A 72,089-nucleotide genomic window follows, 5' to 3' on the forward strand; every position below is an offset into this window, starting at 1 on the left:
TGTATAACCTTTCTTGGGAGAAGTTTGTCGATTTGGTTAAGGACACTTATTGTCCTCAACACGAAGTAGAGCGCGTGGAGACTGATTTTCTCACTCTCGTAATGAAGAATCTAGATTGTAGATCTTATGTGACAAGTTTCAATTCCATGTCCAGGTTGGTACCATATTTAGTCACCCCTGAGCCAAAGCGCATCGCGCGTTTTATTGGTGGTTTGGCCCCTGAGATTAAAGTAAATGTGAAGGCTTCTAAGCCAACCACCTATAGATCTGTTGTGGATCTATCACTATCCCTCACATTGGATGTTGTGAGGAGCAGGGTGAAGAAAAATTCTGAAGAGGGGAAGAGGAAGAGAGAGGATGATCAGTCCTCTCACTCGAATAAGAAAGGAAAGGGGAACTCTGGTTCCAAAAAGGGGCAGACTGATGACAAGCCAGATGCAAGACTTGCCATAAGAGACACTTTGACAAGTGCAATCGGGACCCACATGCCAAACCGTGTGGGATTTGCAAGAAGAAAGGGCACAAGTCTGTTGAGTGCCGAAACATCAAGGATGCAACCTGTTATGGTTGCAATGAAAAAGGGCATATTAAGACCAATTGCCCCAAGAATGCGAAAAAGCCTGAAGAGGCTAAGAAGAACAATGCCCGAGTGTTCCAAATGCAGGCAAGGGAAGCGGTGACTGATGATAACGTCATAACAGGTACCTTCCTCATCAATAATATTTATGCTAGAGTCTTATTTGATTCCGGTGCCGATAAGTCCATTGTAGATCATAAGTTCTGTAAGTTACTGAATTTGCCTATTAAGACTCTAGATATAAAATATGAGGTAGAACTCGCTGATGGTACCTTAGAATCCGCCTCAACTCTTCTTGATGGATGTTCAATGTCCATCAAGAACCATTCTATCCCGCTGTCCCTCCTGCCAATGAAATTGGCTGGTTTTGATATAGTTTTAGGCATGGATTGGTTGTCGCATAACCAAGCCCAAATTGCCTGTGATAAAAAGCTTATCATTATCAAACCCCCTCCGGTGAATCAGTTACTATCCAAGGGGACACACAATACGGATTGCCAAGTAATGTGTCCATTCTTAAAGTATCCTAGTGTTTGAAAGGTGGATGTGTCATTTACATGGCACAAGTGACGGTGAATGATCCAAAGCCGAAGATTGAGGACATCCTAATTATTTCAGAGTATCCTGATGTCTTTCCTGACGAATTACCTGGATTACCTCCTGAGAGGCAAGTAGAATTCAGGATCGACATTCTCCCTGGATCTGCGCCTATCGCACGAGCTCCGTATCGCCTAGCGCCTACCGAAATGAAAGAGCTCAGAACTCAATTAGATGAGTTATTGGAAAAAGGTTTCATTCAACCCAGCTCTTCGCCTTAGGGAGCTCCAATTCTGTTTGTGAAAAAGAAGGATGGATCAATGCGCTTATGCATTGATTACCGTGAACTGAATAAGGTAACGATCAAGAATCGTTATCCTTTACCCAGGATCGATGACTTGTTCGATCAACTCCAAGGAGCGAGTTACTTCTCGAAGATAGATTTGAGATCTGGGTATCATCAACTTAAGGTTCGAACCGAAGATGTTCCGAAGACGGCATTCAGAACAAGATATGGACACTTCGAGTTCTTAGTGATGCCTTTTGGGCTTACTAATGCGCCTGCAGCATTCATGGACCTCATGAATAGAGTCTACAAACCATATTTAGATAAGTTTGTCATTGTTTTTATAGATGACATACTTATCTACTCGCGTAGCCAAGAGGAGCATGAAAAGCACCTTCGATGTATTTTAGAACTGCTACGACAAGAGAAGTTATATGCCAAATTCTCAAAGTGTGAGTTTTGGCTTCGCAAAGTCCAGTTCCTTGGACATGTGGTTAGCGAACACGGTATTCAAGTGGATCCTGCCAAAGTAGAGGCTGTAATGAATTGGGGAGCGCCTAAGACCCCTACAGAAATTCGCAGCTTTCTGGGTTTAGCTGGATATTACAGAAGGTTCATTGAGAACTTCTCAAGAATAGCAGCGCCATTGACATCCTTGACCCGCAAGAATGTGAAATTTATCTGGGGTCCCAAGCAGCAGGAATCCTTCGACACTTTAAAGCAAAGATTGAGCAACGCTCCGGTTCTGTCACTACCAGAAGGAGTTGAAGACTTTGTTGTTTATTGCGATGCTTCACACACTGGCATGGGGTGTGTACTTATGCTGAGGGGCATTGTAATTGCCTATGCATCGCCACAGCTTAAGGTGCATGAAAAGAACTACACCACTCACGATTTAGAATTGGGTGTTGTGGTATTCGCACTAAAACTGTGGAGACACTATTTATATGGAACTAAATGTGTGATCTATTCAGATCACAAAAGTCTCCAACATTTGTTCAATAAAAAAGAACTCAATATGAGGCAACGTCGTTGGATGGAAACATTAAATGATTATGATTGCGAGATTCGCTACCATCCCGGTAAGGCAAATGTGGTCGCAGATGCCTTAAGCCGAAAAGAAAGAGTTAAGCCAATTAGGATTAATGCAAAGAGCGTTGAGTTGAAGAGTAATTTGAATGAAAGACTTTTAGCTGCACAAAAAGATGCCCTGTTGGAAGATAATCTTCCAAATGAAAAGTTAGGTGTAACCGCTGAACTGTTGACACCTGGAAAAGATGGAATTCTTAGGATGAATGGCAGAATTTGGGTTCCTATTCAAGGAGGACTTCGGGATGTAATCCTTCAGGAAGCCCACAATTCTAAGTATTCGGTTCACCCGGGAGGTGACAAGATGTATCAAGATTTAAAGGCCAATTATTGGTGGATAGGTTTAAAGAAATCTATTGCCACCCATGTAGCTAAGTGGCTGACATGTGCTCAGATTAAAGCCGAACATCAGAAGCCATCAGGACTTCTACAACAGCCGGAACTTCCCACTTGGAAATGGGAAATGGTAACCATGGACTTTATAACCAAGTTACCCAAAACAAAGCACGGAAATGACACTATATGGGTTATTGTTGATAGACTGACGAAGTCAGCTCATTTCTTGCCCATCAAGGAGACTTTTAGCTCCGATAAGCTGGCCCAGTTGTATGTCGATAAGATTGTAGCTCTTCATGGAGTACCGGTGGCAATTATCTCTGATAGAGATACTAGATACACCTCTCACTTTTGGAGAAGTTTCCAACAATCATTGGGCTCACGTCTGAATTTTAGTACTGCTTACCATCCTCAGACCGATGGTCAAAGTGAGCGTACTATTCAAACCTTAGAAGACATGCTTCATGCATGTGTTATTGATTTGGGTGGTAGTTGGGATGACCACCTGCCTTTGATTGAGTTCTCCTATAACAATAGTTATCATACCAGCATTCAGGCTGCGCCTTTTGAGGCACTGTATGGTAGGAGATGCAGAACACCTGTCTGTTGGGCCGAAGTAGGAGAAGCTCAGATATCAGGACCTGATATAGTCCTTGAGACAACGGAAAAGATTATTCAAATTCGAGATCGCCTAAAAGCTGCCAGGGATAGGCAGAAAAGCTATGCTAATATGAGACGAAAACCCTTAAAGTTTGAAGTAGGCGATAAAGTTTTATTGAAAGTGTCACCCTGGAAAGGTGTGATGCGTTTTGGTAAAAAGGGCAAGTTGAGCCCTAGATACATCGGACCTTTCGAGATTCTCGAATGCGTCGGCAGTGTAGCATATAGGCTAAGATTGCCAGAGGAGCTGAGTGGAATTCATGACGTATTCCACGTTTGTAACCTCAAAAAGTGTTTAGCTGATGAATCCTTGGCAATGTCTCATAAGGATGTGCAAGTTGATAAAAGCTTAAGGTTCATTGAGAAACCTATATCGATCGAGGATCGACAGGTCAAAAAGCTCCAAAGAAAGTATGTACCTATAGTAAAAGTTAAGTGGGACGCTCGTAGAGGTCCCGAGTATACGTGGGAAGTGGAATCCACTATGAAACAGAAATACCCTCACTTATTCCAGTAAATCTCGGGCTCGAGATTTCTTTTAAGGGGGTGAGGATGTAACACCACGTAAAAACGTGTCCAGTTATATATAGACACGTGTCCCGAACCTTAAACGAGTGTATTCTCGTGAAGGACTTAAAAGGTCAACATGCCCAAACTTGAGCCTCTGATTGACACTTCGTGGGAGATTTGTTCTTAATCGAAAGGTTAATTGAATACAAGAAGCCATTTCGTGTATACATATGGAAAATGAGGCTACGGGAATTAAAAATGTCAACATGTTAAGTCTACCTCTGAATGACATTTATGGATAATTCCCGAAAGCTTTACAAATTATAATGACACGTTGATAAATGGCTATTAGGGAGGTTAAACCTCGGCTACTAATAATAGTTCATAATTCAATTTAAGAATTTGAAGTTCATGTAAAAAGCCGACAAACCTTCATGTTTGGACAACTTCTTTAAGTACAAGGAAACACAATTGCATGGCATTGTTATTGGGCATTCAGAACTGGTTATATGGACTATTATACTGAATTATGGGTCAAGATTCGGACAGTAGAATTGCATGGTGAAGTGTATAAAAGTTATAAAATTTTTGTCCTCTGGTCAACGGTTACAGACCGTATGGCCCTAAGCTTACGGTTCGTAAGGTGGTAACTGGGCGTTGCAAATTAAGTTCGGTTACGGACCGCATACGTTTTGACTTACGGTCCGTAAGAGCTGGATACGGACCGCAAGACTTCCAGCTTACGGTCCGTAAGATCGTCGCTGGGCAGAAATTTTGGACAGATGTATGTTAAGCTGTTAAACCGACTTAAGCATGTAAATCTCAATACCATGGATTGTTGGACGGTAAAAATAAACCACTAGGACACCTGGGGTGATCCTAGGGCCTTCCATAACAGCTGGGATTGATCCAAGAGCTAATGATCAAGTATAAATAGGACCATTGGGTTGAACTCTCATACCACAATTACAAACACTTCACTTGTGGGACTTGCTCTGGAGCTCTCAGCAGTAACAAGTGGACTTGAAGTGTAGAAAAGATTGCTAGGACCATTAGTAAGCTTCTAATTACTCCTTTAAGTTGTTTAATTAGTTTAATTACTTAAAAGTCAAACTTAATGTATAATTAGTTTGACTTTCGTTTTAGTTACATGTGGCTTAACCACTGATCAAATTGAAAGTGGTTATGAAACCACATTAGTATAGGTGATCAACCCCTAAAAGGGTGTCCCCTAATTATCTTGTTTGACTGGTTAAATGTCGGGTCAAAGTAGTTTGACAAAAAGTCAAACTGGACAGAATTGACTAAAATGATTAAAATTAATAAACCAGAGGTTCTAAATTATAATATAACATTCTAATGACTCGGTAATGACTATATAAACATGTTTTATCAGTCCTAATCCGACAATTAATCATCTAAGGGCAGATTATAACCAAAAGTCGCAAAAGCTTGACTTTTGCTATGACTTTCAGTTCTGACCCATTCAAGCTTATTTCTTCCAGGTTTTAAGCTTCCATTAGGACCATATTACATTTTAGTATAACTCTCTGAAGTTATATTGCATGGTGCCTAATCGTTTGTAATTTATGCTCTTGATCGTAATTATGCTCATTAATGCCTAAAACGCCCTTTTTGCATAACACCGAGACTTTTAGCAATGTGAATGAACTCGAACCTTTGCTACTGATATTTAGACATGTCCCGAAAATTTGACATCGGTTTGAGGTCTAGAATGGGAGTTATGCTCAATAGCGTAATTAAGGGACTTCTTAGTAATTAGAAAGCGTAGTTAGCATAAGGCCCATCTAAACCCGATTTTTGTCACCAAACTTTTTACCTACTGATGTTAAATAATATTTTGGGATTTTTAAAGATTTTTATTTATTTTTAAGCTGAACTTAACATAGGATTATAGCCTAGTTTCGGTAATTACCGATTTTACCCTTTTCATGCATAAAATGAGTTTTACATAACTTTTTGAAGCCAAACTTTTTGCTACTGATCATAAATGATAAATGTATCATTTTGAGCCTTATAAACTGACCAAAATATCAGATTCCCTATTTTTATCATATTAGCCCTTTAAATCGCATATTTAGCGTTTTTAGCGCCTAGTTTGGGTCAAAACTATATTTATCATTTAAAACTCATAACCTACTGATGTTTTAAACTAATTTACATAATATTACAGTAAGCTAATGTTTTAAACTCAGAAATCTATTTTAACCCTTAAAAGCCTATACAAAATTACCAAAATACCCTTATGGGACCTATTTTGGTTTAAATTGTTTTTGGGCATAAATGTTGATATACTACTGATATATTAACACATTATGAGCATAATAATGATTAAGACCTGTTTATAGCTTGTCCGGTTACCCGTTACGCATGTACGCGTTCGGATCGGGTTACGTGACTAGTTTACGTAAAATAGCCGAAACGGGCTTAACCTTGTCATTAAAACCTCATTTTCCAGAATGTGTTTAGTTTACCCATATTATACAAGTATTCAAGCTTGTCGGGTCTAAATCACATTCTATCCCGGTTTCCGTTTAATCTACCGGTTAGGTCCGTAAGGTTTCTTTCTAGCTAGTCGGTCTAAGTCTTTGACTTAAGTAAAAACCCGTTAGCATCCTAATAGATAATTAAACCTTCTATACAGATTTATAGCTTCCGGTAAAAAGTATCTTTCAAGAACTTTAGGAATTTACTGCTACAACAGGTAAATACTTTTAACTTATTTTCCCTATACGGGCTTGGGATACGGTATATTAATACCGCTTGGTCGGGTATGGGATTATTATGTCGGATTGTGATTTAATAAATCCGCATAACCCGTTTTAATCTGTATTGTTTGATAACATAAACATTTGGGGGTTAACGACCGTGTCCTGGATATCCTTGGCTCATTTAAGTTATTAATGGCCACGACCTATGCACGGGGTGCAGGCATGCACCTGACAGATGCAAATGCTAAATATTAATTTACCCACAAGTTGGGGATAACTCCTCTGTGGGTTCTATAAGTGGTGAGTCAGTTAATCAAGTCCGGCTTATAAACCGGCCCCACATGTATGACAAACATGTAAAACTGTATACAAGATTTTAATAAGATTGTCCCAAGTTATAAAGGATTTGTGCCTTGTGCATTTAAACCAATTTTCTTAATCGCTTTCAAAACGAGTCAGTTAAATTGTATTTACCAGTGTATACTGACGTATTTTCCTAAAGATTGAATTGACAGGTACTTATCGAAATAGGCTGGAGCTATAGGGTGTTGTAGAGGATCTTGCAAATCCCATAGATACCCGGAGTCTGTAGTTTTTGTTTCTTTGTACTTTATGATCCGCCTGTGGATCTTATTACATTCCAGTCTGTATTATTCTTGTACTCGAACATCGACAGACAGTATGGTTTGTAATAGTTTATTTCCCAGCCTTCCGCTGTGCTATATATTTGTGTATGTTGACAATGATGATATCAACTACGTCACGATACTCCCCGCCGGGCCCACCGGTAATACGTGGAATTATTGGGGTGTGACAGTATTGAAGCTTGTGAATTATGATTTAAGTTCCCATACTTCTCAGAAATGCCCGTTTTATGTTCCTGTCAAGTTATAAGAAGATATAATAAGTTATGTAAAGTTATGTAGACCGTCGGCGATAAAATAAAATTTATAAAAGTCGAATGTAACGTATGGAATGGCACGAAATAAATGACGAATCTATAAAGTGGAGTTGGAATTCGTATGAAAATTCGGATGAATGTATGCTTTGATAGAATTATGCATTAGAGGTTTGTACCTTGTACATGAATGGTGTGATGCTTATGTGTATTTAATGATTTGCTTTAGTATGATTGAGAGGCGAATATGTGCTGAATGTGAATCATACGAGCTAATTAGTAAAGGATATGTTGAAATTATGTATATAGTTGTTTCGAATGAAATTTGCTAATTGTAGAATCATGGAGCATTAGCATGTGAAAATACGTGTATGTGAATGTATATGTATATTGTTTAGAGGATCACGTAAATTGTACATGTCGTACAATACGAGTATGAGATACGCAGGTGATATTCGCTAATTTACACATATTTTAGTCCCCCGTTTTACTCCTATTTTATGCGTTTTCGGCCGTAAAACCGTCATTCGGATACTTAATTATCTACATTTTTGTTTATAGGCCTAAAACAGCATACCAGACAAGATGATAGCAAAAACGAGGACTTTCCGGATGAAACGACGAAGCTGCGCAACTTCTGTTAAAAAAACTGACCTGGGCGTCTGGAACGGTCGTGCGACCTTATGCACGACCGTGCATATCCGATGATCCATGAAGACCGGCAGTGAACGAGGGTGCAACTCCGCATTGAAGGCCAACCCGAAATGGCACTGTCGTGCCGTATGCGGAACGGGCGTGCGGATCCGACGATCAAACAAGACCTCGGAACTGAACGACCAAAGGACCAAGCGTGCAAACAAGACCTCGGTGAGGAACGGCCGTGCCAATTGAAGAACAGCCGTTCGTGTCCGAAGACCAGTCAACGATCTGTGACGTCACGCAGTATGGTGGACCACCACCAATAATTGCTTAAAGTGCACGGTCGTGCGATCGGAGAACGGCCGTGCGACATCGAAAAAGCATAAAAACAGAACAGAACCATTCTATTCGGAACTTTGGAATTTTGGAGAGCTCCACATGCGATTTTCAGGCTCCGGAAGCATCAGCTTTAGTCCGGATTCAAGCCACATTGCCCGGTTTAGTTCGGTTACTATCCGGATTCTCATTCTTATGCTTGTTTATGGTTTGGTTTCTCGAATATTTCCATAATTTTGTTATGTTTCAAGCATTTAGACTGATTATTATGTATTAATGTAAGCCTTTGGGCAAAAACACAATAATCCCTTGCTTGATTATAACCATTAGTATGTTAACCTTTGTTTGTAATGACATTTGGAAGTATTTTCTATGATTATCTTTGATGATTAGTTTGCAACCTTGTTATTGATATTGATTTCTTGATTATAAGTAATTGTGTTGGATGATTGGTGCTTGGTTAGTTAAGATAGTTGAAAAATGAAGCTTAATTAATCATGTATTAGTAAACTTTTAATTTGGTTAACTAGTTTAACTTGGTTAAAATGTGGGCACCATGATACTAGAAATGGTTAGTGGTTTAATAAAATGTAATTATTGTTAATCAAGAAAGCTTGCCCTCACGGAAGGACTCTAACGGGTTAGATGGTGTTGTTATGAATTCTTGCCATGATTTGTTAGCTTAGTTAGTAATTTCGGCCAAAATTGCTATCTTGGTGAATTTATGTGCAAGATTTGTAAAATGAACTTGGTTGTGATTTAATCTAGTTTATGCTTGTCTCGGTGGTTGCATTGTGTTTATCGGTGTCGCTTTCCTTGATTAAGTGAGGTTAGAAAACTCCTAACGGATGACTAACTTATTTTTAGGAGATTTTTGTAGACATTTATCAATTGCACGTTAAAGAACAATTTTAGGTGGTTAAAGTGTGTTTATCGTTTTAACTTTCCGAATGATTGTCACGTTAGGATTCCCGAAAGGGATACTAACTGTCTTAAATTGGAAAATTGACCGAATGCTTCTAGTGCCAAAACCGACTTAGTTGACATGCTTTGGTTGTGTATTAAGCAAGGCTATTTATCTATTTTAGTATTTGAAATCTACTATGTTTTATAAGTATTTGTTTATGCTTACTTTAGTTTAATTAAAAACCAAACAATTTGTGTTTTTACCGGTAATTTAGTGACAAAGGTCTAGTATTATTTCTCCGCCCATTTCCGTGGATCGATACTTGGTTCTTACCGATACTTTATTACATATATGACGGGGTACACTTGCCTCTTTCGTGTGTGTTTTGATGTAAAAGTAATAATCACTTTTATAAATTTAAAACCAAATCGTGTGTAATTTCACTGTAAAAATATGTACAGTCGCGCACGTACCAGCAGGATATTATTATTATGACCTACCATATTTAGATGAATACATGTTCAAAGGTTTGAAGTGTGTAACCGAGACAGTTGACTTTCTGAAGGTCAACAGTATATGAATATCATGAGATGGCCATTAGACACAATTGTTTAAGTAAAGAGTTAATGTGTTACGTACTAGATGAATTACGTGTTATGATGGATGATAGTTTAGTTGTATGGATTTGAAATGAGATAACTATTAATGAACGTCTCACTTATACGAAATTCTACTAACGAAAGTCGATTAACGTATGAATAGAAAGAAAGTGAACAGGAATGATATTACGAAAGTACTGATATGTAAGGATGGGAATCCTGTCAATTTACTTGAGTATGGATGGCAAAAAGGGTTAAGAGGAAGTAATAAAGTAAGCATGAACATGGACACTAAAGGAAGGTGAATTTGCAATCACTTTGAATGTATTTACATAAAGATGTATGCGTGTTAGAATAATTGAAATTTAGTGGAACGTATAAATAAATGAGAACTTGGTAATGTTAATGAAAGGTATGGAAAGGATAATAGTTCAGATGTTGGCTAAAGGCGTTTTGTAAGTGTGTTCGAATTGAAAGTAAGAACAACCCGTACTACAATACTTATATACAAAAGTACTGGGTGGTGGTTGACCTTAAAAGGTTATATTGTAGAAGTCAGTGAATAATAATTACTTACAAATGCTGGAAGTATTACGTAAGAAATACAACGTGTAAAGTAGGATACTCATTAGTAAAAGACATGTTAGAGAACGTAAGTGAATTAACACCTAATACGGTGAACAAACAAATGGAAATGGTATATTAAGGGATGGTCATGTATTGATCGAAGCTCGAGAAAAACATGGGAATCACCTCATTTATGTCCGGTCAAGCTAGCAAAAAGGGGTCTAACGATTCTTAAAGGAACGAATCTGTATAAGAAAGAAAGAAGGATAAGAACGAAAAGTATAAGCCTACGATTGAATGTAAGACAAACTTAAGAAAGAAGGGTGGGAACACCACTAGAAATAGGATGTAAAGTGTCGCGTCGAGACGCGCCACATGAAATAGGACATGGAATTAAGTGATAGGACCCAACACTCGAAGTTGAATGTAGAAGATTAATATGAAAATGTTTCGTAAGAAATGACATGGTAAATGATACGGCAGAAGAAAGGAAGGTACGGAGGAAAATGTTTGAATATGAGAAATGGATTCGACCATGTAAGGAATGAAAGGTTGAATCCGTAAGCAAGCACGGGTCAAATCAGTAGGAATGAAAGGTAATGAATTAAAAGTTCGAATCCGTAAATGAAGACGGATTAAACGAATAAGAATAGAAACTAAAATCGAGACTCAAATGAGTCATACGGGTCAAATGGCGATCGCCATTTGAACCCGGTATTTAATGTTCGATTTGTCAAGTTTATTACTTATAGGTGAGCATAATGTATGGGCAAGCATTGTCACAGTTTGGAAAGTATTAATCGTCGCAAAGTATGAATGACGAGTCAAGGGTTCTGACCCGCGCCAGGTAGGTATAAAAAGATTGTATTTTTAATAGGAGCATAGGGCTCGACTAGAGATTGGTGTGTCAGAATAGGATAACCGATACCTATATGTGAGAATGTATTTACAATTAGACTTCTGAAAGGTCAAATTGCGAAAGTTGGCGAGATAACCAATAAAAAAGAAATGGAATGCATAATATGTTTAGCATGTACGTAAGAAAATTTTGAAAGAGACAATAGGCGAACAAACACCCTGTAGGACACAATTATGAAAGGTTATGTGCTAACTATTTATTTATAGATAAATATGATGGAATTCTCAGTGAGATGGTAGTATTGAAGCTAGTGGAAGGATGCCCACGAGTGGGAGCATATTTCATGAATGAATGAGACCAATTCTGGTACGGAAGGTACATATAAAGAAGCGGATCGATCCCGCACACGGATAACCGACCTATACATTGAAAGTGAGGTTAGTAAGCTGTTTAATTCTTAGTTAATGATTAAGAATCCGTATATTTATTTGTAAGTGTGAACAAAATGAATGGTAGAATAATTATGGTATGCTATACAGTGATCGACCTGTAATGGGCAGCGTGAGAAGGTATGAATGTCATTAAGAGGGAGAATTAAAGGCCTTAAATGAAAGTTTGAGCTGAATTGGTTAAACGCTAGTATGGTGCTCGTACACAACATACCTAGTTGTTATCATAAGTAGTTCATGCAAGGAGCTAATATTAAAGTGTGCGAAGGATTAAATTCAAGGCTAAACTCAAACTTGTAATTAGTTCAATTGACGGTGGTAACCGTAGAATGATGCCTTATACTCGTATTAAGTATGAAAAAGTAATTAGGAAGTGGAAAGCTTTGTATTAGTACCACTAAATCATTAAATGTCTATAGTATACGTATAATGTTATGTTAAGCCCTCATATGAGCAAGAAAGTAATTGGAAGAACGTTAGTAATGGGATGATGGGGTTGCTTATAATTACAATAATGAATTATGTCGTGCATGATTCGTGTGCGGAATAAAATAAATCGATTTATTTATATTAGTAAATGTATGAATATGTTACGCTTATTTAGAAAGATAGAAACAAGCCGTAAGCATAAGCTTGTACGACCAATAATATACATCGGAATAAATTCCAATGAACGAATCGCTAGTGATGATGTATGCTAGGAACTGGCATTATAAAGTGAAAACGGCACTAATAAGAGCCCTGGATCAGATTCCGACTTATAGGTGATTATGAAAGTAATTTACTTGATTTAAGAACGGAGGGACAATGCGTACAAAGACATTTATGCATGAATGAAACTCTTGCCAAGATCTCGAATGCATCTATGTTGTAGTAACCATCATGAATGAAAAGACGAAAAAGTAGGAGTATAATTGGTCTAGTTGTTAAGTGCCCAGGTTTCGGGGACAAAACCTCTTTTAAGGGGGGTAGACTTGTAACACCCCAAAATTTCAAGATAATTTGTTTAAAAAAATAAGGAAAGATTTAAAAAGAAATAAATGAAATGCAAGATGACAATAAAAGAATTAGAGGGGCTGAATTGTAATAAAACATAGTTGAAGTCATGGAAAAAATGTCTAAATTAAATACCTTTCAATTTAGGAGGGGTTAATATGATAAGTTGTAATCAAAAAAGGGTTAATATGGTTTAAACCCAAAACTCACCTCTGGTGCGTATTTGGGATCGACCAGAGCAGAGAAAGACAAGGGTAAACCCTTGTTTTGCAAGATTCATCAAATCAACAAGTGAAATTGAAGCAAATCGATTGCATGTCCTCAAATTTGCGAGTAGTCTAACATTCTTGATAAGTGGCGTGAAGGAAGAAGGTGCAAGAACTAGGAAAACGGAAGGCATGCAAGATCGAGGTATGTTCCGTTGCATACAAAACCTTACTTAAATTTTGTTATTAATTATGATGAATAACTGTTATTATAATGAATATGGTGATTAGTAAGTGGATACCAAATCCCTTGCGGATTTGGTTATGCTAACGGAGGTTATGATAAGCTATGCAAATCGACCCGTTGGAGTTGAACAAGTCGAGTAAGAATAAGGCACCATCCGTTTAGAACGGGTGGTCACGAATGCAATAACAAAATGTATGAAGTTCAGTCAAACGGATAGAACGAAAGATCTATGTTGAAAGCAATCAACCCGATGTTACCGGGTCGTAAGTGGATGCTTGAATCTCATTATGAGAGTATATGCCATACCCATTTAATTGGGTAATCGAATGCTTAAGAGGAATGAAAGTACATAAACGAATGGAACTAGTATGATGGTATTGTAAGCATAATGACTAACTTTTTAAAGTTTTGTTGTTGAATGTAGGTAAATCCTCAATTTAGGCAACTTGGAGAATTGGAGCGAGCACATGTTCATGATATGTTATACCAAGCGCTTCCGCTAGTTGCACTAATGTTTTAGGTCAAAATTTCTATTTTGTACAACTTGTTTGTGGACATACATTTTAACACTTGATGTCTAGGTTTTTAGTAATGTCTTGTTGGACAAATTGTAGAATGGTAATTGTCTTACTTATGTTTATAACAGGGGTATATCCGTTTTACGGACGGGTCATGCCCAAATTTTGTCAAAAATATGTATTAATGTTGTTATTTTGAAGTCTTTTAATTACCCTTGTAAGTTAATTTATAAAGACGAAAAGCGGTCCTTACATCGTAACTTTTGATCGAACTTCTATCAAAATTTGTGCATCTCACCAACTGTTAATGGCTTCTTTTTATACGTGTTTAAAATAAAACAGTAAAAATCATTAAATTAAACTTTTTAATATCACGTGTGATGATTTAAAAAATATTGGGATTAAATCCATAATTAAAAATGGACAAAAGCTATAAAAGAAAGCACATACCACAGTTGTTTAATTAAGTAATTAACTCTTCTAATAATTTGAACCAAAATGGTTTGTTTACGCTCTTTTGTGCGAGACAGCGAGGTGGCACGCGGGTGTGATGACGGCGACGACGGCAGTGGCCGGTGGTCGCGAACGAGAGGAGAGGGAGAGAGTAGTGTTTCGGGTTTCTTCGTATGTTCAGGTTTTCATTAAAACTCTATCTAAGTTGTAATTAAGGTTTAGGTCTAATCTCCTATTTATAGAACCCATAATTACACCTTATCCATGCACTCTTACCTTTCTCTCCAAGTAATTAGTCCTTAATTAATTACTTTAACAAGTCAACCCTTTGAATTTTATTTATTATCAAATAATAAAATAACTCTTAATAATTATTATCTAATAAAAATTAATACCCATTTGCCATTCAAAAAAAAAAAAAAATTAATACTCATTTATATCTTAATAGTTATTCCTAATAAAATAACACCCGTCTAACTCCATAAACCTTACCAATGAATTTTTGCAAATTAATTGTTTTATAAACAACTAATGTCTCCTAGTATTTCATAAATGTTCATCGTAATTAATCCGTTTTTGTGATACATGATGTTTAACAATTAAACATCATTGTTTCTTCGTTGTCCAAAGTGTAACTCTTTGAATCATACCTTATTAGTAACGTTAAATAATTGATAATTAGACATCCAATTCCAACATAACCAACTTTAGCATTATTCGTGCTTAAAATGTTTTGTGTCTGTTAACAATATTAATCAGCTTATATCGATGACCTATTATTTTCAAAATGTTTTTCAAGTAATCATGAATGGTTTTGATTAGCAATGTTAGGTTCTGAAAGGATTACGACTCCCTTGGCAATGTCAGATTATGAGTTGTTTAAATACAAAAGAAAGACAAATGTTACCCGCTGCGTATTTATTAAAACACGGTATCAACCGATTGGTAGCACACCTGGGTGTGACAATTAACCCTACTAACATGTTATCAATGGAATTTCACAATTTCATCATTGTAATTAAGTGAGAGATTATCTATCATTTCAAAACTTATGGTTATTGTAACGCCCAACGTCCCCAAACTTGAGGATTTTGTCAAGATTAGTCCCTGAAGTTTGTCTAATTGTCATTCTAGCCCCAAACTATGTGGAAGTCTATGTTATATACTTGAAATGCCTAATTATATGTTGAAATGTCTATAAGTTGGAATGCCTAATGATGGAATGTCTAAATCTATATGTTGGAACGTCTAAAACTATGTGTGGAATGCTTAAGTCTACATGTCGAAATGTCTAAATCTATGTCTGGAATGCCCAAATCTATGCTTGGAATGCCAAATTCTACATGCTTGGAATATCTAAATCTATTTGGTGCTTGACTCTTTAGACTCGTGAAACTTGATTCTTGGTGGAACGAGAGACTAGAGTCTTGTCACTGGCAGAATCTATAAAACTTGTGAAACTTTTGTATTAATGCTATGATCTAATTATTCTATCACCTAATGTTACGCAATGCCTAATCTAACTTGCAAAACGAAGACGGGAATGCGGAAAGGATTGGATTAGCCAAGTGGCAATCCGATCGGATGACCACCCGATCGGATGACCACCCGATCGGGCGACCACTCAATCGCGCCACCACCCGATCCATGATGCACCGCCTCATTTCTTCTCCACACTATAAATAGGCCTATCACATCACTTTATTCTCTGATGTGACAGCCTTGTTCGACCAGACGCACGCACACTACATTTCTTCATTTTCCCATCGATTTCGGTACGTTTTAAGCTAGATCCTTGTACTTTCTTGATCTACACTTCATTCTCTACGTGATTCTCCTTTGAAGTCACACTTTTCACCGTGAAATCTCTCAGATCTGAGTTCTTGAGGGTGATGTCATCATGGTGGTTTGTACAAACTGCTATATGACGTCATTTCTTGCAAGACCTAGCTTGGATCTAAGGAATTTCATACGTTTTTACAATAAATCTAAGTTAAATCTAGACTTTTTCTTATAAAAACTTAAGTTCTTCATCTTTTCTTCAATCTTTTACTTCAAAACAGCGAGATCCGGTTCTGAACGGACTATTGACTTGATTATTAGTCTAGAGTCGGCTTAAGAATGGATTTCTACCGGAGAATGATGGCCGGAATATAGATTTTGACATAAACGTTATCGCGGCCAGTAACTGATCGGACTGGGGTGGTTCCCACCCGATCAAGAACGGTTGTGCGACTATGAGTTTACCATTGTCTCAATACGTACCATGCCGCCATCGTTAAACTTAGAAAATTTTACAAAATGGTAAAGGGAACAAGGGTCGCCCGATCGAGCGTCAACCCGATCGGACAGCCGTCTGATCGGACAGCCACCCGATTGAGCGACACTTGCCTTGCAACTTTGGAACTTTGAAACCCTCGAACACTTAGAAACTTTTTCAGAAACTTGTAGTTTTGGAGATCTCAATCGAGTGGCAACCCGATCGGACAGCCGCCCGAGCGAGCAGCCACCCAATCAAGGTAACTAGAACCCTTAAACTATAATTTTGAACCTTGACACTTGAACCAGGTGACCGCCCGATCGGACAGTCATTCCTTTCACACTAAGCCACCTGATCGACTGGCAATCCGATCGGATAGCCATCCGATCGAACAGCCATCTGATCCAGTGACTGTTTGCAACACTTTACGCAATCTCGTTATTCTGCCCGACTCTTATCTATTGTAATCTAATCAGGCTAATTCTAAAAGAGCTCCATTTGATCCAATAATAGTCTATACTGTTAAGCAATCACTGTGAGTATACTCGATCCCCTTTTTACTTTTAAAGTTTGGGGTGTAACATGTATTCTATATAACCTTGAATCTTTTGCAATCTAAACTCTATCCTATGTGTATGTGAAAACTTGTGCATTCTAGTATTCTATTTGTGCTATGTGACGTTTAATCCAGGGTGTGTAGTTCCGCCTTAACAATAGTAGCACTGTAAGGGGTGCACCTCTCCCATTATTCTCAGGGGGTATTGTAACAACTCTCACCAAAATCAATACTTAGGGTGTTAATTATCTATTAAGGAAACCCTAATTGAAAAACCCAAGTAATTCCACATAAACCCTAAAATTTTCAGAACAATCGGAATCAGGATCAGGGCCCCTAAAGCTCAGGGGGGGTAAAACCTAGTTGACGATTATCTTTATAATTCGTTGTCTGAATTGAAATTGCCTGCGAAACCAACTCAGCTAAGCTACTTAGACACGAAGCCACCCTATGCTAGAATAGGGTCTCTCGCGCCACGCGACACGCACAGGTAGACCTTTCGCGTGGCGCGAGGGGGGGGGGCAATTTTTGGGTATAAATAGTAGGGTCTGGGACTTGATTTCTGGCACAAAATCGACGTTAAAAGTCGAATTACACACGGAGTTATACTCTGTATACTATTAAAACACACACGGATCACGAAGTGCTGCCACAATCAGGGTCATAACTCGATCGCTATTACGATTCAACGTCCGATCGATTGTAACTATCCAACGATTGTTTGAGTGCTGCTCAAATTGAGTTTATACTTTGTTATTCATCGTGATTTCGACTTGAATATTTGAGTGCTGTTCGAATTCGGACCATACTCTGTTATTCGTTGTGAATCCGTTGAATTGTTAAGTATTGCACCTTATTAATCGTTGTGAGGGTTTAATCTCGTGAATTGTCGTAACTGCTGTATTAAGTTACTAAACCGTTTGTGTGTGTGCATTATTATTTAAATTAGGTTAATCAAGGCTAATCAGTAGGCTTATACACTGCTCGTTAAATCTGCAAGGTGAGTCATTCTCTTTTTATCAACTGTTTTACAATACTCCAAATTATTTTCAAAAGTTATAATTATAGGGACTAAGTCGTGGATATCTTGAATCACTGGCTAGTGGGGTATTGTGCACATTACTAATTTTCTCCCAGTTAGGTTCATTGACCTACTAGGGATAATCATCACTATTTGGGTTCATTGACCTAATAGTGGTATGACCATCGTCACCATTGTGACATGTCACCATTGTGACATAGTGCCAGATAAATATAAGATATAAACCATTGTAATCGCTCTTATGCTGTAATTTTATAACTAAGGGTCATTTTATAAAACCTGAATGAACTCACTCAGTATTTCCCCGCTGACAAAAACCTTTTTCAAACATGTTTCAGGTAATCTGTTGTGAGCTAAGAAAAGTGCCGTGGAGCACTACCAGCTTAGAGAAGTGGCTCAATGTAAATAAATAAAGAAACATGTTTTGAAAAATAAAGATTTCCCAGTGAAATCACCTTATTGTAAATTACAGGGTTTTATCCCTAAATTATGTAACATACAGTTTTAATATTGAAAGATCCGGTTTTAAAAAGACTTCCGCTGTCGCCTAAATTAAATACCACGGGATTTCTGTCCCGCGGCTCCTGAAACGGGTCAAACCGGGTCGGGGGCCGTGACAGGTATTGTTAGGAGGATTCTAGTTTACCTTGAGTCTTGGGTAAACACTAAAGCATCGGGATACTTGGGCTATCACTGCGTGGACTGCGAGACTAGCACGGCTGAAACTATTTTCATTGCTTACATTATGGATATGAGTTGTTTTAATCTATTATTCTATTATCAAATTTGTATACTCGCCGATACTTTTGTATTGATATTTTAATACATGTTGCAGGCTAATAGGTTGCGATGGAACATGGAAATCAAGCTAGGAGATGCTTAGAAACGTCGCCTAGTTAATTAGTCTTTTGAACGACTTGAACAATTTATGATTTGGTTTGTAATGTGATACTTGTGATGATGTTTATTAGACAATTGCATGAAATCAATTAACTTTTATTGAAACAATAGTGTTATGGAAATCTCATGAGCAATCTGAACGCCTAGTGCTCGCACCCTGATGTTTCCGCCATCGGTTGGGGTGTGACAGTTATATATATTTATCTTCTTAGTTTTGATTGAGTTCATCTCTCCTTTTGATTGTAACCCTATTAAATTTCTTTTTTATGAAATGAATTGAACTCAAATCAAATGAGCTTGGAAGTTTAGTGTCAATTTTACATATCAAACGGGCTTGTTATACCAAGCTAAAAAATGAAAGTTCTTTTGTTTTCATATATGCATTCTTGCTTGTAATAGCTTTTGTCCTTAGAACTCCTTTACTCTCCGATGTACATATAAGCTATAATTTCGAGTTCTTGAATTCGAGGAATGTAAGATGAAGTTCTCAAAGTTACTTAGATTGTTTGGAGTAAAAATAAACAAAACATTATGGTTGCTTTTAGTGTCTAGCCAAAGTTCATCATCGTTTAACAAATCCCTTCTCATGTCTAGCCAAATTGCATCATTATTTAACAAAGAGATCGGCAAATTTCTTCAACTTTAAGATTAGTTCTCTTTGTAATGGTTTTATGAAATTGAGTCGATACTCTAAACTAAGGATTATGATGTGTATAAGACCATTCAAGTACTTTGTAAGAACCTATTTCTATGGCGGACCAATTAATGTTACGCAAAGGTATTTGAATGCTTAGTTTTAGTAGTTCAAATTTCAAAAGAAGCAAGTAAAGTTGTGTCAGAAATTAGAGATTTAAAGTAAGAGCATTCGTGTGGAGGGGCATGGAAATGGGGTGTTATGCGACACGTGGCAACCATATCAGCACGTGTCAGAAAAATGGTGTGATGTCAAAAAGCGCGGAATGAATGGGATGGGGCGTGGAATGGTGACTTGGTGTGACACATGTCATACTCTTTTTATATTTAAAAATAAAACAAATACATTAATTAAATTAAAAATAAAATAAATACAACCAATCACCATCGCCCACATCATTATCGTCAACTCCGCCACGCCAGTGGAAAACCCCCGCCCCCTCCCCCACGCCATCAACAACGCTGAGCTCGGGACGGTGTTCCAGCATGGTTGAGGCCTCCACTCCTCTTCCACGCTACCACACCATATAGTCTAAAATAACGGATGTTTCTTCTTATCTAACCCATGTATAGCAAATCGTATGAGGGGCTAAACATATTGGATGATAAAGTGTAAAAAATCGAATGAAATATCAAATGTATTAAACATCTATAATATTAAAAACGATATCACAACTAGAGTTAAAACATTTCGACCCTAAAATACTTAATGATTCTTTTTCCAATCGTTGCTAACGGACTTCATGAGTACAATTAAATATTGAAGGGATGTAAAGAAGGTATGCATCAAAGCAACAATAAATGATTAACGTCTTTACTCTTTAGAGATACATAAGCAATGTTTTAAAAGCCGGTTTTTAAATCGTATCATGTTAAGCTTAAAAATGGTTTAATCGGTTGAACCGCGCGGTTCAACCAGGTTGAATAATTGACCCTATAAATCCATAAAATACAATTTCAACTCAAAACTAATCCAAAAACTTACATCATTCCATAATAAAAAAGATATTCCAAAAGTTAATCCATAATAAAAAAATAATCTAAAAATTCACTAATCTTACCTTTTTGGTCGGGTAGGTTTACTAAGAAGGTAAATCGTCATATTTTTGAGCCCATAAAAGATTAAAAGTCCAAATTTTGTTATTTGGTCTGGTACCGGTATACCGGTTTAAATCGGTATAACTCAATTTACCGGCGGTATAACTTCTTTACTGTTCCATCAGTTTACCGGTATGATTTGTACTGACCAAACTTCTGACATCTGGTTTAACCAGTTCAACGACCGGTATAAACCAGTTTTTAAACCTTACATATAAGAAGCATGCTTATCTAATCTAGTAACAACAGACAATGAAGTTTGCTTGAAAGCCAAAGTATTTGTGTGCAATAACTATTCTATAATATTCTAATCTTTTGATACTCAAGAAAACTTAGAAGATATTGCTTTTCCAACAAAAGATTTCGACATTTCATGACACCACCACCATGTTTTTTTGCTCTTGACACAAGCCAAGAATATTATCTCTTTTAAAACAATTTATCACTCCCAATATTCAAATGACCAAAACACCCTCCAAATCTAAACTCACCCAATCCAACCCCAAGGACACAACCGTCATTCCACCAACCAAACAACCCTTTCTTCTCCCCCAATACGACGTCGTTGGCCCCACTATTCAACAGACGCCAAATTATGTTCGTTAGATATAAAAACCAAAAGTAGGTTTAAATAATAAGTTAAAACCCCCAATAACGGACTCAATTTCCCCTTTTTACACACACACACACACACATACAATTCGAGATTTTAGGGTTTCAGTAAGCTCAAATTCTCTAAATTCAAGCGTGTAATATACGTTTCTGCAGCTTAATTTCTCGATTTTGATCTGTTTATGTGTATAGATATCTGTAATTTGTTCAATTTTCGGTTTCGGAAACCCTAGTTTCGGTTTGAAGGTTTTGTGGTTGGAGATCTGGTTCGGATTCGTAACGGAAGATCTGAATTGATTCGATTTTGATGGAGCATGTGGAGGATCATGATTGTGTCTATATATGTGTGTAATTTGTTGAGTTTTTGATTTCGGAAACCCTAGTTTTACTGTTTGAAGGTTTTGTGTTCGGAGATCTGGTTGAATTGATTTGATTTTGATGGAGGATCATGTGGAGGATGATTTGCAGAAGGCGTTACGGATGAGCATGCAGTATGAACCGCCGGAGCCGAAGAGGAGCAAAGACAGTCCGATGGAGGAGTCGCCGGAGGTGAAGAATAGGAGGTTGCAGCGGGAGTTGATGGCGGCTGCGGCTGAGAAGCGGATGGCGGCATCGGCATCGGCTGCTGTGGCGAAGAGTGGTGGTAGTAGTAGTGGTAGTGTGGCGAAGAGTGTTTGTTTGGGAGGTTCGGAAGTGAAGTCGGAGAAGGTGGATGAGTGTGAGCCGATGGTGAAGGAGGAGAAGAGTTCGGGGGAGGAGTTGGCGTTGGAGCAGGCGCATCAGCTGTTTTCGATGGTGTTTGGGAATGAAGTTTCGAAAGGAATACTTGCACAGTGGAGTAATCAGGGGATTAGGTATGGCAATTGGTTACCTAATGCAATGCAATTCGATTATATTTATTGTTTCGTATGTGTGTTATAGTTTTGTAGTGCATGGATTAATGTGTGACTTTATTGGATATAGCTCTAGCCTGTGTATTAGTTGAGATTTAAAAGTCAAAAACTTTTTTCTAAGCACTTGATTGTTATAATAGGCTGATTATGTTGACCATTAAGGCATTATCCGTTGTTGTGTTTCATTTTGAGGCATGAAAGTTATTGAGATGCTAGAATTTATTATTGAAGTGGATAGAGTTTAATGCGGCCTCTCATTTCTGACTTTATTGAACATACATCTAGCCTATGTATTAGTTAAGAATTAAAAATTAAAACTTTGCTCTAGCCTCTAAGTATTGGATTGTTGTGATAAGTTGACTATGTTGACCACTAATGGTGTTATATCATGGTGTTGTGTTTCGTTTTGGGGAATGAAGTTATTGAGATGCTAGAATTCTTAATTAAAGTGGATAGGGTTTAATATGGATTCTGCCGGTGACTATGTTATCCTTTAATTGGTGTTATACCGCGATGTTGTGTCTCATTTTGAGGCATGAGAGTTATTGAGATGCTAGAATTTAATATTAAAGTGGATAAAGTTTGATGTAGATTCTCATATGTTACTTTATTGAACATACTTCTAGCCTATGTATTATTTGAGAATTAAAAATCAAAACGTTGCTCTAGGCACTGATTATTAGTATACACTGACTATGTTTACCATTAAGCAGTGTTATATCGCGTTCCTGTGTTCCATTTCGAGGCATGAAAGCTATTGAGATGCTAGAATTGTTGATTAACGTGGATAAAGTTTAATGCGGATTTTAATCTGTGACTTGATTGAACATGCTTCTAGCCTATGTATTAGTTGAGAACAAAAAAATCAAAACTTTGCTCATATTGACTTAAGTGATGCTATATCGCGATGTTGTGTTCCATTTTTAGGCATGAAAGTTTTTTGAGATGCTAGAATTCTTGATTAAAATGGAATAAGTTTAATGTGGATTCTAAATTGTGAATTTATATAACATACTTCTGGCTTATGTATTAGTTGAGAAATTAAAATTCGAAACTTGCCCGAAGCTTTGAATTGTAAATTGTTATGCTGTATTAGTTGAGAAATTAAAATTCGAAACTTTGCCCTAAGCTCTGAATTGTAAATTGTTATGCTAACTATGTTGACCACTAAGTGGTGTTATACCGTGATGTTGTGTTCCAGCTTTAGGCATGAAAGTTATTGAGATGCTAGGATTCTTGATTAAAGTGGATAAAGTTTAATGTGGATTATCATTTGTGACTTGATTGAACTTGCTTCTAGCCTATGTATTGGTTGAGAATTAAAAAAAACCAAAATTTTGCTCTTGTCACTGGATTGTTATAATAAGCTGACTTTGTTGATCATTTAGTGGTGTTATCACAATTTGTTCTATTTTGAGGCATGAAAGTTATTGAGATGCTAGGATTCTTGATTAAAGTGGATATATAGTCTAATGTGGATTATGATCTGTGACACTTTTGATTGAACTTGCTTCTAGCCTATGTATTGGAGAGATTTAAAAAATCATAATTTTGTTCCAAGCACTGGATTATTACGATAAGCTGATTATGCTGACCATTAACTGGTGTTATATCGTGATGTCCTGTTCCATTAAGGCATGAAAGTCATTGAGATGCTACAATTCTTGATTAAAGTAAATATAGAAAGAAAGTTAACATTCTTCTTTTCACTAGAACAAAGGAAGAATATCCATTCTGGTGCAACAATTATCCTTATATTAAAAAACCAACGAAATGAACAGTAATAAATAATAAATATTAAAAAGAGAAATCAATTAATTAACAGTAATAAAAATAGAAATGAATGAATAGTATCGGGTACCGGTACCGGTATCAAATTTACCAAACCGAGTGTATTTTCGGTATCCGTTCGGCACCGGTATTTATCGGGTTTTACCCTCGAATACCGGTGCCGTACCAGTACCGACCGTATCAAGCAGTACTGTACCAGGTATATTCGGTACCGGTACCCACTTTTGGGGATTTCGGTAACGGTATTTTCGGTCCCGGTTGGTACCGAGCTCATCAAATCCTGTAGCAACATAGCAATGCAAGTAATTGCACAGTTTAGATTACTTTTTATACACACAGTAAGTAAACTGTGTTTCGTTTGAATGAGGTTTTCTATACACAACAACTTATTTTGCTTTATTTTTTGTCTTTTTACGTAATGAATGAATTGTAGCATGTAAAATAAACTTGGATATTTAGATTATTGATGAGCAAATTGTATCAAAGCCTGTAATCAAACCGGTATCGTATCGGTACCAAATTTACTATACCAAATCATTTTCGGTACCAATTTGGTACCCACCTTTTGGTGTTTTCAGAATCGTTACTTTCGGTTCGACACCGGTCTAGCACCATACCTATATTTATTGATTTTTACCTTCAAATACCATACTGTATTGTACCGAGCATTTTCGGTGCCGTTACCTAATTTCGATGATTTTCCGGATCGGTACTTTCGGTGCCGTTACCGGTACCGAGCTCATCCATATTTTAACGTGTTAGCACCGTGAAAACAACCGAATTTCCAACGTGTAGGACGTGTGAGTCCTATTATTATTATATATTAGGTTACTTAAAATCGCTTTTCTTTGAACGGATTGACTATCCTTTTCACGACATTTTTATTTATGTTTTGATATTCGGTATCTGCTTGCCGTTACTGACACGCGTTTTGCAATCATTGGGTCCCCGCCGCAACGCGCGGGCGGAAATTTAACTAGTTTTGTTTATGTTTAGCTCCATCCCACACTAGTAGCCATAATAACATAGAATGATTAGATGTTTCAATATGCGGACACCTAGTTTTGGTACACACTTGACTTCCTTTTTTTATTTACTGTGATCAATATTTGCTGATTTATATAATTAGTTTCTGGACCGCCTTAAAAAATTAAAACCTTTAGAGTTATTCATGTTAAGCAGTTCGGTCTAGGTTATGAATTTAAATATAAAAGCATATAATTAATATATGCAGTACCAAAAGGAGAGTTAATGTGCCATATACTTGAACAAGGATGACATCAGTGAAGCATCATTATTGTTATTTATTGCATTTAGGAATCCAACAGGCGAACTCACATTACATAGTTAAAGCCCTAATATTTCATTGGTCACCAGAATTTTTGGGGTGTGTTCTATTCGGTGCTAAAAGAATAAAAGATAACTTGGTGCATTTTAGATTTTGATAAAATTTCTTAATAAGGATAATAGTAACACATGAAGTAGTAACATGCCAGAAATTTAGTAACATGCTCTGTAACCTGATACAACTTTGAAGGAATCAACTTTGTTTGTAGAGATCACATATCACTGAAAATTGGATCTTTTTTGTGATTTGTAGGTTAAATGGTTAATATTGCTGGCTTAAATAGAAAACTGGTTCATGAGTTGTGCGCTAAACGTAAAGGTTAAAGAAAAAATCTGGTTGAGGGCTGTTACTGCCTTACTGGACAAGAACATACATTTTCTTAAATAGTTATTGTGCAACAACCCTAATGATTGTTAAAGATGGTCTGGAATGTTATGGATTGCATTTTTTCTGATGATATGTATAAAATAGTTGGGACAGTACGGTAGGGTATACAGTGTAGATAAATACTCTATGCTTTTTCATATGGAGTTACTTTTTTTGGTTACTGTTTCTTGTGGCTGTGGTAAATTGAATTGGTTTAAGTTAACGCCGTTTATCTTTTGTGAGACATTGTGTTTGCATTCTTCATAATTTATTTTTTTTATATCAAAAGGAAATCATGTAATTTTGTATGCTATGTAAATCCCTTCTCCTTGCTTATTCTAATAAAAAAATAATCTTGTAGATTTAGTCCTGATGAAGAAACATCAATGGGATTAGTTCAGCATGAAGGTGGGCCGTGTGGTGTATTAGCGGCTATACAAGTAAACATCTTGAGTTCTCAGTTTACCTCTTTATTTGTGAATTAATGTTGTGTAGAATACATATTTGGATTGTCTTAATTTGAATGATATAAACCTAAAAATACCATAGTTACAAGTTAGAAAAAAAAAAAAAAAAACAATTCAGGTTTGGTTTTAAACCCTAATCTTTTAAGGAACAGTTTTTGGTTCATTAAGCAATTATTTTTTTGGTACATTAAAAGTTGATTGATAAAAACTGACATTTTGTACAATACGATTTGTTTCCATTTGCAGGCGTTTGTTCTTAAATATCTCCTGTTTTTCCCACAAGAATTAGTTAAAGATGGATCAAAGACACCAATAATATCCGTTTCAAAAAGATTGCAAGAAACTCAAGATTCTGCAACAAATATCTTTGGATCCCTAACAGAAGAAACTAAATCGAGGTGATTATTCTTCCTTTATCACTTGCTTTGAGTTCATCACTGAAAATATAATAAAAAATTTGCATTAGATAGAAACAGTGAGTTAATTTGAGGGGCTTTTGGTAATTTTGACACTTTTAAACTTAACATGTTCCTTGCAGGGCTTTGGTCAGAAGCATGGGTGAAATATTGTTTTTGTGTGGAAATAATAATAGTGCAACAATTGCATCTCTTAAAGTTCTCGACCATGAGATTGAGGGTAAAGATCAAAGCACAAAAGATGAGGTAAGTTGAAATCTATATTATTTCAAGTTTTTTTAATGAGATGATTTACGAGGTTTTACAACATTAAATTTAGGGGCAATTTCATATGTACCCCTACAAACTTGCAAATATCATATATACCCTTGAAAAATTATAAATATCATATATACCCTTACAAAGTAGTTGAAATATCATATATACCCAATTCAATAAAAACAATTTAATAAATAACAATTTTACCCCTATTGTTTCTAAAACATTGAAATCTCATATATATATATATATATATATATATATATATATATATATATATATATATATATATATGACCTTTAACTTCAAATATTATATTTACTCATTTCTAGCTTAATTTTAGCTTAAATATTATATATGAAGAATACTATTGTTTATGAAAAATTAAAATAAAAAATAGAAAAAAGATTCAAAATAAATTTAAGCGTAAAATGTGATATAAAATATGAAGTTAAAAGATGAGCATGTATGAAAACTTGAAGTTAAAAAATAAGGGTAAAATGATTATTTATTAGATTGTTTTTAATAAATTGGGTATATTTGATATTTTAACTATTTTGTAAGGGCATATATGATATTTTTAGTTTTGGTTGGGTATATATGAAAGGGCATGTATGAGATTAATCCTTACAATTACATTTTGGGTGTATGTTGGCGCATTTGACCTGTTCACCATTTTGTTTCTTTTTTTATTTGACCCATTAGTGATAAAAGATAGCCCATTTCATAATATTTATCTATTCTAACAGATTGTTGCAAGATCTCTAGATGGGCTTTCAATTGAATCAGGTGGGGACCTTCAGAAAGCTTTGAAAGTTACCACCTTTACATCTCTTTCTAGTGCAATGCAAAGGCTTGAAGAAATCATTCCAATTTTTAGAAGTCGTATGGGGGCATTATTGTTCCTATTATCTGCTTTGCTTTCTCGGGGACTGGTATGTAAATAATAATTATTTTTTAAATAATTACGAAAACAGTTTTATTAGAATTATAATCCAAATCTTTGAAAATGGTTTAGGAGGTTGACCATTTTCTAATTCTATTATAAACAATTAATCTGTACTTTATGATTACAAAAACAGTTTTCTTACTTGTAATCTAAATAGGAAAATTGGTATTTAATAAACCAACCTTTAACCAGTTGGTAAATAATAATCCAACCTACAGAATTGGTATATAATAATCATACCTATCAACATGTTGGTACTCAATGAACTTCCGTTAATTTTTTTTAACTGAAGTTAGTTTTTAAGTTTTATTTATTACACAAACAGTCCCTGTATTTGTAATTTACTAGTTTTAACTATTTTATAAACCTCAAATCGAGAAAAAGGAGGATTTTCGAGTGGTTTTTTTGTTTCATAAAATAGTTAAAACTAGTAAATTACAACTACAGGGACTTTTTGTGTAATAAATAAAACATAAAAACTAACTTCAGTTAAAAAAAATTAACGGAAGTTCATTGAGTACCAACATGTTGATAGGTAGGATTATTATTTACCAATTTTGAAGATCGGATTATTATTTACCAACTGGTTAAAAGTTGGTTTATTAAATACCAATTTTCCATCTAAATATTGGAATAAACGATCTAATAGGTTGTTCGTTTTCTAAAACCACCTTATCAGTAAATGAGTTGAAATAACTACTTTATTTTTGTGCTAATGTTCTTGGTTAATTTTTACATCATTTTCTCTTATTAGGAAACCGTTCAAGCTGATAGAGACGACCCCACACAACCATTAGTTACTGCCCCGTTTGGGCACGCTTCACAGGTATTCACATACTTTTGTAGGGTTGTTTGGATTCACCTTTCATAATTGATTATCAAGTTTTAAATGTTTGGATAAACAATCAGTTTCAATGTATAAAACCAGGTCTACTTATTTAAAAATGTTACTTTTGGTTATTTGAAGTACTGATTTCTAGTAACAATAAGAAATGAGGGGCAATTTCATACATACCCCTACAAACTTGCAAAATATCATATATGCCCATGTAAAATTATAAATATCATATATACCCTTAGTCCCTTACAAAGTAGCTGAAATATCATATGTGCCCAATTCATTAAAAACAATTTAATAAATGACAATTTTACCCTTATTTTTTAAAACTTTTAACTTCAAATATTAAATTTACTCTTTTCTAGCATAATTTATTTAGCTTAAATATTATATATGGAGTATAATATTGATTATGGGTAAAAATAAAAATGTGTAAAAATAATTTAAAGCTAAAAATGTGTTATATAAAAATATGAAGTTAAAAAAAGAAGGGTAAAATGATCATTTATTAGATTGTTTTTAATAAATTGGGTATATTTGATATTTTAACTACTTTGTAAGAGCATATATGATATTTTTAGTTTTGATTGGGTATATATGAAATTTTTAGAGTTTGTGAGAGTATATATGAAATTTTTAAAGTTTGTGAGGGTATATATGAAATTAATTCATAAGAAATTACCCAACACTATCTAATATTCTGACTATTAAATTTGATATCATCCGATTCTGATTACTAATACCCTCAGGAAATTGTTAACCTGCTGCTTTCCGGGATGGCCGTAGCTAACGTTTTCGACGGTAAAATGGACTTAGGTGGTGGGATGTTCGTCAAAGGTATATTAACACCCGTAGAAGTTGGTTTCCTCACATTACTAGAATCCTTAAACTTTTGCAAAGTCGGTCAATCCTTAAAATCTCCAAAATGGCCAATCTGGGTAATCGGTAGCGAATCACATTACACCGTTTTATTCGCTCTAGACCCACGAGTACAAGAAGAAAACGAATTCGAGAGTCGAGAAACAACGATCCGTAGAGCATTCGATGCACAAGATCAAAGTGGCGGTGGCGGTTTCATAAGTGTAGAAGGATTCCATCAAGTTTTGAAAGACGCAAATGTCAACCTCCCGGCTGACAAAGTCAACAATCTTTGTAGTTCCGGGTTTATCGTGTGGAGCGAGTTTTGGCAAGTGCTTTTGGATCTAGATAAAAGTTTAGGTGGGTTAAAGGATTCAACGGGTCTAATGGGTAAAAAGGTATTCGACCTTTATCATTTCAACGGGATTGCAAAATCGGTTTTGGGTGGTTCGGGTGGTGAGACACCGGTTCAGAGACCACGGTTAACAAAGTTGCGGGTTTCGGTTCCACCGCGGTGGACCCCAGAAGAGTTTATGGCTAATGTATCCCTACCAGGCTCTAGCTCCGGCTCAGGTGGTGGCGACGGTTCGGGAACCAAAGATGCGATGGCTGAAGTGTCTAAACCTGAGCCGGCTCAACATGCTCCTTTAGTGGATTGTATCAGGACTCGGTGGGCTCGGGCCGTGTGTAACTGGGAAGGTGACCCACCTAGCATTGTTTGACCCATATGGTTCCGTAATTATGTCGGCGGGTTTAGATTTTACTACTTGAAAGAAATCAGACACAGATACATACATGTGGGTCGGGTCAGCTGGGGTGATTGTTTGGTTGCATTCGACTATTTGTTTAGAGGAAACCTGAGGCTGAAGATGCTTTGTTTACTTGTACCTTGTGCATTGGAAGTTGTACGCTGCTTCGGGTTTGAGAAGTACTCTTTTAATCTTTTTTTTTTTCAAACTCAAGATTTCATGAATTCTGGTCTTTTTTTTCTTGTTGGTAGTTTGAATTATTTATTTTCAGAACTTTTTGTTTTAATTTTAATTTTATTTTTTTTTGCGTTTTAGCTGTCGGACTTTTTGTAAACAGTCTGTCATTGCTTGTTTTCAAATTCTTGTCCATGATTTGCTAATAGTTGTTTACATAAAATGGGTCAATTTAGATCGTGTTTTATTGTTAACGGGTCAATTTAGATCGTGTATTCAAGGGCATATAAACAACTTTCATAACAGTATATTACGGTTTTCGTTCTTACATACTGCTAGGTAGATTAGAACTTCATGTAGTTATTATGCAAAATAAATAAGTAAATATATCCACATATAACTCCCTCAACCTGTATTCTTGGTATATGAAAGCCCGAGGCCTTATGCAGCATTTAGGTCCCGAAAGCTGAGACATGAGCCGTGCTCCACATAGAATACCAAAATAGCAGAGACGAAACTAGGGGGTAAAACGCGTCCACTGACCCCAGTCGGTAGTCACTTGAATTTGTTGGATTTTTTTTTATATAAAATCTTAGATTTTAAAGAACACACGTAAGTTAGACCAGACCAGATCCTCTAGTTGTAGTCGCCTATTCGATAAAGAAGAGGATGGCCCTTGACCAAGACCATCCGTTTCCACTAATGCCAAATAGAACCATTAAACTAGCATTCAATCAACCTATAAATTGAGTGCAACACTAACACTACACGTATACTTGGACTACACTAGATCACAAAATCATGGATAACTTATAACACAATAAGGGGGTTTGGATGTGCGTTTTGAAAGTGATTATCCGAATAGTCACTTTTCACTGTTCGGATAACCTTCTTATGTAATTTGTCAATAATCCTCCATGTAACCGCATCAGGAACTAACCCATTTTTTCTCATTTCTCCAACAATTTGATAAGCATCTTTCTTCAAACCCAACTTGCAAGCACCTTCAATCAAAATATTATAATTTACAACATTTAACCTAACCCCACAATCCACCAATTCATATGCAAAATCACAAGCCTCATTAAACTTCCCACCACTACAAAGCCCTTTAACCATAGCCGAATAAACGAAACTATCATGAACTTTCGACGGCCAAACAACATCATCCCAAAACACCTTCGCTTCATCTACGCGATCACATTCACATAATCCACCAATCATAATCGCGTGTGTGGTACAGTCAGCATCCACACCACCATCCACCATTCGTTTAAACACATTCATCGCTTCATTCGCAAGATTTAGCTTAAACAACCCGCGAAGAACAACGTTGTAAGTTATCACATTCGGGTGAAAACCCTTTTCGGGCATAAGCTTAAAAAGTATATCTAACGCTTCTTTTGTCCTTCCGATGCTTAATAGTCCGCTTATGATAGTCGTAAATGTCACACTATCCGGAGTGCAAAAGTTAAACTTTTTCATAACCATATCGTTTAGCACCTTAATCCCGTCATCAACCTTTCCCATTTTACAAAACCCGTTAATAACCGTGTTTAACGTAACCACATCAGGGTGACATCTTGTTTCTAGCATGGTAACAAGTGTGTTCAAAAGCTCGGTTGAAACATCGGTCTTGATTTGACTTAAAGCGCGTAAATAGATATTGTAAACTCTCGCCTTGTCGACCCCTTCTTTGTTCAACATGATGTCGAGAAGCTTTTTCGCTTTCACAAGATCGTATTCCTCTAAACAAAGACGTTCGATTAGTATCTTATAAGTGGTTTCTGACGGAGTGTAGCCGGTTTCAACCGCTTGTTCTAACAACTGATACGCTCTCAAATACCCGCCGTTTTTGGTAAGTCCATGAATGATAGAATTGTACGAAACGGAACTTGGAACACACCCTCGTTTCGCCATCATATAAACAATTCTCGACGCACCATGATGCCTTCCGTATCTACAAAGCGAATCTATCATTTGCGCATACGCGAAACCATCGTTTATATTCTTACACTCGGGCATCTTTTCCGCAACGTCAAAAACCGATTTAAACAACCCCGCTTGACAAAAACTATTAATCAAATTCGTAAACGCAGCATGATTAACAAGAACATCATCTTCCTCATCCATGTGTTCCCACATCTTCTCAACCAACAACGAGCTTTCAAACTCCGAACCCTTGTTACGAACAACCCCACCGATCAACACACTAAACGTAAGCGAATTCGCCTTCACACCCCACTCAGACATTTCATCAAACACCTTACGTGCAACCCCAACCTCCCCAATCCCACAATACCCATCAATCAAACTCGTGTACGTCACCACATTCGGCCACTGCCCCATCCCCTTCATCTTCAACAACAACATATGCCCGACCCGAACCCTCAAACCCGTACAGAACTGATCAATCAACCGGTTAAAATTCACAACCGACGGCACAAAACAAGGCTTTAACATAATAATCTGATTGACAACACGCAATGTAGCATCCGGTGTTTTCCAAGATAACAAACGCGCAATGATGACATTGCAGGTTCGTTCATCTGGAACATTCCGGAATGAAAGAAAGCAAGTGAGGAAAGTATGTGCATCTGCAAACCGGTAAGAGTCGCATAGAGCGTGTACAATGCTGCTTATGTTAAGAGGGTTAATGGGGTATTTGTGGGTTGTGATCAGACGAATTGCTTCGTCTACATTGTGGTCGATTGTACAAAGGTTGTGGATCTTCTTGGTTAAGTGGGAGATGTTGGTGTGTGTGATATGGGTTTCGGGTGGTTGTTGTTGTTGATTGGGGTTGATGTATGGAGTAGTGTGGGTGGTGGAGAAGAGGGGTTTTGATATTGAGTGGTTAAAGAGGTGGGATGTGAGTGGTTTGGTTCGTGATTGGATTTTGGGGGAGAAGAACATTGTCTGGTTTTTGTTTGAGAAAAGTTTGTTGTGTCAAAGAAGAAAATATGAATCAAGAGTTAAATGCTTGGTTGGTTTCTCTTATTTGCGAAAATTACAGACTTGATCTCAGTGGTTTACTAATTACACGCGTGGTCCCAGTGGTTATAATTTTTGCACTCGGGTGGTCCTTATCACTAACCTCTCTTAAATTTCTCAGTTGAGTTTTGTTAAATGACCAAAGTACCCTTACTTATTAATAAAAACAAACATAGGTCCCACTACACTCCACTTCTTCTTCTACCTCAAACTACCACCGCCTGACCACCAACAACTCCGATTGGGTCTTAAGCGATTTCAAACATTACCAATAATAATCATAAGACCATCGTGTTGCATCTTTCCATGGACCTTTCACGTAACTATGGCATTCAAAACTTGATGGGTCTTTATGTGCACTGATCACAGAATTCAAAATGTGAAATCACATAACTCAAAATGGGAATTTAAATTTTAAAACCTGATGGGTATTTATTGCAAGTCATACGCGATTTAAAGTTGTGAATCACTAAACGTCTATGCATTGATCACAAATTCACAATTAGGAAATAAATAACTGACCCTATTTTCAGACACAAATCAATGGCGATTTCCGTTTCCTCTGTTTCTATCTATTTTGCATCGAGTCCTATTTACCCAGACTTTACGGTGACTTCTTCGTAACCATTGGCCACCACGATTAACAACCACAAACCCGAACAAATGTATCACTGTTGGCCTCCATTCCTTTCAACTGCTCTAAACGTGATTTTAGAGCAGCCCTGTTTACTTAGATTTTGAAGCGTGAGTACCGGTGATAAAAGTAGGCAGTGCTAAACGTGATTTTGGAGCAGCCCTGGTTCGTCATTATATGGTTGTCGATGGCGGATTAATGGTGGTGGAGATTGATGGTGGTGGGGGTGGTGATGGACGGTGGTTGTTATGGCAGGAGAGAGATACATGGGGAAGATGAGTGTAGGTGATCTCTTTTAATTTTTTATTTTTTCAATTGTTCAGGGGTAAATAGGTAATTTTCACACACACTTAACTGGATAACCTAACAGAGATTAGTGATAAGGACCACTTGAGTGCAAAAATTGTAACCACTAGGACCACGCGTGTAATTAGTAAACCACTGGGACCAAGTCTGCAATTTTCGCAAACCACATGGACCAACCAAGCATTTAACTCTAATAATTAACATGAGTTTTACATATTTAATGAAAATAAGTTGAAACACGAAACATACGAGATTTCAGCTGAGACTTAGTCCACTCCGTTACTCTGTTAGTAACCTGCACATGATCATTAGAAAAATATCGAGAACATTTTCTAGAAATCCTAAGTAATGATAAGAATCCTTGATCCTTTGAGTCCCTGCATCATCCGCTAAGGATAACTGATCTAGACAACACTTCAAGATATATGATCCACAATTATTAAAACCTATATCCTAAGAGTACTCATGTTTATTCATTTGTTTGATTAATGTTAAACTAGTTGATTTTCCGACCCCGCGTTGCGGCGGGGATCCAATGTCTGCAAAACGCGTGCCGACAACGACAAGTGGATACCGAGTATCAAAACATAGAAAAAATGGTTTTTAAATAATCTAATATATAATAGTAGGACCCACACGTCCTACACGTTGAAAATTCGGTTGTTTTCAGTTCAGTTATAACGTTACTAACCCGTTAAAATATGGATGAGCTCGGTACCGGTAATGACATCCAAAGTACCGATCTAGAAAATAATCAAAATTAGGTAGCGGCACAAAAAATGCTCGGTACTGTACGGTGTGGTATTTGAAGTAAAAATAAGTAAATACAGGTATGGTGCTAGATCGGTGTCGAACCAAAAGTAACGATTCTGAAAACGCCAAAAGGTGTGTACCAAATTGGTACCGAAAATGATTTGGTATAGTAAATTTGGTACCGATACGATACCGGTTTGATTACAGGATTTGATACCATTTGCTCATCAATAATTTAAATATCTAAGTTAATTTTACAAGTTACAATTCAATTATTACAGAAAAATACAAAAAAAAAGTTGTATATATAAAACCTCATTCAAACGAAATACAATTTACTTACCACGTGTATGAAAAACAATCTAAATGGTATACTTGCGTTGCTACGTGGCATGAGCTCAAAGGTGATGTTAAGGATGAGCTCGGTACCGAAAACCCCCAAAATTGGGTACCGGTACCGAATATACCTGGTAACGCACCGGTACGGTACTAGTATTTGAGAGTAAAAACCGGTACCGAAAATGTTAAAAGTCGGTACCGAATCAGTACCGAGAAGGTCAAAAGTCGGTACCGGATCGGTAACGAAAATGTACCTGGTTTGGTAAATTTGATACCGGTACCGGTACCATTTGCATATCCATGCATAGGGTTACTGTTCATTTGCATGTAAATTTAATATATAGGTAAATTATTACAGAAAAAGACAAAAAAAAGTTGTGTTTATAAAACCTCATTCAAACGAAATACAATTTACTTACGTTGCTACATGGCATGAGCTCAAAGGTGATGTTAAGGATGAGCTCGGTACCGAAAACCCCCCAAAATTGGGTACCGGTACCGAATATACCTGATACGGCACCGGTACGATACCAGTATTTGAGAGTAAAAACCGGTACCGAAAATGTTAAAAGTCGGTACCGAATCGGTACCGAGAATGTCAAAAATCGGTACCGGATTGGTAACGAAAATGTACCTGGTTTGGTAAATTTGATACCAATACCGGTACCATTTGCTTATCCATGCATAGGGTTATTGTTAATTTGTTTGTAAATTTAATATATAGGTAAATGAGCAAACACAAACCAAGATCTATTTATGTTCATTTTATATGTTTGCATGCCTATTACTCATTATGTGATAATAAATATTTAGTTTTCTTAAATATCTCTTTAGAAATAATCGTGATCTAAAAGTTATTAAAACATGTTTTATACTGTAAGGGGTATGAGAGCTATTGTTAGGTCATGATTTGTCATATAGGCTCATAATTCATGCCCTATACCATCCCCTCATGATTTGTCATATAGGCTCATAATTCATGCCCTATACCACCCCCTCATTAAATCACGGTGGTTCGCGTGGATTAAACCACGGCAACCACGCCCCCTTTTTCCATTATACACGCAAACCCTAACCTCAACGTCAAAAAAAAAACAAACGACAGCAGCATATTCTTTTCCTTGTTCGTGATAATCGAGTTGCACAAGAGAAGAATAGCAGATATTTAATTTAAAAAAATGATATAACAAGTTTTTTTTTTTATACAAGAAGCATTAGTGATCATAAAAAGTCAAACTTTCCTTACTAAATTGTTGAAGTAAGTCAATAACTAAGATATGATAATATATTAAAGTTCTTTTTTTATATAAGAACCATTAGTGATCATAAAAAATCAAACTTCTCTTACTAAATTGTTAAAGTAAGTCAAGAACTAAGATAGAGTCACATACATGTTTGATTGTTTGGCGACACATGGCATGGTATAGTCGTATAGGCAACAAGCATGTTATTTTATAAACGACCTAAGCTAGATGTTCGTATATAATAATAATAATAAACCAAATAAGTTTGACTTTTGCCTTGGTTTGACTCACATAATTTGGAAATTTGATAACGTGTATTGGGGGTTTTGTGTTTTAAGTTTATCCAAACACTTCATTTCATTTCGTTCATTATCGTTATACCTTATTCATATAACTTTTTTTTAGCTTTAAGTTTACGAAACACCCCATTTCATTCATTATTGTTATACCTTATTCATATAATAATTTAAGGAAAGCTAAAGTGAATATTTATATTTAAGAAAAGTTTAAGGAAAGGTAGAGTGAATATCTATAGTTAAGAAAAATTAAAGTAAATCCTTATAATTTTATGGATAAGGAAGGGGATGTAAGAAGGTTTTAAAAAATGAGAAATAAATTTATGAAATAATATTTTTATACTATAAATAAGCAAGTTTTTCTTGCATTATTAGTTGTACCATGTGCATGGGGTGATTTTCAAAAAAAAATCTTCTTTCATTTTTTATTTTCATTTTTCATCTAAGTTTTTGTCTTTTTATTTTAACTTTTTTTTAATCTAAGTTTTTGTCTTTTTATTTTAACTTTTTTTTATTCATTTACTTTTAACCCAAAGACTTTCATGTTTTACAATTTAACCTCAATATTTTTTTTATTTTCAACTTTAATCCTCTATATTTTTTATCTTTTGTAAGCTTTTTTTGTTCTATGTTTCGTTCAAAATTTGGCGAGTCAACACGCTGCAACGTGTGTGTATGGTTCAATGTTTTTTTGTCTGTTTTTCCTATTTGACAGGCCCGTCGCAACACGTCTATTATTCTTCGTTTGACAAGTTCGTTCTAATGTGCGGGTCCTAAATTGACTTAGTTTTTTCTTTCTACGTTTTACATTTCAGTCTAATTTCTTCGCATTGACATATCGCAATGGGTGTGCATGATTCAATGAATTTACGTCTGTTTTTCGTTCAAAGTTATTTTTACTCTTTTTATTTATTTTATTTTACAAGCTCTTCTGATGTTGGTGGTGTGGCATGGGCTACTTGGCACGATTTTGCACACGTGTTTAACCTATTAAATTTTTTACTAAAAATAATTTGTTTCAAGTTTACCCTTATACTTCCTTTACTTAAAAAAACTATTTTAAAGTGCATATTTTTATGTACGTGTCTGTATGAATTCGATTTTTTCTATTTGACATAAACTTTTTTTTTTCTAGAAAAAAGTCAATATGCTTTTGTTTAAAAAAACATTTTTACGTCCATACTTATAAGTACGTTTTGGTATAAATTCGAGTTGGTGTATGTTTCAATGTAATTTTTTTTTTTGGAAATGAGTGAGGTCAAATATAATATGCTTCCTTGCTTATTATATGGATGTTTCACAAATTTTGTTTCGAACCGAGTAGAGTCAAATTGTGGTTTCTTTTTTTCCCTTTATTTCCAAAAGTTCTAATTAATCTCTTTCGATTATATATGTCAGTTTTTCTGTTATACGTGTTATGTTTTCTATGATATGTCGAAATGCACGTTTTCATATGGTTAACACATCATATAATGTTTGGACTAATCCATTCGATATTTGCGATGTATCCGCGCCGCAACGCGCGCGGGTCTTATTGCTAGTTTTTAGTTAAATTATATGAATAAAGATAAAGAATAGGATGTATTAACGTATGCCTTCTAAATGTTGGGTATAAACCACTCACATTTGCATGCAGGATTAGCTAGATCTTGTAGTCTTTCACCGAGTGCCGTCTCCGAAAATGAAAAAAAAAATTGGCCCTGTGCGAGATAAAAATTTGGGCCCTATTCGCAAAACCCTTGATTCGATGTTCCAAAAAATTCCTGCACCGATGATGATGATGATATCCTGGTTAACCCTCAATTTCGCCCTTAAACAAAACCCTTTACGTCGATGATGATGATCGCCTGGTCTGGTCACACAGCATCACAACGAACACAGTGTCTGGTGGTCTTCTTTTCCCGCACAGTCGCACAATGCCCAACGCCCTCTAATGGGTTTGATTTGAAATATGTTTGTTTATTAACATGGGCCTATTAAACTGTTATACTAAGGCAGGCCCATTTCAATTGGGTTTATTCATTTCTTGTGCACACACCCATACACTAGTTCATTTAAACACATGCCCATTTAAACTTAATAAACAGGCCGTGTAACACTTAAACACAGGCCTAATAGTTTTGGGGTTCTTGCACTGGAAATCGTTTCACGAAGGAGTAATATGAAATATCGGCCAACTGAAGAATCTATTTGTCTTGTTGATTGGGTAAAAGCGCTTTGACTGAAACTACAATTTTATATTATCCTACCCACAAATCCCAGTTAACTGACAATCTTATTATCAATATATTTCTTCCATTCTTAAGACCGTTTCTCTAAAACAAAAAGGGGAGTTTGATAGACTTGGTGGATCCAAGACTGGATTCTGATTTCAACAAAAGGAGAGTTTGATGGACTTGGTGGATCCAAGACTAATTCATTAATACAGGCCCATTTAAACTTAATAAACAGGCCCTGTAACATTTAAACACAAGCCTAATAATTTTTTTTTTTTACAAAAACATACGGAATTTTTTTTAAATATATATAAAAAAAGAAAATTTTGGGCCCTATATTGGTCTGGGCCCTGTGCACATGCCCATTCTACACTTGGCCATAGATGGCCCTGTCACCGACCCATTAAACTTCCAAGCTTCTACATAAATAGCTAACTTGCAGGTCATCAAACAAAGTTTAGAATGTTTTTATAGTTTCTACGCATATGTTCTATTCACGTTTTTAACCCCCTTTAATGCCCATATGTGCTCATGTTTTAAAGATCTTTAGAAAATAGACTAAAAAAGTTTTCAATACGGGAGAATTGAAATTAGTTAGGTATTGGTTGTCTAACAAGACTAATATGGGAGAATTGGAAAGGATTGGCTAAAGATTAAAGATTAGGATCCATATACGTCAACGGATTGAAGATTAATAAAGATCAATGGCAATTAACATCAATTGATTAAAATTGAAAATGGACACAAGTCAAAGAAAAATGACTCGAAAGTTTACAAAGATCAACAGCCGAACCAACAATTGAATCAATTGGGAATCAAGAAAGGTTTAATAAAATGGTTTTCATATAATAACAAACTTATAAAATACCATTTCTATAAAGTCTTACGTTGTGTTCCCGAGTTAAGTTAAGGGGAGAAAAGAAATGATTCTCTCATTTTCTTTTCCCTTCTCTCCGTTTCTTTCCAAATTGAAAAGATTAAATTTATGCAAAAAACCTCTCATTTTCTCTTCTCTTCTCTCCTTTAATGAAACCCTGGAACACAACTAAAAATTATTTCCTTCCAAATCTTTTCTTTTCTCTCATTTAATGAAACTCGGGAACACAGTGTTAATGTTTTCCATAAAGGTATTTTATAGAACATCAAATCACTTTTTACAAAACTAACAAGTCTTGCAAATTTAAATAAAAAGGTTTTTGATATAATTTGAATTTGAAAGTTGGTGAATGGAGCTTGTCAATTTTGGTGAAGATTCAGAATGCATCTACATTGAAGACACAAAGTTATTTAAAACGTTTTAAAGACTAAAAAATCAAATGAAAATTTGCTAAAATGAGTTTGGTAAAGTGGATGAGACAATTCATATTGTTCACAACACAAAACAATAGAGATTGGACAACCTGACGGTTGGCAGTCGATACCATCGACCGTCGGGATTGCAGATTGTCCTTCCTTGTTTTTCGTGTTGTGCCTATGAATAGAACTTCCTAATTTAATTCTAACTCACCCCTTTTGCTCTAACACTCTATAGTATCATTATAAATCATACTCTCTAATTCCCTTGTGATAAAAACTCTAAATCAAATAGAGAAATCAAGAGCAAAATATGTTAGGTTTATATAATATTTGCCCTTCAAACTAATCTATTCCATTAGACTGAACAATAATTTGTGATTCACTCTATTTTAAAGAATCTAAGTATGATACATACTTTGTAGACATATAACATAACTTTTAATAAGTCCATCAAAGATGTCACTAATATAATAAAATCATGTCCCCTAATTGCACATGGCATGTGGTGAAGTGTCTTTGTTTGGTGGTTTAAAATGTGTTGGGTCAAAGATTAGGTTCTATTCGGTAGGGTTTAGATGTTGTTCGTATAGCAACTCTTTGTGATAAGCTTAACAAACAAAAGTATGGGCAATTATGAAAAAAAAAGTATGGGCAATTATGGAAAAAAAAACCCATTTTCGTCTAGCATAATATATTTTTTTTAGATACAATTCATTGGTGATTAGTTTGAAAAATATTCTTTTTTTTTTTTGGTAATGATTATAAAATATTGATTGTTTTAGTACTATCACATTATAAAATGTTATGACTTTGTTTGAAAAAGAAATTTAAAGGAGATAGTGTGTTATCTCTTAACGTAATTGTTAAAACGAGTGAATTCGACTTGTTAAGTTAGTTAGAAATAAATGTATACAGTAAATTACGTCTTATTGTTCAATTTTAATGACTGGCGGTTTTATGATCTAGCTTATAGTTCAAAATTTTGAATCGGTTGGGTAAACCAAACGACCGTTTGATATTTATTATTTTTGGATTATATATTTTTTTAGAAAAACTATTATGTATCTATCTACTATAATAAAAGAAACCAACTTTTGGACATGTGTCAGTCATTGAAGGTATCCTCAAATATATACTTATCTTATATTAACTAAATAAATAATAAATTAATATTAAATCTTGTCATACTTTAATAAAATATTAACCTCAAATCTGAATTGTTAATTTAATATATTTTTAAAACAAATACCTCTCTTTCCTACTTATCTTATACTAAATATATAAATAACAAATTAATATTAAGTTATCATAATTTATTAAAAATATAACTTTTTTTATTATTTAGTATACAAAATTATATTTATTCAACTCGTGTAAAACGCGGAGTTTTTAAAAATTTAATTTTTTTTATTAATTACTATATACACGGGTTTCTAAAGATACGACGTTTTTAGTATTTAATATACAAAATTACATTTATTTAATCTATGTAATACACATGGTTTTTAAAGATATAACTCTTTTTAGATCTATTCAACACGTGTAATATACGGGGTTTTTAAGTATGTAATTTTTTTTATCATTTGGTAGATTTATTTAACCCGATTATACACGGGTTTTTTAACGATACGACATTTTTAGTATTTAGTATACAAAATTACATTTATTTAATCTGTGTAATACACATGGTTTTTAAAGATATACCTTTTTTATTATTTGATATATAAAATTACATTTATTTAACCAGTATAATATATGAGTTTTATAAAGATATAACTTTTTATTATTTAATATATAAAATTATATTTATTCAACCCGTGTAATACACGAGGTTCTAACCTAGTATTATTATATTAATAAACCATCCCCATTATTTAAAAATACAATACAATTATGCTTTTAAAGAGTAAAAAAAATGTTCTAAACTATAAAGCCAAACAAATTGATAAATTTTTGTTTATAAACGAACAACTAACATATCCACTAATCGTACTTCTACACAGGGCCGTTAGAAGGTTTTTGGAGCCCCAAAACGAATTATAAAACAGGACCCTTTTGTTACAAGAAAGGAAAAAAAATAATAATCAAGTTTCTTATCATGTTTGGTGTCTTGTAGAGACGGTAGGTGACAAGATAAAAACAATGAATCATATGACTAACATTAGAGTTGCAAAAATTGGGTTTTTCTAAAACCCAATTTCGGGAACAAAACGGTGTTTCCGTATGACCGGGTATTGGAAAATCGGGTTTTTTAGATACCTAAATGTTAATACCCTATTTTCTATTTTTTACCCAATATATTTTTTAATTTGCTTTGTATTCGATAAAAATACTTAAGATAATTACACTATCACAACTTTATTTAATAAATATATCTCACACTTTCGTTTAATTTCACCAGAAGGATGTGCCAAAAGGGAAAATAATTATATTGCTTATGAGATTCGAGCCTGGATCTTTACAAACTAGCGCATGACTAATAATATCACTACACTAGCAAAGTTAATAGATCCATAGAATAAAAAAAACATTATATATTATATTTCATTTTTATATTAGATAGAGGCCCTAGGCCCGAGCAAGGGTGTAGGATAGTGGGGGCGGGAGGGGGCAGCCGACCCCCCGAACTTTTCACTCAGTGGTAAAAAGTATTTGGGAATATACGTTTTCAACCCCTTGTTTTATAGAAATTTTTGGGTGTGTACGTTTTCGACCCCCCTGGACGGAAATCTTAAACTTCGCCACTGGGCCCGAGTCTAGGTTTTAATAAGCATTGGGTCGGCTCTGCTTCTACATCTATGCTAACATTCATCACGGGACTAAAACTCTTAGCCACTTGAAAATTAACATCTTTACTACTCTGCATTAAAACGTCACGCTACGAACCCTCCTGTCCGAATTAATACCTTGAACACGCCAACGAGTAACCTTCTTTCCATGCGTATCATTTCCCAAGTTGCGAGAATATCATCAATTAATTATCACCATATCTTATAATTATTTTATCAAAAATGATACAATGATATTTTAGTATTACACATCAATGATACGATGATATTTTAGTATTACACATCAATAAAAGATAATAATATTATTCATACAAAGGACATGGAGGGGAATAGTACTAGACACTTCCCCCATTGATTCTGTCAAATTACGATTTTAACCTGTTTAAATTTACAATTTTGTCATCGTTTTTGTTTTTTTTTTCAGTCAAATTACAATTTTGCCCTATATCAAAATTACAGTTTTGCCATCGTTTTTATTTTTTTTCCTGTCAAATTATGATTTTGCTCAACTGTAAAAGTACAGTCATGCCATCGTTTTAGTTTTTTTTTTTTTTTTGGGGGGGGGGGGGTAAAGGTTTTAGTTTTTTTTACAAAACTATGATAGTGTTTTCTTTAATTGGTTGACTCGATGTCATTTTTATTCGTACCAGGCAGCAGCTGCCTAACACTCGCTTATTTGTCCTGAAAAATTACAATTTCTCCACAGTTTAAAATTATAGTCTTTCAATCGTTTTAATTTTTTTTAGTAAAAGTGTGTTAGTGTTTTGTTTTAATTGTTGACTCGATATATTTTTTATTGAGATTGTGTTATGAGTAATATGTACAAGCAATGTTTTCAGATCTGGACCGGGAATCGGAGGTTGGGCCGGTCCGGGTCAAGGTATGAGACCGGAATAACATTGAACCGGAGGTTGAATCGGTGACCCGACGATTGGACCAGGAAACCGACCAGTCGAAACCGGTTTTTAAAGGGGTTGGGCCGTTCATTTTATATATTTTTTCAGATTTAACCCTACTAATTTTATAGGGCTGTAAACGAACCGAACGTTCAGCTAACAGTTCATGAACTATTCGGCGGGAAGTTCGTTTATATTCGTTCGATTAGCTTAACGAACGAACACGAACAAAAAACTATGTTCGGTTAGCTTAGCGAACGAACATGAACACAGGTCTCTTTCGTTCGACTGCGTTCGTGAACGTTCGGTAATATGTTCGTTTGATTATATTAAAAAATAATAAATAATAAACCTTTTAACTAAACATATTGAAAACTTGAAACCCATTTTTTCTAAGTTAGCTAAAATTTTGACATTCTAAGACATTTTTTTGAGATAATTATGTCTAAGTTAGTTAAACTATATTCATCGTTTGGTGGTGTGGTAGACTTTTTGTGTTTTCAGTTATCATTTGATGGTTGTATTTAACTACTTATATCCAATATTTAAGGATAACAATGTTTTCATTTTTTTTTATTTTCAAGTTAAATATTCGTTTGCGTTCATTTTTATTTGCATGCGTTCGTTTGTGTTCAAGACCAGTGTTCACGAACTGTTCATGAACAATTGAATTTCCTTAACGAACGAACACGAACATAAACTTATGTTCGGTATGCGTTCATGAACAGTTCGCGAACATGTTAATTTCCTTAACGAACGAACACGAACATGGCCTTGTTCGTGTTCGTTCGGTTCGTTTACAGCCCTATAATTTTATAATATTTAAGACATCTCTCGGTTCTTACGTCCGGTCAGACATCTGAACTAGTAAGGAGACCGGTTTATCGTTCGGTTCTAAAAACATTGTGTACATGTAACCCGAAACACGAACGTACATTTTACCAAATTGAAAAATATTCGGCTTAACGCCTCACAACACAATCTGGACATAAAACTAGTTATAAGTACAAATACAACCGATAATCATATCATCAAAAAACACACACCCATTTTATCACCATATATCTCTTCACAACAACATTTTATTTTATTTTAATAATAAAACACAACTCATACAACTTAAAAACTTTACCGGAAAAAAACTCGCCGGAAACAAACTTATGGACCCAAAGTTCGCCGGAAAACCAACCGCTCACCGGAGAGCCCAATCGGAGACGTTTTTCCGGTTCCCGGACGACGACATCCTTCTCGACGACGTCGTTGCAGACTTCAACTTCGCCGGAATCGAGTTACCGTCGCTTTCCTCTGACGGTGTGTACCCAACCACCACCGGCGAGTCGTCCGGAGAGTCGTCGGAGGTTGTTAAGTCGACGGCGAGTAGGCCGCCGGTGAGTCATGGCCGGAGTTTGTCGGTGGATGCAGGGTTTTTTAATGAGTTAGGGTTAGGGTTTGGTGAGGGGGGTGGGGGTGGGGGTGGAACGGCGTCGTTTGAAGGGGATTCGGTGTTGATGATGGTGGATAATTCGAAGAAAGCACTTGCACCGGAAAAGTTGGCTGAACTTGCTTTGATTGATCCTAAAAGAGCTAAAAGGTTTAATCTTTTTTTTTTTTTTTTTTTTTTTTTTTTTTTTTTTTAATTTTGTGGTTTATAGTTTTATATGATATTTTTTGTTGGTTGTTTAATTGGGGTATGATTTGTTCATTTCTTGATGAATTTATGATATTTTAATTTGTTAGATGAAGATATTTAGTGTTTGAAGATATAAAGATATAATCTTTTTCCAAATTACAAATCGTTGTTCAAGGGCTTTTGATCAGAACAAGGATACGAGTCGATTGATGTAAAACTTATTTCAATACGGTGCTCCAAACGGCTTGAGTTTTGTTAATTAAAAGTTTAAACACCCGAGTTGAAGTACCGTTTTCTTCGTTTAGAGCACTGTTTCGAGGTAAATTTTACATCAGTCGACTCGTATACTCGTTCTGATCAAAAGCCCTAAAACGTCAGTTTATAATTCGGAAAAAAACTTAACTCAGTTATGTTTTTTTAACGGTGGACCATTATATAAACAAAATGGAAAAGGTTGGACCACTGGCGGGAATAAACTCAGTTGGGATTATTATTGGGCAAAAACTGCTAGAATGGATTATTTAAATCCAATTTGCCTTTTTTTTAAAGCAAAGAAGCCTGTTTTTACCCGAACTCATTTTGTTCAGAACCTGTTTTGACTAAGAGAAAGATGTTCTATTAAAGCCGTCATATTGACCTGAACTCATTTTGTTCGGAACATGTTTTGAAATGAACAAAATTGATTTTTTTAAAGCCACTTGATTTGACTCGAACTCATTTTGGTCATAATCTGTTTTGACCCGGACAAAGTTGGTTTTTAAAGCCGTCATTTTGACCCGAACTCATTTTGGTTGGAACTCGTTTTGTCCTAAACAAAATTATTATTTTAAAAGCCGCCTGTTTTGGATCAAACACATTTTGGTCATAACTTGTTTTGACCCGAACCCAATTTGGCTAGAAACCCTCTTGAACCGTTGCCAACCCAATCCGCCCGTTTCGCCACTTAAAGTTTAGTGTTATCCCATAGTTTTGATCTCAAAGTTCTATCCTTTATTTAACTTGATTATGATTGTATTGATAATTTAGGGGCCAAATTGTTAGTTCTCATCGATTATCAATGGTAAATTGAAAGTTTAGTATATGCATTTTGCCCTTATTTGATCTATTACTTTCGTAAATAATGTTAAAATAGTTAAATGCCATTTTAGTCCCTGTGGTTTTGGCTATTTTGCTAGTTTGGTCCATAGGTTTCATTTTTCGCCTGTGGGCCCAAAAAGGTTTCACCGTTGCCATTTTAGTCCACTGGATTAACTTCATCCATTTTTTCTATTAATGAGAAGGGTAATTCGGTCATTTTATATGGCCGAATTGCCCTTCTACTTAACAGAATTACATATCAGATGACCGAATTGCCCTTCTCGTTGGCAGAAAAAATGGATGAAGTTGACCTAAAGGACTAAAATGGCAACGATGAAACCTTTTTGTACCCACAGGCGAAAAATGAAACCTTTGGACTAAACTGGCAAAATGGCCCAAACCACAGGGACTAAAATGACATTTAATTCTAAAAAAATGCTCGTGATTCTTACAACTTCGACTTGTTGTTGTTTGTAGGATTCTTGCAAACAGACAATCGGCTGCTCGTTCTAAAGAGAGGAAAATAAGGTATACGAGCGAGTTGGAGAGGAAAGTGCAGACCCTTCAAAACGAGGCAACAACGCTCTCTACCCAAGTGACAATGCTCCAGGTAGATTGTCTGTCTTATATTAATTACTAAATATTTTTAATATTTTCAATTTATATATTCGAGTTTAAATACATGTACATCTATTTGATAAGAAATTTGAGTAGAAGTATCTGAACAATTGTAGTTTGGATTTTGAGTTTCGTAGTTCGTGCCCCTTTCACTTGAAAAAAATGGATCGGTTAACTTGGTATATGGTCTAATGGGTAACGTTTAGTACATGTTTAATGGGTCGGGTCGGATTGGCTGGCTGATCCATTAAACACTTTTTCTTTTTAATATAAACTAGAATTACGGCCCGCCGCAATGCGGCGGGGATTCTTTAGTTATAACTAAGTCGATTTAAGACGCGCACGTTATGTTGAACCTGTCAAAAGGGAAAAAATAGACGATGTAAAAACGTTCACCCACACACGCACGTTGTGTCGTGTTAACTCGTAAAATTTAGAACGAAACATAAAAACGTTAAAACAAAGACGCACGTTCTGATGTGTTAAGTCACAAAATTTAGAACGAAGCACAAAGCGAAAAATTTGCGGAAAACAAAAACTATAAAGGACCAAAGCTGAAAGTAAAAAAAAAAGTTGTGAGGATATATTGCAAAAGATAAAAAGTTTTGTGTTAAAAGTAAAAAAACAAATAGTTTTGGGTTAAAAGTAATTTATGAAATATTTTGGGTGAAAAGTAAAAAAATCAATTTTTTTTTAAAAAAACCCCCAAAAGCCAAGGTTTTAACAACCATATGCATAACCATTTTTTGTTTGAAAAACCCCCAAAGCCAAGATTACTACACATAAGTAAAAAAAATCAAAGTGGTTAAATTGCAAAAGATGGAAACTTTTGAATTAGAAGTGAAAAATCAAATTAATCGAAGGAGTTAAATCGTATAAGATAGAAACTTTTGAATTAGAAGTGAAAAATCAAATTAATCAAAAGGGTTAAATTAGCAAAGATTAAAACTGTAAACTTAAATTGTTAAAGATTAAAACTTTAGGGTTAAAAAGGAAACAAAGATTAGACTTTAAACTTAAATTGTTAAAGATTAAAACTTTAGGGTTAAAAAGGAAAATTCTAGTTTTTTTTTTTTTGAAAAACTCCCTAAGCACATATTACAACACATGTATGCATATTCAAGTTGCTTATTTATAGGTTAATAATAATAATTATCAAAGATATAATTTGTTATATATGCTAATAGAAGCTAGATTATATGTTGCTATATATTATATAGCGATAAATAGCCACATTTTATTTTTTTCATTTTTTTTTAGAATTTTCTTTTCTCATCTCCACTGCTCGATAACATACATTTTTTTCTGTTTCTCTACTTTATCGCTAAACATGAAATAGCAGGCGCTATTTCATCGTTATCGCTACGCAGCATATAGGTAGCTTGTTGCTATTGACCGCTATATGCTAATTGTGATGCATTGCAGAGGGATACGACCGGTCTAACTTCTGAAAACAAGGAACTCAAGCTGCGGTTACAAGCAATGGAACAAGAGGCAAAACTCAGAGATGGTAAATATTTATTAATACTTCGATTGGCGTATATTTATTTCAAAGTAAAATTGATTAAATAATATATCAAGCAACCTGATTTGATTATCTAATTTAGAGGCGTTCATAAACCGCTGAAACTGGCCGAACCGCCCAAACTGAAGCAAGTCAGCCGGTTTGAGATCCAATTGTTTGGTGCGGTTTAAAACTTGGAACCGACCAATTAACGTTATGTAGTTACGTATATGTATTATAGTAATGAATCATCTTTATCATTTTAAAAAGAGTAAAATGCCATTTTCATTCAAAGGTTTGTTTTTCTGCATCTGGATCCAAAAGGTTTGAAATCTTGCCATTTTTATCCGGCTCGTTAACTCCATCCATTTTTTCTCCGTTATGTAAAGGGTATTTCTGTCTTTTTTGTTAACTTAAAAGGGCAATTCGGTCTTTTCCACTTTATGTAAAAAGACTGAAAACCCCTGAAAAAAACCGAATTGCTCTTTAAGTTAACAATAATGACGGAAATGCCCCTAACTTGGAGAAATATGAATGAGTTAACGAGCCGGATGAAAATGACAAGACTTCAAACCTTTTGGATCCAGATGCGGAAAAACAAACCTTTGGACGAAAGTCACAAGACTGGCCAAACCTCAGGGACTAAAATGGCATTTTACTCTTCTAAAAATTTAAATACAAATTGGATTCTAAATAAAATAAAATAATATAAATCATTCCAAAACCGAACCGTTAAACCCGCAAAACGGGTAAAACCGGTTGGTTCAACCGATCCACTCACCTCGGCAGGTTTGGTTTCTCGTTACTTAAAACCATATTTAGTGGTTCAACCTAGAGTTTTTGTCAAAACCAGCCGAACTGGACCGCGAAACCCCTAATCTGATTTGCATTAAACAATTTCACATAGGGTAAAGTTCTTGTACAAATAATCTTAACATACTAAACATACAAATTGAAGGAAAACTCAAAAAGACAAGGTGGCATTTTTGTAATTATCAATAACTATCAAAGTTACTCTACAAATATACCTAAAAAAACCTAACCACTCCCCCCACCCCCAAAAAAACCTACCCCCCCCCCCCCCCCCCCAAGCTAAAATGCTAAATACTAAACCCCCAAAAAACCTAAAAAAATCTAAAAAAATACAAAAAAACACACAAATTATTTTATTTTATTTTTTTAACATTTTTTATTAAAAAATCGCTACTTTTAGTAGCAGCCAAAAAAAAAATATTTTTCTTTTTGCTAACGAAATGTAGCGATTTTTTAATAAAAAATGTTAAAAAAAAATTTGTGTTTTTTTAGGTATTTTTGGTTGTAACTTTGATAGTTGGTGGTAATTACAAAAATGCCACCTTGTCTTTTTGGGTTTTCCTTCAATTTGTATGTTTAGTATGTTAAGATTATTTGTATTTGATCTTTTGCCTATATAATCGTTAAAAAAATATTGCTGAACATCTCATTATACAGCTTTAAGTGAAACCCTGAGAGCAGAAGTGCAGCGGCTGAAAATCGAGACGGGTCAAACGCGACCACATAACGGAATGTACTACAACCAATCGTTGCCACCTCAGCATTCACCACACCTGCAAATGTTTCATCACTTCACTAACCCAAACACTCAGCAGCCACCACCACAACAGCAGCAGCATCGGATGCCTGATTCAACCACTAACCGACCACCTCGACCTACCTTCATGGACTTCAACTAAGCGGTAACTATGACATAAAGAGTCAACCTGGGTCAACCGGGTGTACTGTGAAGGTTTTATATGTCCTTTTTTTTTTTTTTTTTTTTTTTTTTTGTCGAAATGGGAGATGTTCATCTTGTAGATAACAGGGGACGTGGATACATATTTTCGAGGTTGTTTAAATGGTAATGTAAACCCAACTTGGAGAAATATGACTCAATTGAAACTTTTAAGCGGTAACACCTAAATTTGTTTAATAAGTGTTAGTTCTTGATGATTTCCCCCTTACAACTTCAAGAGGCAACTAAAGCACTAAGACCATGCGTAGTGGTAGAAGGTTATAATGCCCCCACCATGGGGCGTTTTGCGCCATGTGGCGTCCTAGTCAGCAAGGGGGCATTATAGCAAAAGTGGTGTAGTGGGTATAATGCCCCATTCAATCATTAACAAAAAAAAAAAAAAAAAAAAAAAAAAAAACAAACAAGTGGATGGTGAGTGGTTGGTAAAAAAAGCAAAGAGGTTGATTGGGTGGTTCAAGTGTTGAGGAGCGTTTTAATTTAAACGCCGGGAGGAATTTTTTTCAAAAATCACGCCCTATAACGCCTACCGTAATGGTAGGCGGGGCGTTATAGGGCGTTATAAAGCAAAAATTTAAAAAAAAAAACGCCCCATTACGCTTGGTCTAAGTACACAAAATGATATTACACGCATTGGGAGAGAGAAAGGTCGTATTATATATGAACTAGGTGGACACCCGTCCGATGGACGTAAAATTGAATGTAAGCCTACGTTTATATGTAAAATATGATGAAGTTATTTAATGAATTCACATTCGCATAATACTTAAGATTTTTATGTATTTAACATCTTAGTAAAAAGATGATTAAGTGTTTGGGCTTGAAGCATGTCAGCTCGGTTCGACTCATTGCCAGCTTGTTTATATTTAACATTAACTAACCACAACTCTAAATGGTTGTATTACGAAATTATCATCAAGATGTTAAAAGATTTTTATGTATTTAACATCTTAGTACAAAGAATTGCTGTTTTTTTTCTAAAACTTGGCCAATTTTAACTAATATAAATTTGAAAAGAATCTTTCTGGATAATAACTTTGTTCCTCTAAATCTCTATAATCTATAGCTTGAAACTGAAATATTATACAAACAGAAACAAACAGTAATTCTTGAGCCTAAGATGTTCAGATCTTTCCTCTTGCATCTCAAAAAGCCCACGTATCTTCATATTCCTTATTACAATTTGGAAGTTGCAAGTTGTATCAGATCTTTCCTCAGAATCTTCCCAGACGGGTTCTTCGGGACCGACCCGATGAAGGCTACTCGCCTTATTCTCTTGTACGGAGCCACCTGTAGCAAGCATAGCATTCATGATTATACTCATATATTTGGTTGAAATATGTTAAAAAAAAACCGCAAACTTTATGACTGAAAGCTGGAATAAAATAATTACCTGTTTAGAAACGAAGTCCATAACGCCCTTTTCAGTTAGACCACTTCCATTTTTCCTCACCACATACGCCATCGGAAACTGCCCTACATCCTTGTCAGGAAACCTATGGGACACATCATAAAAACATAATTTAAGTTGCGATCTATCGGTGAGTACAAGTGGGCCTGTGGTAAAGAAAAAATAGAATTGTAAACTTACGGGATCACAGCACAATCGTCGATTTCAGGGTGTGTTAGCAGCAAAGCTTCGAGTTCTGTTGGAGGCACCTATTAAAGATTTAAAAAAAAAAACATTCTTTATTGCAAAAAGCCTGCATTATGTTTATCCTTCAAAGGGCACAGGTTCAAACTTGTCCCATATGTTAATATGTTATGAGAGAGTTGCGACAGTTACCTGATACCCCTTATATTTGATGAGCTCTTTTAATCTATCGACCACGAAGATGAACCCGTCTTCATCAATGTAGCATAGGTCTCTGGTTCTTAGCCATCTGGTTGAGTCTAAAGTAGACGCGGTTGCCTCCGGATTACTAAAGTAACCTGCAAGAACATCATTTATGAACATAGGAGATCTCAACCAGAATCGGACAACTCATAATCGGAATCCTCATCAAAGTGTACCTTAATGCATCATCATAATGAACTATCATGTATCATTTGTTGACCACTAAATGTCAACGAATTATTTTACATACACGAAATATGATATTTGTTTGCTAATTAGTAGTATAGCACTATAGCTATAAAGCACTAGATTTAACTACCTATAATTACCACCAACAAAAAAAGCAAGTGATTGATACTTAACATGGCACCTATTATCGAAGAGGCAAGTTATTTGTTGATGTCAAAATATTGAGATGTATGTAATCAAAGAACAGATTTCTTAGTCAATATTGCCCATGTTTCAAAATTACCATTGCTTTCTTAAAGATTAAACAAAGATTTGTTTTATTAGTTGTATATACCAAGCATACAATTGTGCAAAAAAAGTTGTTTTCGTGATCTTAACATGGGTTGTTTTTATAGATTGGCTAAAAACTTCTCTGAAGGTATTAGGAGCATCCTACTTAAGCTTAATGAGGGTCTATTCTTAGGTTATTTCAAATTAAAAAGACCCTGAATTGTATTCTTAGGTTAATGAGCAGCCTACCATCTCTTGAACCGTTCTTTCAATAGAGAAATAAAAGCCATCAACCACTACACGCATTCTGCAATTGCATAATCTCATTGAAGTTCATAAGCTAATGTGTTTTAACAAAAACTAACAAAGTACCTGATATATAGATGAAAAACCTTATAAATAAAAATTTCATGAATAATTATAGCATTAGAAACTGTTGATACATATTAAGTGGACACGACTCGGTTCGGTTCGACTCGGTTAGGTTCGGCTCAAGCCCGACGCCACGACATTCCTCCGTCGTACGCCCCAGAGTTCGACACGCGAAGCACGGAGAGCCGCGAGCCTTCCCGAGGAGCCACATCACCATGACATCATCATAATGATGTCATGTAGAAGAAAATACATGCAAATGGTCAAACTGTTCGTGCATTTAGCTTTGGGCCAATCAGAATGTCACTTGGGCCAATCTACTTCTCACATTTTAGGCCAATACATTTATTGTTTGGGCCTGACTTGACGAAGTCTTGAATCCAACGAAGACTTATACATGCATACATATGACGAAGGTTCCAATATGGCGAAGTATCAACCTTCGTCAAAGATGTGAAGGTGACGAAGGTTATCACCTTCATCACATATGGAAGGTTCATCGCACATGTTAAAGTTCGTCGACCACTTCAGTATATAAACAGCAATACTGAAGACACAAAATAGAGAGAGACAGAATTGAGTGAGAACCCGAGAGAACTGAGAGAGAGTTTTAGTGTGTTAATCATATATTGTGTAATCTTGTACTTGAACTCTTCTCATCTATATACAAGTGGTATCAGAGCCTTGACTCTTCTCCTTGTTAAAACCGAGTTGTTTTCGGGTGTTTTTCGGGTTCCTTGAAGTTTACATTTTCTGGAAAATTTGTCTTCAACTTCGAAAATCTTTGTGTTTTTGTTGTTAGTTCATAGGAAACCTTGTTTAAAACTCTTTTAAGTATGATGTGTTAAGGTTTTTTAGTGAAGTTTCAAGCAAAATTCTGTTCGGAAATTTTTCGCTTCACCGGAAAACTCATAAGTTTACCGGAACATTCTTTGTGTTCTTTATATCTTCAAAATGTTCATCTTGTTCTTCATATATATTCTGTGTTTGATTTTTGGTTGAACTTTGTTGAAGTGTTAAGGATTTTTATAATAATTATTTGACAAAAGTTGACAGAGGGCATTATGGGTTGGTAAGATAAGCATGGGTTTTTGAAAGAGTATGGTGTGGATTTGACCAAAAGCTTATGCGTGTCAGTAGAAAAGATAAGATTTTAGTTTGAGAAATATCTTCATTAACCTTCCCCACACATTTAACCTTCCTCACTCATGAACCTTCGCTCCACAATTTAACCTTCGGCACCATCCTCAACCTTCCCCACTCATTAACCTTCCCCACTGTCACGGCCCCGACCCACCCTGGACGGAATCGGGTGCCGTGAGCAGTCCAGTGGTACCGGTGGTTATTTTTGAAAAACATTGCAGCGGAAATTTCATCAGGACCGTGAGTTAGGAAAAATATCAGAGTTTAGAAAACACCGGATTTTATTTAAATAGATGGAATGAATTCCATGTTTTACAAAGGTAGCTTTTAATAAAAACAATATTTCTTAAGTTGATTTAATTAATAAAATAAGCCACTTCTTGAAGTCCTTCAGTGCTGGATCCAATTCTTACTCCAATATACTGTAATTACCTGTAACACGTTTTAAAAAGGTTTTGTCAGCGGGGAAATACTGAGTGAGTTCATTCAGTTTGCACAAAAACAAATTTGTTATAATTTACAGTATTAAGAGCGATTACAATGTTTTTATCAACCAATTATCAAGAATAGGTATTTGTCACTCGACCGGATCTGTGACTGTGGTCATACCACTATTGGGTCCCGTCGCCCCAATCGTGACGGTTCACTCACCTAGAGTGATACTCACTCACCTAGAGTGATAAAAATAGTAATGTGCACAATACCCCACATACTAGCTGTAATTTGGTGATTACAAAGACTTAATCCCTGTAATTATAACCTTTGAAAATAACTTGAAGTTTTGTAATACTTACTCACAAACGGTGAGAAAACAGTTAAAAAGAAGAATGACTCACTTTATAAGCATGCAAGATTGAGTTAACAAGCTTCTTGATTCTACTTCTTCCGGTAATTAAGCATGTACTTTATTATTCTGGATCTTCTGATGATTTAATGGTTTGTTTGATTGTGAGTGTGTAGTTGGGAGTATTTTTTTGGTAGTTATATAGTTTAACAGAATGGAATACGTATTTGTGTAAAACCCAAATCAAACCTTAACGGTAGTCACGAGATTCGAACCTTAACGAATTTCACAAAGTGTAACACTTTGGATTCCGTTTACCGAAATCACAAGGTATAGTACTTTGGCATCCGTTTAACGAACTCACAAAGTATAGTACTTTGGCATCCGTTTAACGAACTCACAAAGTATAGTACTTTGGCATCCGTTTAACGAACTCACAAAGTATAGTACTTTGGCATCCGTTAGTTGGTTCTTGAATCGATCAGATAGAACTTCGCTTTGGTGATTATTGGTTATAACACCAACGTATAGAGTAAAGAAGAAGAGAAATGAGCAAAGGAAAATGAATTCCTAAGCTTTTATTTATAGGTAGGAAAAGGAAATTTCTAGGAAGTTTCCCTTGTATTTCTAGGAAGTTTCCTATAGCTTTTCTAGGAAGTTACTTATGTATTTTCTAGGAAGCTTCCTATACACAGATGTCTATCCTCTTACACCTTCCTAGCACCTTCCTTTGATATTATCTATTTATATTTATATATATATATATTTCTATTTAGGTGATTAGTAGATCTTACTTAGCTTAATTAATCTGGTTTAGCTTAATTAATCCTACTTAATTAATACTGAACCTAATTAATGGATTAATTAACCTACTCAGTTAACCCAGTTGCTAAGTTTATTTAACTATTAAGTTTACTTAGCTACCAAATACTCTAGCAGTGTCCTGATTACGAGTTCTAATTTCTAGACACAATGGAACTCGTATTAGTGTACTAACTCAATTCAACTTTAACGACAATCACGAGATAAAACCCTCACAACGATTTACAAGTGTAATACTTAACAATTCAGCGGATTCACAACGAATGACAGAGTATAGTCCGAGGTCGGACAGTACTTCAAACATTCAAGTCGAAATCACGATGAATAACAAAGTATAACTCAATTTGAGCAGCACTCAGACAATCGTTGGATAGTTATAATCGATCGGATAAAGTATCGTACCAGTGATTAGAGTTATTACCCTAATAACGGGCAGAGTTTAGGGATTTAGAGGGCAAAATCCCGAGCTATTATTTACAAAATAAAAGCTGACGGAAAGAAAAGAATTGAACAGCGATCGAGTTAATACCCGGTATCGTAGCAGCACCCCGCTACACTAATTAGTGATTTGTGTGTTGTAGAGTGAATAACTCGACGTCAATTGAGGAATTGAACGTCGTTTGAACAGCAGAAATCGAATGCCAATGTCTGCTATTTATACACGAAATTTGGCAGGCTTACGGACCGTAAGCCTAACCCTTTACGGTCCGTAAAGGGTTGGAACCGACTATAGGGTTGCCACGCATGGGACTAGCTATGCTGAATCAACAGATTCGACCAATCAGATTTAGGCAACGCGTTTTTAGGATAATCGTCCAACTAGGGTTTGCCCCCCTTGAGTTTTAGGGGCCCTGATCCTGATTCCGATTGTTCTGGAAATTTCAGGGTTTATGCAGAATTACTTGGGTGTCTTAATTAGGGTTTTCTTATTGACTAATTATCATCCTAATTATTGATTTTTTTTTTCTTTGTGAGAGTTGTTACATCCTCCCCACCTTAATAAAAATCTCGTCCTCGAGATTTGGACTATGATATTTTTCTTGGGGGTCATGCTTCTTCTTTTAATTAAGAGAAACAATGTATCGTGGAATGGAATCAAAAGATATTTTGAGGGGTTATGAATTTTGAAAGTAAAAATGATTTATGGAAACAATTGGATTCAATATCCGAAATGATCTTACTTTGATCAATTGAGGGGGATTCTGAATTGATAAGTATCTATTTGTGAATGGAAGTATGGAAAATGATTTGTTAATGATTTAAATAAAAACTGCGAAATGGTACTGGACAACAGAATTCAGTGTATCGTAATCTGAGTACATAATTGTACCAAGAATATGACAAATCAAACGAATGACTCATGAGTAGGGTTTGGCACAGGCTACAAATCTATTCGGACGCTACAAAGTGTTTGATGACCGAATAAATTTATTGTTTTCGAAATCGAGAGTTTCAAGGAAGTGAATCTGGATATTTCAAAAGATGAGACATTCCGATGAAATGATATAGTTTCCAAGGTGATTTATGTTTAAGCCAAAAGATATATGATTACTGAATGTGAAGGACTTTTAGAATCAATAAAATTCTTTGTCAAAAGAAAGCTTATTTTGATTGGCAACTGAGGAAGACTTAGAATTGACAGGTTCAAAATGAAATCAAAGCATGAGAGTGATTTGTCACATATTGAATTATGATATGAGAAAATCAATATGTTGAGATGGGTGATTTGTAAGAATACATGAAAAGACAATAAAGTTAGTGTATTTTTGTCTTAATACATAATTGTATTCAGATGATTTTAATCAAATGTTTGATTAAAGATAGGTGATATTTTAATTATTAAATACCTTTTTATGTTATCATAAAGTAGAATAATAAATATAGATAGGTTTAAAATATCAAAACCCGTGGGAACTTTTGACAAAATAATGATATAGGTTTACCCAATATTCTAGAACTCATGATTATCATTTTTAAAATCAAGTGTGTTTAATTATAAGATTTTATAATAAGGTATTTTAAATCATAAATGTTTATTTCAATATCAAGCATACTTAAATATTGGTTGGCGTAAATAACATTTTGATATTCTAATATATATATACATAAAAATTTCTATAAGTATGTAATGGTTGTAGAATATTAATCAAGATGAACAATTGTTTATAAAATGTCTTGTCCATGACTACTTAGATAGTTATTTAAATAATTTTATTCGTTCATCTAATTCTTGTATTTGTTTTATGAAAATATGTCTTCTCCTTAACTGGTTATTATCATGGTTGGTTATTGGTTAGTGCTGCCTTGTTTAAGCATAGGTGGCCAGTCCATGCCTAATTAAGGCTAGGCTATTCAATACATGCCCCTGATAATAACTCTGGTATCTAAAAATAATACTAACACTATTACTATTAATATATTATTACTAATAATAAAACTAATATTAATTGCCAATAATAAATGCATAAACTTAAATGAGAATATACTTCAAACAAAATTTTATACGTAAAATATAAATACCTTAATGGTTTTAACAAAAATTTTAAATGTAGGAATACTATATTGTAAGTTCCTATATATAATTAAGTTTATATAATGTTTTTCGATCAATGATGATAAGGTAAGAAATATCACGAAAGGCTCGATTGAGGTTGTAAGGACTACGGAATTAGGACATGAAATGGTGGATCATTATCTTAGCACACAATTGTGTTAAGATTGCTTTCATAAAATAAATCAACAAAGCGGATTCAATATAAATAAATAAATAATTAAATCCTAGATTAGCGCAATCTTCAAATTTGTGAAAATGTCATCACAAAGTGATCGTGATCAAAGAAATGATTTGATGAATTCGAAGACTAAACAAGCATGTTATGGTTCAAGAGAATTGAAGTGCTTGTTGGGACTATTTTGAATATGATGGTTTCAATTCATCATATGGGACTTCGAATTGATTACGTATTGAGAGCAAGTTAACTGGGTTTGGATAAAACGAGTTTTAATAAGGAAGTTTGGACATGATCACAACAGAAACCATGTATAACCTTCAAAAAGAAAATCGAGTTTTTCAAAAAAAAATTTATCGATCAAATATCAAAGAGTAATCATTTTGCAAAACGCGGTTTACAATGCAAAGATCAAGTATAGCGAAATGATATTTGAGGTTGGATAAAACAATAATTTGGAATGAAGCCTTCCTAGGGTCTTATAACTCAAATGAACCACATGCGCAACAAATAGTGCATGTGTATCGTATGGATTTACCAAGAAACGAAATGGATCAATATTTGCTATTATGAAAGAATCCTTTATGGTATGATGACCATTAAAAGAACACGAAAGTCAACTTATTATAGGCAGAAGTCAGAGTTGCTACGAAAGGAATATAAGAACTTTTATCTGGAATTTTGTGTGATAACCGTTGTTAAGTGACATTATCAAGGAATGTCGAATGAACTGAAATGGAATAGGGAATTTGCAAAGGTATATGACTCCTTTTTCAGTGATAATAATTATGACTTAGTTTAGACTGTGCACCGATGATTGTGAAATCTTGTTCCAACGTACCTCAGCGAAATGTAGATCGTTTGTAGGATCACGTGGCAAAGTGCTTCTTTTTTATTAGTAGTTTTCTACTGACAGAATTAGTATTGGTGTCATCGTGCCCAATTTATACTTTTCAAAGTTCTTGCCTTGGAAAGTCGTGTGTGATATATTTCAACGTCTGTGGACGTATATTTTAAGTTTCATGTGTTTTCTTGTGCATTAGCACAACTTTATATGTTTCTTACTTGTGCATTGTAAATTTTTATACTTTCGATGATATCCCATCTTTAAAGGGTTCTCATTGTATGAGTTACGAGGTAAATGATCAAACAAAATAATGTTTGATATTGGAAAAGAGATTCCTGATAAAGAATTCTAGACACGGATGCTTGTGCTTTATTTCAATTTGTCAATCCTTATGGTTTTTTTTTTTTTTTTTTGGAATTTCCTTATAGATATACCTATCTATATAATCACATATTTCACATGCTGAAATAAACATACCATTTATCAGGCCAATGTATTTAACGGATTCATATTTCCAAGAACCAGTCAGGTATTTGGTCATGATACTATTTAGGGAAATCTTGTCACTGATTTGACATATCATTTACCCCGTCTTATCCGGTTCGCGCCGGAGCGGTAATCTCAATATGTCCGGACAAGCTGGAGAGTCTGCTACTCTATACCCAGTTTTGCCGGAGAAAATTTTCTATTTCCCATAAATAGTATCTTTTCAAAAAGTGCCTCTTTTATTAGGGCTTTTATCCAGAATCAAGGAAATTTGTATTCCCATAACATCTCTTATTCTAGACCAAATAATATCAATTAGCAAGAATAAATAGCAATTAAGTGCTATTGCCTGCTAACCGTCATACCAGTATCCATTACATTATACTTATATAAGTAATTTACCTTAAAGTTTATTTTAAGGCAAAATTCTTAAGTTCAAGTTTAAATACCATCCGGAGTGCTATCAGATAATATTAAGTTTCTAATTCTCCGTTTCACTTAGGTATTATTATAACACCTAATTGTGTAAACCAGTGGCTTAGCTTATACTAAGGCATCTTTTCTTATGTTCAAGTCTAACTGCTATCAGCTGTGCTACCATTTAATAGAAATCTCCTAACTCTTTTTATTTAAGCTTAAGTATTATTATCACAACACTTATAGGCTTAAAGCAGTGGCTCTGATACCACCTTCTGTCACGGCCCACGACCCACCCTGGACGGAATCGGGTGCCGTGAGCAGTCCAGTGGTACCGGTGGTTATTTTTGAAAAACATTGCAGCGGAAATTTCATCAGGACCGTGAGTTAGGAAAAATATCAGAGTTTAGAAAACACCGGATTTTATTTAAATAGATGGAATGAATTCCATGTTTTACAAAGGTAGCTTTTAATAAAAACAATATTTCTTAAGTTGATTTAATTAATAAAATAAGCCACTTCTTGAAGTCCTTCAGTGCTGGATCCAATTCTTACTCCAATATACTGTAATTACCTGTAACGCGTTTTAAAAAGGTTTTGTCAGCGGGGAAATACTGAGTGAGTTCATTCAGTTTGCACAAAAACAAATTTGTTATAATTTACAGTATTAAGAGCGATTACAATGTTTTTATCAACCAATTATCAAGAATAGGTATTTGTCACTCGACCGGATCTGTGACTGTGGTCATACCACTATTGGGTCCCGTCGCCCCAATCGTGACGGTTCACTCACCTAGAGTGATACTCACTCACCTAGAGTGATAAAAATAGTAATGTGCACAATACCCCACATACCAGCTGTAATTTGGTGATTACAAAGACTTAATCCCTGTAATTATAACCTTTGAAAATAACTTGAAGTTTTGTAATACTTACTCACAAACGGTGAGAAAACAGTTAAAAAGAAGAATGACTCACTTTATAAGCATGCAAGATTGAGTTAACAAGCTTCTTGATTCTACTTCTTCCGGTAATTAAGCATGTACTTTATTATTCTGGATCTTCTGATGATTTAATGGTTTGTTTGATTGTGAGTGTGTAGTTGGGAGTATTTTTTGGTAGTTATATAGTTTAACAGAATGGAATACGTATTTGTGTAAAACCCAAATCAAACCTTAACGGTAGTCACGAGATTCGAACCTTAACGAATTTCACAAAGTGTAACACTTTGGATTCCGTTTACCGAAATCACAAGGTATACTACTTTGGCATCCGTTTAACGAACTCACAAAGTATAGTACTTTGGCATCCGTTTAACGAACTCACAAAGTATAGTACTTTGGCATCCGTTTAACGAACTCACAAAGTATAGTACTTTGGCATCCGTTAGTTGGTTCTTGAATCGATCGGATAGAACTTCGCTTTGGTGATTATTGGTTATAACACCAACGTATAGAGTAAAGAAGAAGAGAAATGAGCAAAGGAAAATGAATTCCTAAGCTTCTATTTATAGGTAGCAAAAGGAAATTTCTAGGAAGTTTCCCTTGTATTTCTAGGAAGTTTCCTATAGCTTTTCTAGGAAGTTACTTATGTATTTTCTAGGAAGCTTCCTATACACAGATGTCTATCCTCTTACACCTTCCTAGCACCTTCCTTTGATATTATCTATTTATATTTATATATATATATTTCTATTTAGGTGATTAGTAGATCTTACTTAGCTTAATTAATCTGGTTTAGCTTAATTAATCCTACTTAATTAATACTGAACCTAATTAATGGATTAATTAACCTACTCAGTTAACCCAGTTGCTAAGTTTATTTAACTATTAAGTTTACTTAGCTACCAAATACTCTAGCAGTGTCCTGATTACGAGTTCTAATTTCTAGACACAATGGAACTCGTATTAGTGTACTAACTCAATTCAACTTTAACGAAAATCACGAGATAAAACCCTCACAACGATTTACAAGTGTAATACTTAACAATTCAGCGGATTCACAACGAATGACAGAGTATAGTCCGAGGTCGGACAGTACTTCAAACATTCAAGTCGAAATCACGATGAATAACAAAGTATAACTCAATTTGAGCAGCACTCAGACAATCGTTGGATAGTTATAATCGATCGGATAAAGTATCGTACCAGTGATTAGAGTTATTACCCTAATAACGGGCAGAGTTTAGGGATTTAGAGGGCAAAATCCCGAGCTATTATTTACAAAATAAAAGCTGACGGAAAGAAAAGAATTGAACAGCGATCGAGTTAATACCCGGTATCGTAGCAGCACCCCGCTACACTAATTAGTGATTTGTGTGTTGTAGAGTGAATAACTCGACGTCAATTGAGGAATTGAACGTCGTTTGAACAGCAGAAATCGAATGCCAATGTCTGCTATTTATACATGAAATTTGGCAGGCTTACGGACCGTAAGCCTAACCCTTTACGGTCCGTAAAGGGTTGGAACCGACTATAGGGTTGCCACGCATGGGACTAGCTATGCTGAATCAACAGATTCGACAATCAGATTTAGGCAACGCGTTTTTAGGATAATCGTCCAACTAGGGTTTGCCCCCCTTGAGTTTTAGGGGCCCTGATCCTGATTCCGATTGTTCTGGAAATTTCAGGGTTTATGCAGAATTACTTGGGTGTCTTAATTAGGGTTTTCTTATTGACTAATTATCATCCTAATTATTGATTTTTTTTTGTGAGAGTTGTTACACCCACTCTTTAACCTTCCTCGACCACACATCAGATTCAACCTTCCCCACACATTTAACCTTCCTTGACCACACATCAGATTCAACCTTCCTCGACCACACATCAAATTTAACCTTCCCCGCATGAATTAACCTTCCCCACCATATCTAACCTTCGCCGCTGTTTAACCTTCTTCGACCAAAAACTTTAAACTTTCGCCACTAAACAACCTTCATCAAACCTTTTAAACCTTTGTCACCCTTAAAGCCTTCGTCGATCATACTTCAAGTGTTTAAACAGAAGCTTTCAATTTCATACTTAACTTGTTTGTTTTGATTCTGTAAGCTTGTATTCATCAACATTCAGTTAAAATGAATCCGGATTGGTGGGGTAATCCGTCTACCGAAGAAAGTAAGTATAGAAACACGCGTTTGTCGCCATCATGGGCCGAATCTCCCGCAACCGAATCTTCCACACGACTTCGAATTACGGCAGAACAATGGGCATCGGTTACTAATCAAAAGCAAAGTGAACCGAAAATGACAACAGATTTATATGGAAATCTGATACAAGTTTCTGTAAAGCCAGCACCAACCACAGACTTATATGGAAATCCATTACCACCAGTTGCTTCACAGCACCATCGTTCTACTGTAGCATTATCATCTCTTGATCTAAGGAAGTGTAGTCAAACAAAAACGGCGTTTTATGCTGAAATTGTCAAAGATGCCAGCAATGGTGAATCCTCGGGAAATAATGACAGTTCTGAACATGACAGTAGTTCAGATGAAGACGTTTCAACTTCAGTTAAAGATATTTCAACTTCAAGTTCAAGTTCAAGCGAGGATGGATCTGAATGTGAATCAACAAGGGAGGTTGTTGATTATGAGGCAAATGAGTCAACATCTGAGAGTGATTCCAGTCAGGTATGTGTCGATGAACCAACTGTTGTTAATTGTGATAATTGTGCTAGCTTAAGTGTTAAATGTGCCGATTTAGATGCTAATATGTCTGAGTTGCAAAGCAAACATGATGCTTTAAAAGCTAACTTGTTTGACTTGCAAAACAAACATGTTTCTCTGGACGATAAGTGGTGTGATTTGCAAAGCAAACATGAGGCTTTGCAAAACAAGTATGATGTGACATTTATCCACAACCAAAAGTTGATTGTGGATCTTTCTAAATGCACAGAAGCCAACATGTTTTATGAAAACCATGAAAAGGAGTTTAAATCGGTGATTGAAAAATTAGAAAAGGATAAAACCGAGCTAACGAAAATGGTTTCAAGAAAACAAACTGAAATAAACCTTTACATCAGTAGGCTCAAGTTAATGCAAAAAGAAATGGCTTGTGTTAAAACTGAAAGTGAGGCGATCTGACTCAAGTTAGACAGCTATTTAAGCTCTAGCTATGTGTTGGATCACATCATTGATGTTCAGAAAGAGAAAAGGGATGTCACATGCATTGGATATAAGAAATGTCCACCACCTGTTAGACACAATTACGATGCACTGCCTGATGAAGAAGATAGAACTTATTTTGAACCATCTGTTCCTTTAGACATTGAGGAATTTGCAACAGGACTTGGATACAAACCAGAAGTATCATCAGATTCGGATGTATCAGCAGATACAAGTGTGTCTTCTGCTGAACATAATCAGGATCCTCCAATTATTGTTGAGGATGTTGATTCTTCAGATGATGAATCCGATGATACTGACTCAGCACAGTCTGCGGTAATCAAAGAAGAGGACATCCCTCTTGAGAATCATATTCTATGTGATCCTCCCGCAAAACCTGCTAAGAATGTTCTTGTCGAGTCCACGTCTGCAAAAGAGTCAGAGAGTGTGAATTTGCTGTACACTCTTGTTGGTGATGATAAAATCTACTCTAACAAAGATTTTCCTATTAAGAATGTTAATCAATCTTTAATTAGTAAAATTTTTGAGGATTCAACAAGTAAGTTTTTGGGAAAGACAGGATCACACGTTGTGGTAACACAGTGTCCTCCTATCCCAAAGGCTGAAGTTCGAAAACAATGTGGCAATCAGAAATTACCAACAGTGAAAAAGCAGCAAAATCACACCAAACCGTAAATCACCGACTCAAGGTTAAAAGAAACAGACCCAAAAGAAGAACAAGAAAGTGAACTTTGTGAAATCCAGAGGGACTGATAAAATTGAAACTTTCGAAAACAAATCCAACACGGATTTCGTTAAACAAAGTAACTTTTTAAAAAGAAACAGTCAAAATAATTACACACAACACACAAACGGTTGTGATGTAGGACCAAGTACCTCAAGATCACGAAGTTCATCGTCAAGTTCTTACAGTTATGATACTCCGAGGTTTGTTGATCGGAGATCATGTTTTGAATGCGGTGAGTATGGGCACATTGTCAGAAACTGTCCATATCTCACGAAAGGAAAGGCAAAGGTTGATGCCCCCCATGGTAACAATTACCATAAAAGATCTGTTTCACCAAAACAGGACCCTCGTCTTGTTAAACAACGAGAAAAGAAACAGAAAAAGCAACAAAGAAAAGAAGTTGAAAAGACTTTAAAACCAAAGGTTGTCCAAATGCAGTCTGTTAAGTTAAAAGTTAAAAATGAAAAACAAAAACAGATTTGGAAACCAAAATCGGAAACTGTTTCAGGGGGAGCTACATCAATTCCGAATCATCGGGAAATGGATGTCACAATTCTCGATGATGACGGACGACCCAAGTCTGTGAAGGCTTGGGTCCCTGCTCCAACTAATCTCTGAATGAGTGTGCAGGATGTTCCAGGAGGAACTATTGATAGTCTTAGGATTGTTGATAGTGGAGCGTCCATGCACAAGATCGGCGACATAAGGCTCCGAAATATTGTTACATCTAGGAGAATGTTGTTGCCATTGATGGAGAGAGAAAGGAAAGGGAAAAGAAGACAAAAATTCCGATGAAGGAATGTCTGGTGAAAAAGGAATGAAGCTGAAAAATTCGACCAGATGAAAAATGTGCCAAAATTTGGTTGTTATGGTTTTTGATCGGGTCCTCAAGAAAGATTCCAATGAAATGTGCGCACCTGCAGCACGCCTGAAGTTCACAATCAACAAAATGAACGTGCAATGTACATTTCTTCGCGGTGTGATTGAAGAAAATGTGTTTGATTGAACAAACCAACCGGGTGTGCGGATGCCTTGGCGTGGATTGAACAACCGCACACTACTTCTGAAAGAGAAAGACAAAGACCTTCGCTGGTGCAATGTGGAAGACCAGTCGGACCCAGAGGTTTCTGATCTTGTTGCTGTGAAGAGATTTCTCAGTAGCTACAAAATCGACTTTGAAATCCACACCTGGTGGATATCCAGCTTAGGAGACCACTCAGATTCATTGCAATGCACAAAGCAGTTGAAGGATACGGTTTTATATTTCTAATCTCTCCTATACTTGTCAATATTTAAGCTGCTTTATGAATTATTATTATCTCATACAGCAAGCACTCTTTGGCCTGACACGTTGATCTCGAATATCACCTCACACGTGATTGTTTCTCTATGAAACTCGTCAATGTTGTCATGGTCTGCACCGCTTACCGACGTGCCAACTCATTTTTCCAAAATTCGGTAAATCATTTCTGATTAAAATTTAATTTTGGTAAACGGCATTGAGGTAAAACATGAGTTAATCCGACATCGGGAAATCATGTTTGTACATATCTTTGTGTCTTTTAATTTTTATCTTAGTTTGTTGATTTTAGGGGGAGTAAATCCAATCCAAAATTTGAAAATCCAAAAACATCGAAAAATTTCAAAAACACAAAAACAATAGAAAAACAAAAATGAGTTTCCTGGCGAGAAAAAGAGAAAATGATAGTACATCAGTGGTCTATCTAAAACTCTTTAAACCTTAAATGAAAAATATGTTAAGCAGCTCTATATAAGATGTATCAGTAGGCTCACAATCATTTTAAAGTGTGCAGGGTGATATAAACTTAAATCGACTGAAGACCAGGTGGGAACCATTCATTGGCATATGGTCTTAGTACCGAAATTTCGTTTGAGAGATTGCCGAGGTTCTGAGATATTCAGTCTTTATGCTGCTTATCATCTGGGTATCATGGTTGTATCTTTTACCGAAAAATAACGGGGACGCAAGTCTAGATCTTCCATGATACCATACATACGTGTACATACTGCATACTCCCTCAATAAGTGATCAACAATCACATGTCCAAACAAATAAGTGATAAAATATCATATTTATCTGGGAGTCAAGTTCGTCTCTCTGCTGTACGAAAGTACTGACCTGTTCACGGACTTGCTCCTGTGCCCTCATGCATCGAAAATCAAGGTCCTCATCAATAAGTGATTCTATCACATAGGGCTTGTTTTCAAAATCAAAATAAGTGAGTTTCTCACATCATATACGGTTAAACAGATGATAATCGGTATACTCACCGGTAAGATGAACCCTCGTGCATACCTTGATACGGGAATGTGTCGTGTGTGGATGAACACCGGTCGGTAAGTATAAATCATACCTTAACGTATTCCCTCGCCATGATTACATCTGATAAGTTGAGCTTATGTGGATAACAATACCGATAATCATTATAGGATGCTTATCTAAATATTAACTAATTGAACAAAAAGAGAGTTTTGGCGTGACCGTACACTGATATGATTCTCTTACCCTCGAAACTTGCAAAAAGAATGTCTGTAAATATTTATTTAATGCTTTCAGTTTCTGCATCTTTGTATATATTTATTTACTGCTTTCAGTCTTTACATTTGAAATATTCAAAAATTCCAAAAAGATTTTAGGTGTGTTTTAATATAAACTTTCTAAAAGCCAAAAAGATTTTATTTTTATCTTATTTTCGATTGTACGATGTTGGAGCTCAAGTCTTCGTTACCTGAAACCTGATTGAATACCAATTTGACTAAATCTTCATAAACGGTCAGAGTTTGCAAGTTTTGAAAGTTAAAAACTAAAATTGATAAATTTGTTAAACTTTCAAACTGTCGGACGGTAGTTGATTGAATAATGGTCACATGTGTGTCATTTGTTTATGTTAACTATATTCCAAGCAGTTGTTCTCATTACGCTTTTAGCTTTCTTGCATGTGCAGATGCTAAAGGCAAGGAGAACATGGTCGATGACAAGCTTCGGAATGAAGACACGACGTGAAAGGCACTCAAAGATAAAGATGATCGAGTTGCTGCTGACCATCATCAACACCACAAGGATCTCAAGTACTGAAGATCAAGACATTCATGAGCATAACTCAAGGGGGAGCTTATGTTAAGGGGGAGTTTGTCAACACACTTCCTACATGAAAAGGGGAGTTTGTTGATACACTTTCTGCTTTCAGCGTGAAGACTTTGAAGATCCTCCGACATGGAAGACATGGAAGATGAACCTCACGAGTAGCGTCCAAGGGGGAGTTTGTTGATACATATTAAGTGGACACGACTCGGTTCGGTTCGACTCAGTTCGATTCGGTTCGGTTAGGTTCGGCTCAAGCCCGACGCCACGACATTCCTCCGTCGTGCACCCCAGAGTTCGACACGCGAAGCACGGAGAGCCGCGAGCCTTCCCGAGGAGCCACATCACCATGACATCATCATAATGATGTCATGTAGAAGAAAATACATGCAAATGGTCAAACTGTTCATGCATTTAGCTTTGGGCCAATCAGAATGTCACTTGGGCCAATCTACTTCTCACATTTTGGGCCAATACATTTGTTGTTTGGGCCTGACTTGACGAAGTCTTATACATGCATACATATGACGACGGTTCCAATATGGCGAAGTATCAACCTTCGTCAAAGATGTGAAGGTGACGAAGGTTATAACCTTCGTTACATATGGAAGGTTCGTCGCACATGTTAAAGTCCGTCGACCACTTCAGTATATAAACAGCAAGACTGAAGACACAAAATAAAGAGAAACAGAACTGAGTGAGAACCCGAGAGAACTGAGAGAGAGTTTTAGTGTGTTAATCATATATTGTGTAATCTTGTACTTGAACTCTTCTCATCTATATACAAGTGTGTTAAACAGTGAATCTACGTGTCTTGTATCTAGTGTTCTTGTCGATCTCTATCTCGGTTTGCTTTCCCGGTTGGATTCCGCACAACCGGGTTGGTTTGTACACAAGGATTAGGCGACTAGATCCTCCCCTAGCCAAACCTACAGAAACAACCGATTGAACATACCTTAGTAAATCGAATGAAAATCACGAACATGTGAAGCGATCTGAAATAGCTGACGTATCAATCACCTGTTGTTAAAAGAAAAAAACTGAAACTTATATGAATTTAAGTGAGAACTGGTTATAACTTGATCATACTTTATATAGCAAGTTTTACCTACAAACAATGAGAAAGGAGTCTAGATAGGTTCGATTGGTGTTGTGGAGGAGAAAACTTCAGAATCCACAGGATCTTGCGAACCCTAACTTCCTAACCCTAATCATATTCATGAATCAACGCAAGAAAGTCACAATTTGTAATCCTACATCTATCTATCTGGCAGGCCGGCTCAACCATTTTGGTGGCCTAAAGCGAATTCGTAATTTGCGGCCCTTTTATAAGAAAATATTTATTTTAATTATGAGAAACACTGCAAAGATTGTCGTCAAAGAACGACAATAACTATTTTTTTTATGACGACTTTCATTAAGGCGTTAACTAATAACAATCAATATTCGCAACAATAAGAAAGAGACTTACAATCCAATAAATCACTCCATTCTTAATATTTATGTGAATTTTGTTAAGAACTTAAATAGAAATGTTTTACATTCATACAGTATACTATAAAACTAAATGTAGCTACCGAGTTTTGAGGTTGAAATAAGTCAATGAGACCTTAAAAGGTCAGGTTTTAATCGGAGCTTTTTAAATCGGAGCTTTGAGTTTTGAGGTTGAAATCGGAGCTTTTTAAACCCGATAACAGAAAACACATCGAACTAAAGAAGAAACAAAGAGACGTTACCCAACAAATAAGGCAAAAGCTTATAACCTCAGAGACGTCTCTCATACTTGCGGCGGTGGTAGGCTTTAGCGGTGGCACACAAATAGACAAATAACCATGGAATAAAAGAATAAGAGCTATGTCTCTACTCAACCCCAAAATACAATGATTCTAAATCAAGACTCTAGAGAGGAAGAGGATCGCTTGATAAATAACCCTGTAGATCAACCTACATTTTAACAACATAAAAAGTCAACTTTTATCTAACAAATGAACAAAGCGGCAAATCATTTCATTAAGGTCGGATGCTGCGAAGAAATAATATTTATTAACATATATTCATGCAAATTATTGTTTAAAAATGAAGAAAAAGAAGTGATTCAGGCCATTGACCCATTAAGTACCTAATGAATTAAAAAAAAAAAAACAAATTACCAATAATGAAATTAAAAAAAAACTAATGAATTTTTTACTTATCCACGATGATGGAACATCTTCTCAAATATGATTAAAATTCCAACAATGACTGCCCAAACCATAGCCACTAAAAAGGTGGCAGTTTCGCCTAACTCTATTCCTCATCCCACCATTTCAACCTTTAAATGTTATAAACGACCACCGCAACCAATCAAGGGATTATAAGATGATGTTATAGATTATATGAGCAGAACTTGCTAAAAGTTGTTTAGTGTCCAATTCATTGCACCCAACCTCATCTATCATTTTTATTTACAGATTGAAGGTTGGATCAACTGGTTTCTTTGTTTGTATCAATTAGTGATTCAGTGTGGGTCAATTCGTCTCATGTGGCTTACTTTTTCAGTTAAGGGTTGTGTAGTAGCACCACCAATCCATTATTTCAGTTCTGAGCTCTGCCGTATAACGCCAGACACCACCACCATGTGTTCAGCTATACAACCTTATCAGGAGAGTATACATATACAATTATACCATGAGGACGCTTGAAGATACACTGCGTACATTATAACGACCCAAATATTACTTAGATTCCTAATTCGTTTATGCATTTTGTGATTATCTAAATGACTAAATCATGTATATATTGAGTTACCGAAATGTAATACTGGAAATCCCTACCACCGACTTTAATAACAACATTAATAAGTTGGTTTACAACAACTTTCTTGAGCGTGATTCATCATTAACCATCAATAGTAACAACCTTCGCATTTTTTCTGCACAAAGCAAACACACATCAGACACAAACCATAAAACCAAACCGACAAATTTCAACTAACACAATCTAAACCTTGTTATCATCACATCTACCATCTCTACCAGTGTAAGGGTAGTCTATATGTTTCATTTTCTTATAGATGTGTTTTTTTAATTGACCCATTTGAGATAAACACACAACCCGGGTCGACCAATTATAAGTAAATGTGTAAACTGGCAAAACCACGACTGTGAGTAAAGGGTTGTTTTTTGTTTGCTACAGTGATATGAGATGTAATATAGATGGTTTCATAGTTGTGGTG

General features: G+C 35.5%; 4 protein-coding genes across 4 annotated transcripts; 2 read left to right on the top strand and 2 right to left on the bottom strand.

Moving 5' to 3' along the window:
* Positions 1 to 21,588: 21,588 nt before the first annotated feature.
* Positions 21,589 to 30,909, top strand: LOC110883862 (ubiquitin carboxyl-terminal hydrolase MINDY-3). The gene is made up of 7 exons (XM_022131515.2): positions 21,589 to 22,416; positions 26,322 to 26,400; positions 26,674 to 26,825; positions 26,966 to 27,089; positions 27,851 to 28,036; positions 28,805 to 28,876; positions 29,638 to 30,909. The coding sequence occupies exons 1-7, from the start codon at positions 22,001 to 22,003 to the stop codon at positions 30,466 to 30,468; spliced, it is 1,860 nt and encodes a 619-aa protein (XP_021987207.1). The 5' UTR covers positions 21,589 to 22,000; the 3' UTR covers positions 30,469 to 30,909.
* A 413-nt stretch (positions 30,910 to 31,322) lies between these two features.
* On the bottom strand, positions 31,323 to 33,646 carry LOC110883861 (pentatricopeptide repeat-containing protein At3g18020). The gene has a single exon (XM_022131514.2). It carries the CDS (start codon positions 33,580 to 33,582, stop codon positions 31,480 to 31,482), a length of 2,103 nt encoding a protein of 700 aa, XP_021987206.1. The 5' UTR covers positions 33,583 to 33,646; the 3' UTR covers positions 31,323 to 31,479.
* An 11,826-nt stretch (positions 33,647 to 45,472) lies between these two features.
* On the top strand, positions 45,473 to 51,189 carry LOC110883864 (transcription factor VIP1). The gene is made up of 4 exons (XM_022131516.2): positions 45,473 to 46,020; positions 47,614 to 47,746; positions 49,180 to 49,264; positions 50,729 to 51,189. The coding sequence occupies exons 1-4, from the start codon at positions 45,590 to 45,592 to the stop codon at positions 50,968 to 50,970; spliced, it is 891 nt and encodes a 296-aa protein (XP_021987208.1). The 5' UTR covers positions 45,473 to 45,589; the 3' UTR covers positions 50,971 to 51,189.
* Positions 51,190 to 52,061: 872 nt separating this feature from the next.
* On the bottom strand, positions 52,062 to 52,998 carry LOC110880454 (4-coumarate--CoA ligase-like 5). Its single transcript, XM_022128977.2, has 4 exons — positions 52,813 to 52,998; positions 52,618 to 52,685; positions 52,420 to 52,522; positions 52,062 to 52,316 (listed from the first exon to the last, which is right to left on the bottom strand). Exons 1-4 carry the CDS (start codon positions 52,981 to 52,983, stop codon positions 52,203 to 52,205), a joined length of 456 nt encoding a protein of 151 aa, XP_021984669.1. The 5' UTR covers positions 52,984 to 52,998; the 3' UTR covers positions 52,062 to 52,202.
* Between the last annotated feature and the right edge of the window lie 19,091 nt (positions 52,999 to 72,089).

Source organism: Helianthus annuus, chromosome 10 (genome assembly GCF_002127325.2).
Source record: "Helianthus annuus cultivar XRQ/B chromosome 10, HanXRQr2.0-SUNRISE, whole genome shotgun sequence".
Lineage (NCBI taxonomy): Eukaryota > Viridiplantae > Streptophyta > Magnoliopsida > Asterales > Asteraceae > Helianthus > Helianthus annuus.

What these genes read in the sequence shown, in the direction of transcription:
- LOC110883864 (XM_022131516.2), top strand. Translation starts at nt 45,590, where the DNA reads ATGGACCCAAAGTTCGCCGGAAAACCAACCGCTCACCGGAGAGCCCAA. An exon ending in GATCCTAAAAGAGCTAAAAG is followed by an intron (nt 46,021 to 47,613) that starts GTTTAATCTTTT and finishes TGTTGTTTGTAG; the next exon opens with GATTCTTGCAAACAGACAAT. An exon ending in AGAGGCAAAACTCAGAGATG is followed by an intron (nt 49,265 to 50,728) that starts GTAAATATTTAT and finishes CTCATTATACAG; the next exon opens with CTTTAAGTGAAACCCTGAGA.
- LOC110883861 (XM_022131514.2), bottom strand. Translation starts at nt 33,582, where the DNA reads ATGTTCTTCTCCCCCAAAATCCAATCACGAACCAAACCACTCACATCC.
- LOC110880454 (XM_022128977.2), bottom strand. Translation starts at nt 52,983, where the DNA reads ATGTTCATAAATGATGTTCTTGCAGGTTACTTTAGTAATCCGGAGGCA. An exon ending in TCAAATATAAGGGGTATCAG is followed by an intron (nt 52,686 to 52,812) that starts GTAACTGTCGCA and finishes AATCTTTAATAG; the next exon opens with GTGCCTCCAACAGAACTCGA. An exon ending in TGGACTTCGTTTCTAAACAG is followed by an intron (nt 52,317 to 52,419) that starts GTAATTATTTTA and finishes TGCTTGCTACAG; the next exon opens with GTGGCTCCGTACAAGAGAAT.
- LOC110883862 (XM_022131515.2), top strand. Translation starts at nt 22,001, where the DNA reads ATGGAGGATCATGTGGAGGATGATTTGCAGAAGGCGTTACGGATGAGC. An exon ending in GTGTATTAGCGGCTATACAA is followed by an intron (nt 26,401 to 26,673) that starts GTAAACATCTTG and finishes TTCCATTTGCAG; the next exon opens with GCGTTTGTTCTTAAATATCT. An exon ending in CGTTTGGGCACGCTTCACAG is followed by an intron (nt 28,877 to 29,637) that starts GTATTCACATAC and finishes TAATACCCTCAG; the next exon opens with GAAATTGTTAACCTGCTGCT.